The 72,089-nt window shown below is 44.8% G+C and overlaps 3 protein-coding genes across 5 annotated transcripts; all 3 read left to right on the forward strand.

Annotated features, from left to right (window-relative positions):
• The first annotated feature begins 8,581 nt into the window (after positions 1 to 8,581).
• LOC125509169 (serine-threonine kinase receptor-associated protein-like) lies at positions 8,582 to 14,559 on the forward strand. Its single transcript, XM_048674075.1, has 7 exons — positions 8,582 to 8,996; positions 11,320 to 11,455; positions 12,429 to 12,510; positions 12,756 to 12,931; positions 13,042 to 13,179; positions 13,265 to 13,404; positions 13,998 to 14,559. Exons 1-7 carry the CDS (start codon positions 8,879 to 8,881, stop codon positions 14,228 to 14,230), a joined length of 1,023 nt encoding a protein of 340 aa, XP_048530032.1. The 5' UTR covers positions 8,582 to 8,878; the 3' UTR covers positions 14,231 to 14,559.
• Positions 14,560 to 15,058: 499 nt separating this feature from the next.
• LOC125509167 lies at positions 15,059 to 20,284 on the forward strand. Of its 3 annotated transcripts, none has more exons than XM_048674074.1 (4): positions 15,059 to 15,156; positions 16,909 to 17,936; positions 18,605 to 19,469; positions 19,923 to 20,284. In XM_048674074.1, exons 2-3 carry the CDS (start codon positions 16,968 to 16,970, stop codon positions 19,460 to 19,462), a joined length of 1,827 nt encoding a protein of 608 aa, XP_048530031.1. In that variant the 5' UTR covers positions 15,059 to 15,156; positions 16,909 to 16,967; the 3' UTR covers positions 19,463 to 19,469; positions 19,923 to 20,284. The 3 variants fall into 3 exon arrangements, with proteins under 3 accessions (XP_048530031.1, XP_048530029.1, XP_048530030.1); XM_048674072.1 differs by lacking the exon at positions 15,059 to 15,156 and adding an exon at positions 15,179 to 15,402; XM_048674073.1 differs by lacking the exon at positions 15,059 to 15,156 and adding an exon at positions 15,409 to 15,600.
• A 9,615-nt stretch (positions 20,285 to 29,899) lies between these two features.
• On the forward strand, positions 29,900 to 34,345 carry LOC125509170 (MND1-interacting protein 1). The gene is made up of 2 exons (XM_048674076.1): positions 29,900 to 31,517; positions 33,556 to 34,345. Exons 1-2 carry the CDS (start codon positions 30,060 to 30,062, stop codon positions 34,075 to 34,077), a joined length of 1,980 nt encoding a protein of 659 aa, XP_048530033.1. The 5' UTR covers positions 29,900 to 30,059; the 3' UTR covers positions 34,078 to 34,345.
• Positions 34,346 to 72,089: the final 37,744 nt, after the last annotated feature.

Genomic DNA, 72,089 nt, shown 5'->3' on the forward strand with positions numbered 1-72,089 from the left:
GTAGCAACCCCTCAGTATTTGATATTGGTTCAGTTGCTAAGAGTAGTAACTCGAAACGGGAGTTGCAGAATGACCAGAGACTAGTTAAGGGTGAAGTGACGATGTGTGTTGGAAGTAGTTCCAAGATTGATATGATCATCATCGCACACTCCCTATACTTTCGGGATTAGTGTTGAACCTAAATAAGTGTTATTTGGTGTTTGCGTTGAGCATGAATATGATTTGATCATGTTTATTGCAATATGGTTATTCATGTAAGTTAGAGAATAATTGTTGTTCTGTTTACATGAATAAAACCTTCTATGGTTGTACACCCAATGAAAATGGTTTGTTGGATCTCGATCGTGGTGATACACATTTTTATAATATTGAAGCCAAAAGATGCAAAGTTAATAATGATAGTGCAACTTATTTGTGGCACTCCCGGTTAGGTTATATTGGTGTAAAGCGCATGAAGAAAATCCATGCTGATGGGCTTTTGGAATCACTTGATTATGAATCAGTTGATGCTTGAGAACCATGCCTCATGGGCAAGATGACTAAGACTCCATTCTCCGGAACAATGGAGCGAGCAACAGATTTGTTGGAAATCATACATACTGATGTATGTGGTCCGATGAATATTGAGGCTCGCGGCAGGTATCATTATTTTCTGATCTTCACAGATGATTTGAGCAGATATGAGTATATCTACTTGATGAAACACAAATCTGAAACATTTGAAAAGTTTAAAGAATTTCAGAGTGAAGTGGAGAATCATCGTAACAAAAATAAAAATTTCTACGATATGATCGCAGAAGTAAAATATTTGAGTTATGAGTTTGGCCTTCAGTTAAAACAATGTGAAATAGTTTCACTACTCACGCCACCTGGAACACCACAGTGTAATTGTGTGTCCGAACGTCGTAACCGTGCTTTATTAGATATGGTGCGATCTATGATGTCTCTTACCAATTACCACTATCGTTTTGGGGTTATGCATTAGAGACAGCTACATTCACGTTAAATAGGGACCATCTAAATCCGTTAAGACGACGCCGTATGAACTGTGGTTTGGCGAGAAACATAAGCTGTCGTTTCTTAAAGTTTGGGACTGCGATGCTTATGTCAAAAAGTTTCAACTTGATAAGCTCGAACCCAAATCGGAGAAGTAAATCTTCATAGGATACCCAAAAGAAAATGTTGGGTACACCTTCTATCAAAGATCCGAAGGCAAGATATTCGTTGCTGAGAATGGATCCTTTCTAGAGAAGGAGTTTCTCTCGAAAGAAGTGAGTGGGAGGAAAGTAGAACTTGATGTGGTAACTGTACATGCTCCCTTATTGGAAAGTAGTTCATCACAGAAACCTGTTCCTGTGACTACTACACCAATTAGTGAAGCTAATGATGATGATCATGTAAACTTCAGATCAAGTTACTACCGAACCTTGTAGGTAAACCAGAGTGAGATCCGCACCAGAGTGGTACGGTAATCCTGTTCTGGAGGTCATGTTACTTGACCATGACGAGTCTATGAAGTATATATGAGGAAGCGATGATGAGCCCAGATTACGCGAAATGGCTTGAGGCCATAAAATTTGAGATGGGATCCATGTATGAGAACAAAGTGTGGACTTTGATTGACTTGCCCATTGATCGGCAAGCCATTGAGATTAAATGGATCTTCAAGAGGAAGACAGACGCTGATAGTAGTGTTACTATCTACAAAGCTAGAATTGTTGTAAAAATGTTTTCAATAAGTTCAAGGTGTTGACTACGATGAGAGTTTCTCACTCGTATCTATGCTTAAGTCTGTCCGAATCATGTTAGCAATTGCCACATTTTATGAAATCTGGCAAATGGATAAACAAAACTTCATTCCTTAATGGATTTATTAAAAAAGAGTTGTATACGATGCAACTAGAAGGTTTTGTCGATCCTAAAGGTGTTAACTAAATATGCAAGCTCCAACGATCCATCTATGGAATGGTGCAAGCATCTCGGAGTTGGAATATACGCTTTGATAAGTTGATCAAAGCATATAGTTTTATACAGACTTGCGGTGAAGCCTGTATTTATAAGAAAGTGAGTGGGAGCACTACAGCATTTCTGATAAGTATATGTATGACATATTGTTGATCGGAGATGATGTAGAATTATTCTGCAAAGCATAAAGGAATGTTTGAAAAGAGTTTTTTCAAAGAAAGACCTCGGTGAAGCTGCTTACATATTGAGCATCAAGATCTATATAGATAGATCAAGACGCTTGATAAGTTTTTCAATGAGTACATACCTTGACAAGATTTTGAAGTAGTTCAAAATGGAACAGTCAAAGAAGGAGTTCTTGCCTGTGTTGCAAGGTGTGAAGTTGAGTAAGACTCAAAAACCCGACCACGGCAGAAGATAGAGAGAGAATGAAAGTCATTCCCTATGCCTCAGCCATAGGTTCTATAAAGTATGCCATGCTGTGTACCATACCTATTGTATACCCTGCCCTGAGTTTGGCAAGGGAGTACAATAGTGATCTAGGAGTAGATCACTGGACATTGGTCAAAATTATCCTTAGTGGAATAAGGATATGTTTCTCAATTATGGAGGTGACAAAAGGTTCGTCGTAAAGGGTTACGTCGATGCAAGTTTTGACACTGATCCAGATGACTCTAAGTCTCAGTCTGGATACATATTGAAAGTGGGAGCAATTAGCTAGAGTAGCTCCGTGCAGAGCATTGTTGACATAGAAATTTGCAAAATACGTACAGATCTGAATATGGCAGACCCGTTGACTAAACTTCTCTCACAAGCAAAACATGATCACACCTTAGTACTCTTTGGGTGTTAATCACATAGCGATGTGAACTAGATTATTGACTCTACTAAACCCTTTGAGTGTTGGTCACATGTCGATGTGAACTATGGGTGTTAATCACATGGTGATGTGAACTATTGGTATTAAATCACATGGTGATGTGAACTAGATTATTGACTCTAGTGCAAGTGGGAGACTGAAGGAAATATGCCCTAGAGGCAATGACAAAGTTATTATTTATTTCCTTATATCATGATAAATGTTTATTATTCATGCTAGAATTATATTAACCGGAAACATAATACATGTGTGAATACATAGACAAACAGAGTGTCACTAGTATGCCTCTACTTGACTAGCTCGTTGATCAAAGATGGTTATGTTTCCTAACCATAGACATGAGTTGTCATTTGATTAATGGGATCACATCATTAGGAGAATGATGTGATTGACTTGACCCATTCCGTTAGCATAGCACTTGATCGTTTAGTTTGTTGCTATTGCTTTCTTCATAACTTATACATGTTCCTATGACTATGAGATTATGCAACTCCCGTTTACCGGAGGAACACTTTGTGTGCGACCAAACATCACAACGTAACTGGGTGATTATAAAGGTGCTCTACAGGTGTCTCCGAAGGTACTTGTTGGGTTGGCGTATTTCAAGATTAGGACTTGTCACTCCAACTGTCGGAGAGGTATCTCTGGGCCCTCTTGGTAATGCACATCACTTAAGCCTTGCAAGCATTGCAACTAATGAGTTAGTTGCAGGATGATGTATTACGGAACGAGTAAAGAGACTTGCCGGTAACGAGATTCAACTAGGTATTGAGATACCGACGATCAAATCTCGGGCAAGTAACATACCGATGACAAAGGGAACAGCGTATGTTGTTATGCGGTCTGACCGATAAAGATCTTCGTAGAATATGTGGAAGCCAATATGAGCATCCAGGTTCCGTTATTGGTTATTGACCAGAGACGTGTCTCGGTCATGTCTACATTGTTCTCGAACCCGTAGGGTCCGCACGCTTAAGGTTTCGATGACAGTTATATTATGAGTTTATGAGTTTTGATGTACCGAAGGAGTTTGGAGTCCCGGATGAGATCGGGGACATGACGAGGAGTCTCGAAATGGTTGAGACGTAAAGATCGATATATTGGACGACTATATTCGGACATCGGAAAGGTTCCGAGTGATTCGGGTATTTTTCGGAGTACCGGAGAGTTACGGGAATTCGCCGGGGAGTATATGGGCCTTATTGGGCCATACGGGAATAGAGGAGAGAGGCCAAAAGGAAGGAGTCGCGCGCCCCCCCTCTGGTCCGAATTGGACAAGGGGTGCAGCCCACTTTTCCTTGTTCCTCTCCCCCTCTTTCGTTCTCTCCTACTCCAACAAGGGAAGGAGGAGTCCTACTCCCGGTGGGAGTAGGACTCCCCCCTTGGCGCGCCCTCCTCCTAGGCCGGCCACCTCTCCCCTTGCTCCTTTATATACGGGGGCAGGGGGCACCTCTAGACACAAGTTGATCAAGTTGATCGTCTCTTAGCCGTGTGCGGTGCCCCCTCCACCATATTCCACCTCGGTCATATCGTAGTGGTGCTTAGGAGAAGCCCTGCATCGGTAGCAACATCATCACTCGTACTGACGGAACTTTCCTGTGAAGCTCTGCTGGATCGGAGTTCGCGGGACGTCGTCGAGGTGAACGTGTGCTGAACTCGGAGGTACCGTGCGTTCGGTACTTGGATCAGTCGGATCGTGAAGACGTACGACTACATCAACCGCGTTGTGCTAACGCTTCCGCTTTCGGTCTACGAGGGTACGTAGACAACACTCTCCCTCTAGTTGCTATGCATCACCATGATCTTGCGTGTGCGTAGGATATTTTTTTGAAATTGCTACGTTCCCCAACAACCCCAGCAATACCAACACAACTAGACGTAGGTTTTTACCTTCATCGTAAGGGGCCGAACTAGTATAAAACCTCTCGTGTCCTTTGTCCCGATTAACCCCTTTAAGCTTCCTAGTTGCGATGGCCCTACGACTAAGTCCTTTCGCTAGGACATCTGCCGTGACAATTCCACGACATGTGCTATCAAATGTCACAACGTAACTGGGTGATTATAAAGATGCTCTACAGGTATCTCCGAAGGTGTTTGTTGGGTTGGCATAGATCGAGATTATGATTTGTCACTCTGAGTATCAGAGAGGTATCTCTGAGCCCTCTCGGTAATGCACATTATAATAAGCCTTGCAAGCAATGTTACTAATGAGTTAGTTGCAGGATGATGTATTACGGAACGAGTAAAGAGACTTGCCGGTAACGAGATTGAACTATGTATGAAGATACCGACGATCGAATCTCGGGCAAGTAACATACCGATGACAAAGGGAATAATGTATGTTATCATTATGGTACGACCGATAAAGATCTTCATAGAATATGTGGGAACCAATATGAGCATCCAGGTTCCGTTGTTGGTTATTGACCAGCGAGGTGCCTCGGTCATGTCTATATAGTTCTCGAACCCGTAGGGTCCACACGCTTAACGTTTGATGACGATTTTGTATTATATGAGTTATGTGATTTGGTGACCGAATGTTGTTCGGAGTCCCGGATGAGATCATGGACATGAAGAGGAGTCTCTAAATGGTCGAGAGGTAAAGATTCATATATTTGACGATGGTATTCGGACACCGGAAGTGTTCCGGGGGTACCGTGTGCATATCGGGTCACCGGAAGGGGTTCCGGGCATCCCCCCGGCAACTACATGGGCCTTAATGGGCCAAGAGGGAGACAGACCAGCCCCTAAGGGGCTGGTGCGCCCCATGTAGGCCGAAATAAGGGGGAAGGAAAGAAGAGAAGGGAGAAAGGAAGGGGAGGGATTCGGCCTTCCCCTTCCTTCCCTCCTCCCTCCTCCTTCCTTCCCCCTCCGGATGGATATGGAAGGGGGGAGGCCGAATTGGGAGGCGCCCAAGTAGGATTCCTCCTACTTGGGGCGCCCCCTTGGCTGCCTCTCCTCCCTCTCCAACCTATATATATGAGGGGGGCATCGCTTGAACAGTCGTGTGCGGCGCCTCCCTCCATAGTTTACGCCTCCGATCATATTGTCATAGTGCTTAGGTGAAGCCCTGCGTGGATCACTTCACCATCACGTCACCACGCCGTCGTGCCGACGAAACTCTCCCTTGACACTTTGTTGGATCAAGAGTTCGAGGGACGTCATCGAGCTGAATGTGTGCAGAACTCGAAGGTATCGTACGTTCATTGCTTGATCGGTCGGAACGAGAAGAAGTTCGACTACATCAACCGTGTTGTCAAACGCTTCCGCTTTTGGTCTACGAGGATACGTGGACACACTCTCCCCCTCTCGTTGATATGCATCTCCTAGATAGATCTTGCGTGGGCGTAGGGAAATTTTTGAAATTGCATGCTACTTTCCCCAACAGTCCATGGACTAGCCGAATGTGGAGTTGTACTACACTCGTTGTTCGCAGCAAGTGGTAGTCGTCTTGTACTTGCAATTGTCTTCTTCTATAAAGCTATGGTGCGCAATTTGCGTACTCTCGAAAAAAGAGATAGTATTCCATTTCGTTGCTAACTCGTAGTCCTCAGAAACCGTCCTGACCCCGTCTCACTCTTGCTTCGGGCGACTCGAGGGAAACACATCTGCCATCGGGTAGTCCTCGCCAACCACCGCTTCCGCCGGCCGTTGTTGCGGTGGCGGCGGGCCCTCTTGCCGCCGAAGGTGCCGGGAGGGAAGGTCGTGGGGTCGTACGGTGGGGCGTGGCATGCAAGTCGTGGCTTCCGGGTTGCGGCAATGCGGGAGACCGTGGGCTGGACCAGCGACATGGGCGTCGCGGTGGAGTGGCTGGATTCTGATTATGCTCGATCTATGCTAGGTGCGAAGTGGTTGTATCTCGACTCTGCTCGATCTGCCAATGCCATCGGAGCTTACATCGGGCGTGGGCGCTGTCGCTGTATCCATAATGATTGGAGGCAGCTCGGCCATCGGGGAGCTGCTTCATGGGGCTCCAGTGTGATGACGGCGCCACCATGCCTTGGAGGTCAGGAGCGGATCCAATGTGGGACTGTTGATCCCTTGATGGTAGTGGCGTTCATCATCTTTGTTATGGAGCACTCAATCATCTACGCCACCTCAGCCTACGACACCAGACTCTTTGTAGATTGTTGTAGCCGCCTAAAGGTCTTCACGAGGTTCCTTCCTCTATATCTGGAGGTTGACTTCGGTGGAGAGTTGTAAACTATGGACAATTATTTGACGCACAGGGATGGTTGTGTAGCGGCGATGATCACACATTGCATGTACCTACTGGATCGTGGAAAAGCGTGGTGACAACACATAAGTGACGTTCACAGTGTTCTGCTCAAGCACCCGGTCTCAAGCTCTAGGTCGAAAGCCTAGGTCTGACATGTGTTTGTTATACCTGACGATGGCGATGTTCTATGTTGTTACCTTGTTGAAGGCATTGCTCAGATATGCTTAGACTAGTTCTTCGGGGTGAAAACCTAGATTCTAATTGGATCTAGTGACGACGACGATTGAGCACCGCTTCCTTTCTGAAGGCATTGTTGTTGAAAAACCTCGTCGTCTGCGTGATGACATGATCCTTTCTATATTTAATTCGGCAATCTAGATTCAAATCATGGACAAGTGGAAACTCCTTTTATTTGTATTGTTTTGTCATTTTAACAAAAAAGGGATTTGGGATGACTATTAAAAGTGAGATTTTTAATCTATTGTTGTCTGATCAATGAAAGCTATTTCATTATCACACACGGATATTAAGCTAGTACACTTGAAAAGCAACTACGAGTCGTTTGGTATATTGCATCTACCGCACGTTGGATGATAGTTTTTGGATTGTTTTGGATGCTTGGCCTGCATGAAGATCTTGGCCAAGACGGAACTTAAAGCGCCTCTAGGTCTGGCTATGGAGGAATGCTTGAATGGGCCATTTCTAGCAAGTCAGACCCAAGCGATGCAACCCAGGCCACATGGGTGGAGGCGGCTGCATGCGCGAGGCACACGTGAGACACCACATTGTTTTCCGAAGCCATATCGTAAACCACCTCACCCTTCTCTCACCACTTACTCTCGCCTCTCTCCACTCTCTCGTCGGCCACGACGAGCACAAGATCTGGACGACAGGCGGTGGCGGTGAGCATCAAAGGCAAGATCTGGACGATGACCACCGGGTTCATCATCCCTCAGGCACACATTCATCGATGGCGGCAAGGGCTCTGTTCCTGATGGCATCGATTTACGCATTGATTACCATTCTCGCAGTCGATTAACACATTGATTATACCATTCACACATTCAATTTAGTCATCGACTAGAGTTTTAGGCTTTGCTTTGGGACCTAAAAAAGCATATTTAGTTAGGATTTGAGGGGTGGAGCCTAGCCGCGGCCAGCTTGGAGGCGTTTGGAGCGGGGTAGCCGCATGGCTATCATGGTTTTAAGCTTTGGTTTGGAACCTAACAAAGCATATTTAGTTAAGATTTGAGAGATGGAGCCTAGCCGCGGTCAGCTTGGAGGCGCTTGGAGCGGGGTAGCCGCATGGCTATCATTGCTCCTTGCATTAAAGTCGATCGTATTTAGGAACCGAGGGAGTAAAAAGAAAGAAAGGGAGTAGTATGTTTTCTTCTTCTTGTTTTCCGAAGATCCCCAAACGCCGAGCATCCTGTGCACTGCACGGCCGCGAATGGGCAACAGCATCTCCCAGCAAGTTCGGCGCTAGTCGGTGTGGTCTATATAAAGCGGCCTCCCCCCTTCGCTCCTCCTTCCCCACCCTTTCGCCTAGTGCCCCTAGGCCGGCCTCCGGGCTCGAACCCACTGCTCTAACAAATAATAAATCCGCGTACAAATCTACCCCCACTGACCCAGATCATCCTCGTCCCCATCCGCCCCCGCCGCCGATCCGCGCCACAATTCACATCTGACTTCCCCCAATTTATCTTGCTTCGATTCGATTCTCTTGGTTCGTTCGTAGGGGCTAGGGTTGGGAGCCGATCGCGCGCCGCCGGAGCCGGTCGATAGGGTTAGGGTTAGAGTGGGGAGGGGCTGAGATGGAGAAGAAGAAGGCGGCGGTGCCGCTGGTCTGCCACGGCCACTCGCGGCCGGTCGTCGACCTGTTCTACAGCCCCGTCACGCCCGACGGCTACTTCCTCATCAGCGCCAGCAAGGGTAAGCCATCCGCCCTCTCGCCCGCTCTAGCCGTGGCTTGTGATGCGAGAACAGTTAGTTGTGCGATTCTATTGCGCAGTGGAATGGATGATGCGTTCGCTAGTGTGCTTGTGATGAGACGAATTCTGTTTTGGCGGATGAGTAATGGCCAGTGCCGTGGGTTCTATCGGGATTTAATGTTCCATTTAGTTATCTCATTGCGATTGATTGTCCAGTTAAAGGTGGTTTGTACCAATATGAATGGTAACTTTATCCAATGTATTGATATTCTATAGTTTGTAATTTGGGTGATAAGTAGGACGGCTACTGCTTTCCTTTATCATGTGAACTTGAAATGTTTGAGATAGGAAGGGTGGAAGCTAGTAGGGATTATGGTTACCTAATGTGTTGATATTTTGTAATTTTGGTAAGTAGGATGACTACTGTATCCCACAATCATGTGAACTTAGATATTTGAGATAGGAAGGGTGGAATGTTACGAGATATCTCAACAGTTTATTACCCCGATGGTGATGCTATATTTATTGCTTTCATTTAGTGCATCTTGCGTTTGTTTGTTGCCACGTAGCGCAGTTTTTACCATGTAGGTCAGATTTGGAGGACTAAGCGTCTCAATGTACTCATCATGTCACTGTTGTTCTAGTTGTGGCTAGGGCTGCAAACGAGTCGAGCTCGAGCGAGTTGGAGTTGGCTCAGCTCAACTCATATGAAAATTCGAGCGAGCTCAAACTGAGTGAAGCTCATGATCGAGCTGTAGAACATGACTCGTGCTCAGCTTGTAACGATCTCGAGTAGATCTCGAGCTAGTTTTGAGCTAAATGAGATGGTAAAAATTATAAATCTATCGATGAAAAACAAAAAATTAAGGTGAATATACTGGGAACCTTTGCCAAAAATATAGGATGTTCAACACACAGTCAACCACGTGCCATAATTAGGCTTAAATCTTCTCTGCATGTAATTAAGTTTCCATGTTCGTTGGTAAATAAAATGGAAAAAAATCATGGACAACATGTATGGTAATAAATTATCTTATTTCCATTTAATATATGGCATGCTCATATAACATAATGATATTTTGTCGAGCTATCGAGCTAAAATCGAACGAGCCAACATTGGCTCAAGATCGGCTCGTTTCTCGGCCGAGCTACATAAAGTGTCCAAACTCAGCTTGTTTCTTTTCGAGTCGATCTCGAGTCGAGTCAAAAAACGAATCGATCTCGAGCGGCTCACGAGCCTCGAGCTTTTCTTGCAGCCCTAGTTGTGGCCTCTTAGTTTGTGACTCGTCTCAAATTATTTGTATGTTTTTAAGTCTTATGGCCACACTGCTAGTCAAGATATCTATGAAGCAACGAATCCCCGCCCCACCAACCACACACAAGCTCACATGTGTACTCGTAGTCTCCAAGGCTAGATGCCAGCTCTAAAGAATTAGTTTGGATTGCCTACTTATTGATGGTTATTACGTTGGACAGAATTATTCTGTTCCTGAATTGTCCGGAAAGTAGTAAATTCAAGTCTGTTCAAACGAGGGTTTGTAATTGTGTGTTATACTCACCATTCATTTTTCGTACACGCCATTAAGCTGTCACAGTTGTGATGGAGTCAAACCATACAAGCATGAAAGCCATGTTTGTGTCCATAGCTACAAGCAATATAAGAACACTAATACTAAAAATGAACATGGACCTATGAGGACAGGTATAAAATACTAAGTTATGGATAACTATACATAGATTATTAAACATCTATTTTGTGCATTGTTCTGGTTGTGTATTTTGATGTCTCAAACTTGTACTGCTGCAAAATCTATATACACTGAACAGTGTTAGATTCAAAACAAATATTCCCATATTTGACAAAAGAGGGACTGGATCTGCATCTATTTGCATCTCTAGCAGATGTCATCCCATTTGTTTTTATGTAAATGCATGTATCTTCTAGATTTACATGAATTATTTTAATTTTGAATTAATAAGTGAATGTAAATGCATGTATCTTCTAGATTTACACGAGTTATTTTAATTTTGAATTAATAAGTGAATGATTAAAAGATGTTTTTGTCTTTGAGTTGAACAATAACCAATACATGTATTTTGTTATAAGTATTGGGATATTGTAACATGAATGATAGAAGATGTTTTGTTTCAATTTTTGCTTGATATTAATACTACAAATACTGGAAAAGAGAGAAACGTAAGCTTTAAAGCATATCACTTGAGATTCTACCCTGTAGTAAACTTAAATATGTGTTAGAGAAATGTACTGTCTTGTTTGATTGCTGGCTATCAAATATAGCTAATATTGTGTACTTCCTTTGCAGACTCAAATCCAATGCTTCGTAATGGTGAGACTGGAGATTGGATTGGGACTTTTGAAGGTCATAAAGGTGCTGTTTGGAGCTGTTGCCTTGACACAAATGCTCTGCGTGCTGCCTCTGGTTCAGCAGACTTTTCAGCGTATGATTTTCTTATACATTGTTTGGTTCCAGTTAGTTTACTCATAAGTGGAATATATCCTTATTACTGTATCAATTGATGCTTATTCTATGTATTGTGTCCTTTTATTTTCTGTGTAATGCTTCTGTGCTGGTGGTAGCATGTTCGCTCAGTCGTTTTGCCACCTCTCCGCTCCTTATCTTCTCCCGCAATGGCAGTGTTCTTCTTAGACAAAAGTTGCTGCTGGTGGCAGGGTTAGGATTGAGGTCCAATTTGATAGGGCTGGTTCACCAGGATCCTTGAGGCCTGGACTGTAATACTAAATTAGGGTGGGGGTGTTGATGGTGCTATCGGACGCGGGATTGAAGGGGGCATTGTGTGGTGGTGGCGGGTTGTATGTGAGCCAGTTAGGTTGTGTGGAGGCGGGGGTGGGAAAGAGGCTACGTCCGTGGACGAAACGTATGGATAGTGCACGTCTGGTACCGCAATAACTGCATGTTTTCTTGCATCTTGATTGGAATATTGCAAAGTTACTTAACCAAATTCCACTTATAGCCATTAAACTGCACATGGTATGCTAATTTGGTAGTCTTGTCCACTGTTGGCTGCATTTATGGTACAAAGGCCCAAAGAATCAAACAACATAGTAAAATATTGTAGTACTACTTAAGTCTACTTAGGAATTAATGGGCATTCATAAGTAGGTCAATGTGCATATACATAAATCACAGATTGTTCTCTCAAATTTCTTCCGTTGCAAGTATATATTCTAGATGCAAAACCAGGGCTTAGTACAAAATGGATTCAATGAAAGATCTGTTGCAAGTGTGTGCAGGACAATAAGACAAGCATGTTTGCAAGAAATAATGCAGCAAGCACCATAGTTCTCTAATGTTAATACTCATAGATTGCCCCATCTTCATATTCCTGAGTTTAGCTTGCTGTTTTCATTGACATATCCATTGACACCTTCTCCATTTTCTTTTCTTCTCAGTAAAGTATGGGATGCACTAACAGGTGATGAACTACATTCATTTGAACACAAGCATATAGTCCGTGCATGTGCCTTTTCTAAGGTATTGCTTGTTCAAACTGATGCCCTGCTGTATCCCTTTTTGTTCCTAATGTTGGTTGTTATAACACCTTTATGGTCTACTAAATTAGAGCCTGATCTAATCTAATTTTTCATTCCTGCCTAAAATATATTAGCTATCAAAAGTGAACATTGGTTTCTGAAATCTGGACCATTTTACATGTTTTACCCAATTGTTGTCTTCCATGAGCAGTTTTTAACCTAATTAAATTGCAAATGTCACTGCAGGATACCCACCTGTTGCTTACTGGAGGTATGGAAAAGATTTTGCGTGTATACGATTTGAACAAACCAGATGTTGCTCCGAAAGAACTTGACAAATCACCTGGTTCTGTCCGAACTGTTGCTTGGCTTCATAATGACCAAACTATACTGAGTTCCTGCACTGATACGGGTGGAGTAAGGTGTGTTTGTGTGTCTGTGGAGGAAATGCCTCTATTTTGGTATCCTAAACATGTACTGGTTGGCTATGTAGCATTGTCCGTCTCGAATAACTACTATTGGGTTTTGACAGGTTATGGGATGTGAGGAGTGAAAAAATTGTCCAAACTCTTGAAACCAAGGGACCTGTTACCAGTGCAGAAGTAAGCCAGGATGGCAGGTTCATCACCACAGCTGATGGCTCAAGTGTAAAATTTTGGGATGCTAATCAGTAAGTCTTTTTCTGTTGACATTTTTCTGCATCATATGAATAGACCGATTCCTTACGTACAAACCTTTTGGTGGTTACCCTGCAGCTTTGGGCTTGTTAAAAGCTATGATATGTCGTTTATTGTGGAGTCAGCTTCACTTGAACCAAAGTCTGGGAGCAAATTCATTGCTGGAGGAGAAGATATGTGGGTTCATGTATTTGATTTCCTTACCGGTGAAGAAATAAGTAAGTCAATCTATTTGAACATTTAATCGTCCATTCTTTTCAATCAGCGTGGTTTGCAACTTTGCATTATCCAAACAGAAACACCAGAACCACATGTTACTTTGGTTTCATCTTATCTGTAGCTTCCGCACATGAAATCTGCTGTCAGTTACAATTAAGACCATGAAACTGAAATTCTGCGTTCAGAAGTTAATCTCCTTGAATGGCGAGCTGGTCATTCTTGTTTCACTTGTCATTAACTCTGAAAAGGAATTCATGCAGTACAATTTGTTGCACCTTGTAGTTATTGCTGCGATATCTGTATTATAGATAAAGCAGTTGAAAAGGAACATTGGAAATGGATCAAAGATGTTGTTCTATATTTCAATGATGTGATTCATCAATATGTTGGAGTACTATTTTCACTCATCATTATTTCATGTGTTTTTTGATATTCTGCATCGACTATTTGATGGTATTTATGTTGCAGTATTGTCATGTTACTGGTTTGATTGTGCTTCAATTGTATACTTTTCAGAAGTTATTATTGGTTCCTTTTTCTATCAATTACACTTTGCCATGCTGACATAGCCGAGTATTGTTGTATTGTGCAGCTTGTAACAAAGGGCATCATGGTCCAGTTCACTGCGTCCGGTTTGCACCTGGTGGTGAATCATACGCCTCAGGGTCGGAAGATGGTACTATTCGGATCTGGCAGCTGAGCCCACCTAACGCGGATGCTGAGGAGGCGATCGATACAAATGGTAAGCCCAAGGCTGGAGCAGAGGAGATTGCGTGTAAGATTGAAGGCTTCCACATTGCCAAGGAGGAGAAGGCCGGGGAGTAGGATTACATCGTTGGATGAGATGCTGTTGTTATCCTCAAAGCTGCTCTTTCCGTCTTGCCTTGCGTCTGTTCGTCAAAGCCGGTGTCCGACGCAAGTGTGGCTGGCTTGTATGAGTAGTTAACTGCGCCGTGGGAAAAATCTTGCCCTTCATCGAGCAAATGCTAGGGATTTTTTGGTACACCGAAAATAAGCCAAGAGTAGAACATTTTGTGGATGAGGTGTTGATCAGGATTAGATTGAGATGCCATTGTGTATTTTGTGTTGACACATTTTTGTCCCACCCTTTTGTGTTGACGATGATAGACGAAATGGTGTTGTTTTGGTTGATATTCGCTGGAGAACATGGCAGAAAAACAAAATGACATTTCCAGCGCCACTGCCTCGTGTTGCTGGCAACTAGTAGTAGTAAACTGCATTACAGTGGTAACATCGCCTGTTTGTGGCGTTACTTTGTTGCCGACCGTGTTTAGATACCCTAGAAGTGCGCATATCAATGCCTTTGTGCAGCAGGTGAATTAAACAACGGCTACATTCTTACTGAGCTCGCCGTCACACGAGATAAGTACTCCCTCCGTAAACTATCAACCAACTGCTCCCTCCTTCCAGGTTTAACTAGGCCCCTCGACACATGGGTAGTTGAAGTCAGTCAGTAAAGAAATTACTGCCCGAGGCTACTCGTTGATTTACTAGCAGGTCTTCCATATTCCAATGTGAGGGTGGTGCCCGGAGATACTGTGCGACGGCACCGCTCACCCCATCCCGTGAGGGGTAAAACCGGGAGATCCGTGGACAAGCACGCGCGCACTGGACCAGACTCCAGGCAGGCAGGCAGTCAGTCAGGCCCGTCGGCGCCGTGGACACAAAGGACGGACAGGCACTGGGGCGGGGGGTCCTCCCTGCTCGCAACTTGCAGCTTTGCAGCGCCGGTACACGCCGCGCTGATAATTTCATTTCATCATAGGCCCCGCCTCCCCCTTCCTTTCCTCCCCCCACACTCTCTCTCTCCAAAATCAAATCAAACCGGAGCCAAATCAACCAGCTCCTCCCCGGAACACCGGCCAGGAACCCCTCCCCGCCGGATCCGCCCCCGCCCGCGGTTCGATCCGGCGCGGCCGCCTCCCGGCCTGCATTCGAGGGGCCCCGGTCGCCGGCGCCGGGTCGTCCCCTCTTCGGTCCGTTCTCTTCCCTCCCCCCTGCCTGCCTGCCTTCAGTGCCGCTCTTCTCCGCGCCGTGTTGCAGTTCTGGGCGTTCCTGGGGCGCTCCTTGCTTGGTTCGCGCTGGGGGCGAGAGCGCGGGGCTGACGCGGTAGGGTTTGGGCTCCGGAAGTCGCGTCCCCTCGGTCTCGGTCCTTGGTGGTGATGAGCGGGGAGGTGACGCAATGCTGCTGTTTCACTGGGGTTTAGTGTGCCAATTTTGTTGTATTTTTTTTCTTGTCATGGTGGTTCCATATTGTTTCCCTGCTGTGAGATTCCAACGGTAGCTAGGTCGTCACATCTAGTGCATTCTGTACCCTTTTGGAAGATTCCGGAGTAGCTCTAGGGGTTATAACAGGAATGTGGGATTATTAGGTTAGATAGATAAGCCCCAGAAGATGCTTTCCATTATTTATCACATATATATGAGCTCAGTTCTGCGGGTTAAATTTACTCACTACTTGGACGTCCTTATCAGTTTACTGTACATTTCTCTAATTGGATGTAATTTTGCTAGAGATTATAGGAAGTAGGCTATATATCTCTAATTGGACTCCGGAAGTCGTGTCCTCTCTTCCCGGGGGTCTCGCCCGTTGGCGGTGATGAGCGGGGAGGCGGCGGAATGGTGCTGTTTGATGTTTATTGTGCCAATTTTGTTGTTTTTTGTTGTTGTTATGGTGTTTCCTTTTTGGAAGATTCCGGAAGAATTTTGGTTTATTAGGGGCCAGTTCTTTTCGGCGATTCTCCCAGAATCGCCACTACATATTTTTTTTACAATCCTATCTAGTTAAGGTCTAATTAGCTAGGATTGTAAAAAACATGTGGAGTGATGATTCTGGGAGAAGCTGGGGAGGGGGGCGATTCTGGTAGAATCGCCCAAAAGAACTGGCCCTAGGTTAGATAAATGAGCCCGAGAAGATGGTTTGCATTATCACATAAATATGAACTCAGTGCTGTAGGTTAAATTTACTCACTGCTTGGACGTCCTTGTCACTTTAGTGTACATTTATACTCGTTAGATGGAATTTTGCTAGTGATTATAAGAAGTAGGCTATATATCTATCACCCATGCTCGAACCAAATGCACAGTTCCCTTGCACCTCTTTGCTAGATTTTGCAAATAAATAGAACATGTCCTGTATAACATCAACAAGTTTGGGTGAATCTCACTTTCCGTTGGCGGAGTTGCCAGTATGTGTTGTGTTGGTAATTTTTGCCCTTTTTTGGTAGTGAATATTTTTTGCCAGTTAACTTCACGTAGTTATAACTTGTTCAATACCCAAACTTAAGGAGTGGTGGGAGGGGAGATAAAAGATAAGCTATCAAGCATGCTATATTAATTTGCTAATTCAAATTATTTTTATATGCTGACCGTGGATTAAATGATCTGGTGGACTATGCTAATTCAAATAATTTTTATATGCTTTATTCCTGGGAGTTTTTTTTTTCCTTTCGTTTTGCTGATACTATGGTTGAATGATGCAGTTTGAAGTATAATTTGGGAGGATCTGACTAAGGAAGCACATAAGATCGACCTGTTCTTAATGGATAAAATACCTGCTGATTGCCCTTATCCTGGATGTTTCTTCTGTGTTATGAAGGAAGCAAACCCTAGCAAAAGAAGAGCAAGTGTGCTGAAATTCTTTAGAGAACTTCCTTCCCAAGATGATGATGGCCAAGTTCTCCCTATTAGTGGCCTTTGGAACACTGCCATGGCACACCCAAATGACCCTGAATTCATCAACTTGGGAATATTTGAGTGCATGGCAGCTCTAATATGGAAGGGCCTGAAAAACAGGCGTTGGCTTTCACATGATCAGAATATTTACATCCCATATTATGCAGCACATGTTATTGGATCCTATACGATGAATATGGAGGAGTTTGCAGAACGCGCTGTTCGTGCCGGAGTAATACCTCCATTAGTTGAACTCTTAAGAGGTAGGCTCACCTGGGTGGAGCAAAGAGTTGCTGTCAGAGCTTTGGGGCATTTGGCTACATACCCTAGTACATTCCCTGCTGTTGCTGATCATGGAGAAGTGCTTGAACTTGCAATTCAACTTGCCTCAAGCTCTCTAGAAATTGTGTACTCTCATTTTTACCAATTCGTAGATCGAAGACTTGGCTACCACTGTGATCTTCTTACACGTGGTATGGGTGGTGCTGAAATGGAATCTCGTAAAGCTGAGGAATGGGCTAGCCAACTGCAGTGCTGGTCTTTGCAGCTCATAAACTGCTTTGCATTTAAGCCTGAGTTTCTTCATGATATCTGCAAGCCTGAGTTTCTAGCTAAGTTACCTGGTATGTGGGGTGGACTTGTGAATGAGAACTCACCTGCTGGTGTTGGTTTACTAAGAACAATCTGCCAGAGCAAGCTTGGCCGAGGTCATGTTGCTAATATTTCTGGTGTCATCGAAGCTTTATGCAACATTGCTCGCTCTTCAGATGACTGGCAATACATGGCCATTGATTGTTTACTCTGGTTAGTGCAGGATCCTAGCACATATCATAAGGTAAGACATTCCAAATTTTGCACAATGCTTGAAGGGATGCTTAAACATGATCAAGAATTCTAATTTAGCGTCTTGTCGCTTGGTGCCCATTCCCATGTCCTAATTGAAATAGCCTGGATTATATTTGTTGAATTGCTTGAGCTTTAAAGATATTGACAAGCATCTGTTATCCTTTGGACTTGATAACAAGAAAATTTGTACAGTTTAAATGTAAATTACGTAATTTCTGATAAACATTAGGAAATGAAGGGTTGAACGAGTACTTTGAGCTAACAATTTTTGAGAACTGATATTAAACTTCACTTTCTATATTGGAATTGTAACATTAAATTTCTCTGGAGATAATTGCAAATTACATAACTCTTCGTAAACCTTTGGAAATGAAGAGCTGAGTATTTTGAGCTATCCATTTCTGGTTATTTCTATTATTTTAAATACTATTGTTAAGCTTAGGATGCTGCATCTATTGTCTGTTTAGCATTTCAGATATTGTTTGGTGCAAGCTGCGTTGTCTGCTTTCTTTTTGTTAATGCTAGTTCAGAATGGTTACTCTTGCTGATTATTAGCAAAAAAAAGCTATCATTACTGTGGTCCTGTCGGGATGCAACCTATAATTGTTTGTTAAGCTTTGGTTTTTACAACTTTAGTTGCTTTTCCCATGTGTACAGGTTATAGATAAAATTGCCCCGACACTGATAGATTTAGCGGATATTTCCACACTCGGTGATTACAAAAGGCTGGGTGACACTATTGTCACAGTCCTCCAAGAGTGTATGCAACAAAATGGGAATTCACGGAATTCAATTAGTAGTCACACCAAAGAAGAAATTGATGAACTCTTGAGCTTCAAGCAGAAGCTGAAATCGGAAAAGAATATGCCAAAGGAGGATCTTCATATAAAACAAGCTGCAGCATTGGTTGTAAAATTGGAAGGAAATTCCCTGTTCTCCTCAGGAAATATTGAAGGAGCTGCAGCGAAGTACTCTGAAGCACTCGCATTGTGTCCAATGAAGTCCAAGAAAGAAAGAGTGGTGCTTCATAGCAACCGAGCTCAGTGTTATCTTCTCCTGCAGCAACCTTTGGCTGCCATCAGTGATGCTACCCGTGCATTGTGCCTTCATAGTCCGTTGAATCGACACGCCAAAAGTTTGTGGAGAAGAGCCCAAGCATATGATATGCTTGGTTTAGCAAAAGAGAGCCTGCTGGATGCAATTCTGTTTATAAATGAATGCTCTCAGTCCAGTGATCCTGACCTATCCTTGAGGCAAAACAAGGTTCCTGATTACGCTGAGCGATTGGTGAAGAAGCAGATGCGTGCTGCTTGGTTATTCAGGGAATCATCCCTAAAACATGGTGGAATCCATTGTGAGGGAGATGCTAGTGATGCATTTGGTCAAGAGGCTGATGACTCTGAGTGGGAGACAGTGAGTGAAAGCGATGGTGAGGATGATGAAAGGAGAGAAGCAGATGATGAAACTGAATGGAAGAGTGGTGGTCACAGGGAAGATGCATACGAAAAAAGCTGAGAAACAGGTTTGCAGACAAAAAATGCTTTTCCTTTTATTTATTTAATTTATTTAAGCTGTGGTTTCCTTCTAATAAGTGTAGTGTAATGCATGTAAGAACATTTGAATTTTTGAAGAATAGCTACGATGTGAAAATTAAACAACTTTTCTCACCATCGCCTAATTATCCTACAAACAGGAGTGGTGTAGTGGGCAAATAGTGATAGGAGAACAGTTTTTAAACAAAATTATGACTAAAGGTTGTATGTACCGTAGCCACCCCCAAGATATTCTTTAAGAAAATAAATTAGAAATTCTCCTGCCTCAGTGCTCAATCTATATTATGGTACACATGTAATCATTAGCAATCGGTGATTTGTTTACCTTTTCCTGACTTTAGAAAGGTGATGTTTCACTATGGCTGGTACAAACAACTGGCAACTATGGCGCCTTCCTAATCCAGGCATCTGTTGTCTTTCAGGTTTTGGTGCTATTGATTGTTATTTGGTAAGCTTGCTCTCATTGTGCTTGTCGTCGGAAGCAGCAACAACAACAGAAGCAGCCGCTTGCCTGCTGCCCTACCAAAGCTAAATTAAGTTGTGGAAACTATGTGAGTCTGCTACTGAAAGCTCATAAAAATGCAGCTTTCAAAAGTATGTCTGGTGTCACCGTATTGTCCGCATGGAGGGCAAGGCCAAAATTTAGCCGTTGCCCTCGCCATGTTCTTTGATCTGTGTGAGTTGCTGTGACAGACTATTGAGAATGTTGTCTTGCTCTTGATTGGTGTTGTAAATTGAACAGAACAGTACCTTAGTTCTATCTTAAACATCATCAATTTGTGAATGAGCTTTACCTTGAAGACACAATGCAAGTGATATACTTATGTGCGTCTTGAAATTTCCATTCGTGTGGCACAGATGATCAAGTGCTCGATCACAACAGGAAACCTTTTTCCAGTTTACTCTTTGAGATATCTTTGCTCTATTTGCAGTGCAGTGGAATAGTTTGATGAATGGGCACGAACAGATGATATAGGGTAAAAACCATGATAAAGAACAGAAAAAATCAGCCTGTTCAAACTGTGATGTTGCTGGCCACCTAGTGCACTGTTGAAGATCTCACTGCACCAATGTTTTGGTGACTGTCGAAAGACATGTTTTTCTACTTTCTTCTTGAATTTGATCTGTTTATGCGTAATCTTTGCATCCATGCGGTTGTCTGGTCTTAGATGTTTCAACCTCCAAATTCATGCATAAACTTTCCGCCCTAGACTTTTGAACCTGAAAAGTCACATAAAAACATTCTAACATCCTAGCCTAGCCGTCTTAGTCCACTATTTTGAAAATAAGGTGTAAGTGAAAATTCTACAAATATAGGAGCTCACGCTTTCCCTCTCAACCATTATGTTGCTTGGATTGTGTCTTCATGGTAGTGCCGACCCGGTGGAAAGAGGAAGGCAGGAGCCAACTATGGCGGAATTTGTGACACCGTGCATGACAGATCCGACAGTGGTTGGCGACCATTCGACGTAGCATCCATGCAGATGATTAATGGAGTTTGTGACACCGACGGTTATGCCGGACTCGGTAGTGGTTCGGGACCATCTACGACACTAATATAGCGCGCATGCAGACGACGACGAGTATGAGAGTGTCTTGGATCGTGCAACTGCAGTTGTGTGTGTGTGTGTGTGTGTGTGTGAGAGAGAGAGAGAGAGAGAGAGAGAGAGATAAATGGACAACCACGACCTAAAGTTGCACATAGGTTTTCCCCGACCATTGAATCCTAGAAATAGTAAGTCAGTTCAATTTGTAAATCATCTTTCCTCTTACAAAAACTGACACTGCACTGTCTTAGGGCAGATAGAACCACATGGCATACATTATTAAGAACTCTCTCAATTTATAAAAGATATCTCTTTTGCTAGGAGTGTAGTTTCTAAGATGCAATTTTGACGATTGATTCTATATGTCTCCAGTTACAAAAAAAAAACACAACCAATTTTTTAATGACAAATCTATAACATTAGTTTCATCTAATTCAATCATGATATATTGTTGCGTATTGCAAGTTAAAATTAGAGAATTTCGACTACATGGTTCATAATGTTGCCTATTAGGAATGGAGTTAGTTAACAATATAACTCTCACCAACCGATACCCTATAAATCAGGGGTTCGCTAAGCACCAACCTTATCTTCTGGAACAATACAAAGTTTATGGTGGGTGTTGGAATGTCCACTATAATGTTGGTAGGCATGTCTTTTGATGATGTGTTATAGGTCAAGGACTAAACAAGTATTTTAGAGGCACAGACGATAACATGTAAGGAGGAAACAAAAAAAGTTTTCTAAGCATCTAAAAGCATGGCGGTAGGTTTTTGACACTATTTGCAAATATTGAAAGTCAATATTGGCGATAGAAACCTTCCAAAAGCTTCAAAATTGAGTAGTCTAGCACCTCTTCAAGTCTATAGACAAAGTTGTTCACGTAGATTTCCCTCGCCTTACGCCTCCACTATTGTGCATTTTGTTCCATTCCTACCCAACCAAGATGTTTTGAAAAGGTGCTTTCATTTTATCCCTATAACCAAAATTAACGTAGACTTACATATCAATGACAAGTAATATTTTTTATTTCTGAAAAATTAGGTATTTTGGTTAGTATTAATTAACCACGCAACTGCACACATATACCTCCAAAAGAATAACGAGGACAATAACGACGCTTCGCCTCCAGGGAATAACGAGGACAATGACGACGCTTCGCCTCCAGGGAATAACGAGGACAATAACGACGCTTCGCCTTTAGGGTTCATTACTCCTCCTGCCTCATATTCTTGGGCGGCAAGAAAAATCAATGATGTGTAACGACATGGTATAATGGAGTTGTTTGCATGAATTGATTTTCATATAGGGAATAAGAGCCTTGAGATGAGGCGATGAAACATGGTAAGAAGGAATACATTAGTGGCTACTTTCATTAGCGATTTACTTACCATTCGTCTTATATTCTTGAATGACATCGAAGACATTTAATACCGGTGATAGGCGGTGGCACAAAGACGCCGACTAATTGAAATTAATAGGTTGTGAGTGAGATAAGGATGAAACACGTAAGGTCAATGATACTGCAGATTACATCTTAAGATCGTCAACAATAATGTCAAAGTAAGAAAATGAAGACTATAACACATGAGATGATTGATAAAACCATGTACATAGGAATTCTCGCCTCTTCACTGTAACTCTATTATTTTGGAATAAAAATCCCTTTCACCCCGCAAAAAAAGATATGATTGATAAGACAAATTGATTTTGAGGGCTTTGTAAGACAAATTGATAAGGAATAAAGTCAGTGGCAACAGCGGTGAACATTGTACAAGGCCTCTCAAATAGGATTGTGCAAAAGCCCTAAAAACCCATAGACAACCCAAGGCAGGGCCCCACGAAGCCCAGAAGCAAAGCCATTCCCCTCCGTTGTTTCCTCTTCCGTTACCACTCCACCCCAGACCCGGTCACCATTTAGGCACACCCATAGACGTGGTATCTGGCTATCCGCACCGCCCATCCACCCTAACTCCGATCCCATCACCGATTGCCTTGGCCTCACCCTAAAACCTTCGGACGTCGTCGCCCCTTCAACGGCCGGCCAGCCCCGCGAACACGGGTCCCGCGCCACGCGCAAGGGCTGGCCCATCCGCACGCCAGCAACCCTGCTCGCCCTAAACCCCACCCCCGATCCCGATTTGTCCGCGCAGGCCTAATGCACTTGCTTACTAGACTCACAAACCTTGGTGCAAAGCCAAGTTGCCTCATCACTTTCTACAAAAAAAACCCACTCCACCTATTTGTAGGCTTACTCATGTCTAGTTTTAACGCATCATAATTAGCACTTCCGGACCTCTTCCTCTTCAAGAAATGTGTCATCTCATAAGCCAGGATGGTGTTGTCAGAAATGAGCCTCCCCGGCACAAAAGCACTTTGATTCGGTGATATAATCTCCCCTAAGATGCACTTGAGTCTGTTTGCGAGGACCTTGAACATGAGTTTGTACACCACTTTGCATAGGCTAATAGGGCATAAGTATTTTAGAGTCTCGGGGTTCTAAACCTTTGGAATTAGTACTGTAGGGAATGTAGTAATTTCAAAAAAATTCCTACGCACACGCAAGATCATGGTGATGCATAGCAACGAGAGGGGAGAGTACTGTCTACGTACCCTCGTAGACCGGCAACGAAAGCGTTGACACAACATAGAGGAAGTAGTCGTACGTCTTCCCGATTCGAACGATCCAAGTACCGAACGTACGGCACCTCCGAGTTCTGCACACGTTCAACTCGGTGACGTCCCTCGAGCTCTGATCCAGCCGAGTGTTGAGGGAGAGTTTCGTCAGCACGAAGGCGTGATGACGGTGATGATGTTCTACCGACGCAGGGCTTCGCCTAAGCACCGCTACGATATGACCGAGGTGGAATATGGTGGAAGGGGGCACCGCACACGGCTAAGGAACGATCACGAAGATCAACTTCTATGTCATGGGGTGCCCCCTTGCCCCCGTATATAAAGGAGGGAGGGGGGAGATGCGGCCGGCCCCTAGGGGTGCGCCTGGAGGAGTCCTACTCCCACCAGGAGTAGGACTCCCCCCTCTTGCCTTGTTGGAGAAGGAAAGGGGAAGGGGGAAAGAGGAAAGGGGGGCGCCGCCCCCCCTTCCTTGTCCTATTCGGACTAGGGGGGAGGGGGCGCGCGGCCTGCCCTGGCCGGCCCTCCTCTTCTCCCTTAGGGGCCATGTAGGCCCATTAACCCCCGGGGGGGTTCCGGTAACCCCCCGATACTTTGGTAAAATCCCGATTTCACCCGGAACGATTCCGATATCCAAATATAGGCTTCCAACATATCAATCTTTATGTCTCGACCATTTCGAGACTCCTCGTCATGTCCGTGATCACATCCGGGACTCCGAACAACCTTCGGTACATCAAAACACAAAAACCCTAATTACGATTGTCACCGAACTTTAAGCGTGCGGACCCTACAGGTTCGAGAACTATGTAGACATGACCGAGACACGTCTCCGGTCAATAACCAATAGCGGAACCTGGATGCTCATATTGGCTCCTACATATTCTACGAAGATCTTTATCGGTCAGACCGCATAACAACATACGTTGTTCCCGTTGTCATCGGTATGTTACTTGCCCGAGATTCGATCGTCGGTATCTCAATACCTAGTTCAATCTCGTTACGGGCAAGTCTCTTTACTCGTTCCGTAATACATCATCCCGCAACTAACTCATTAGCTGCAATGCTTGCAAGGCTTAAGTGATGTGTATTACCGAGAGTGCCCAGAGATACCTCTTCGACAATCAAAGTGACAAATCCTAATCTCTAAATACGCCAACCCAACATGTACCTTCGGAGACACCTGTAGAGAACCTTTATAATCACCCAGTTACGTTGTGACGTTTGGTAGCACACAAAGTGTTCCTCCGGTAAACGGGAGTTGCATAATCTCATAGTCATAGGAACATGTATAAGTCATGAAGAAAGCAATAGCAACATACTAAACGATCGTGTGCTAAGCTAACGGAATGGGTCATGTCAATCACATCATTCTCCTAATGATGTGATCACGTTAATCAAATGACAACTCATGTCTATGGTTAGGAAACATAACCATCTTTGATCAACGAGCTAGTCAAGTAGAGGCATACTAGTGACATTCTGTTTGTCTATGTATTCACACATGTATTATGTTTCCGGTTAATACAATTCTAGCATGAATAATAAACATTTATCATGATATAAGGAAATAAATAATAACTTTATTATTGCCTCTAGGGCATATTTCCTTCAAGTACTACAAGAGTATTGTTCCATCCCTTCGGTATATTGCCGCCACGCAACACATGTAGCACCTCCCGTACCACATCATCGCCAACCAAGTGCCAGTAGTGCTTATAGAAGATGGCCGGCAGACCGCCCATCCCCGGCGCCTTAAGATCACCAATGTCATCTAAAGCAGATTTGACCTCCTCAGGGGTGAACTCCGCACCCAGGAAGTCATCCATTTGCGGTGTGACCTTGGGAGAAATGTGATTTAGGATATTACTTGCATCAACACCTACCACGAGGGTAAAGAGAGAGGTAACGTAGTTAGTAATAAGATTTTGTATGCCCTCTTCATCCTCCACTACCACTCCATCCTCCCTTTTTAGTTTCTGAATGGTATTTCACTTCTTTCTCTACGAGGCATAAGCTTGGAAGTAGCGTGTACGATCACCCTTGGTCAGCCAATTAACATGAGCTCACTGCCTCCAAACAAGGTCTTCATGTTCTTCTAGCCTCTCAATCCTAAAACTAATTGTTTGTTCCTTTCGAACTTGACTATCTGAGATTGGTTCCCTCCCGACTTTCTCCAGCTTCGCCTTTAATTTTTTATTCTCTTCCGCAGATCTCCAAGCACCTCTCTACTCCAAGTATTCAGAGCCTTAACAACATCACCCAACCTTTGCCGAACAGTAGGACCAGTCGCTCCATCCCAGGCCTCCTAGACTATTCCATCACAACCCTCCTCTAGCATCCAATTTGCGTCAAAGCGTAGCAGGCGTTCACCCCCAGCTGGGTGCTGCACATGAGGGCTCCCATCCCGCAACAGCATCACAGGGCGGTGATCAGAGTGGCGAGGGTCCCCATTCATTATTTTGTACGCTAGAAAATGAGCACATCACTCCAGAGTTGCAACAACATGATCTAAACACTCACGAATATAGCCCTGAACACGATAGTTTTTATCCCTCCATGTAAAAACATCTCCCTCAAAACCGAGGTCATGCAAATTACAATAGTCAAGAGCAACACGAAAATTCTGCATTTATCCATGGGCTCGAGGGACACCTCCTTGCTTCTCATGGTTGAACATGATCTCGTTGAAATCACCCAAGCATACCCGCGGGAGTTGAATTTGGTGGTGCAGAGTACGCAACAACCACCATGTTTCCACTTCTTCTCCATCTGTGACTCCCCGTAGATGCCATTCAGACGTCATTTGTACCCATCCTCCCCCTCAACGATCGCATCAATATGCATCCTTCCCATCCATCTAACAGTGACATTTATTCCACGCCTCGAAAAGAGCGCCAAACCACTACTCATTCCGACATTATTCTTCACTTCCATGTGGTATAAACCTAATTTATCCCTAAACTTACTCATCCTCCCCCTATCAGGCTTTGTCTCTGACAAAAGAATGATGTCGGGGTCCTCCTCCTTCTGTAATTTCATAAGGCCTCGAACTGCCGGGTCATTCCCCAAGCCCCAGCTGTTCCATGCAATTAAGATGCAATTTTGGACATTAGTTTTCTACGTCTCCGGTAAAAAAAGAGATAAACAACTACATACCGATTTTTAATGACAAATATATAACATTATTTCCATCTAATTCAATCACGATATATTGTTGCGTGTTGCAAGTTAAAACTAGAGAATTTCGACTGCATGATTCACTATGTTACATATTAGGAATTCGGTACCTATTAGGCATGGAGTTAGATCACAATGGAACTACTCACCAACCGATACCCTAGAAATCAGGGGTTCGCTAAGCACCGACCTTATCTTCTAGAACAATACAAAGTTTGTGACGGGTGGTGGAAAGTCCACTATGATGTTGCTAGGCATGTCATAGCGGAAATGCAATGTAAGAAAAGGACTAAACAAGTAAGATTTTAGAGGCAAAGACCATAATATTTAAGGTGGAAATTGTTGGGTTTCGTAGTAATTTCAAAAAATTTCCTACGCACACGCAAGATCATGGTGATGCATAGCAACGAGAGGGGAGAGTGCTGTCTACGTACCCACGCAGACCACTGCGGAAGAGTTGACACAACATAGAGGAAGTAGTCGTACATCTTCGCGATCCAACCGATCAAGCACCGAAACTACGGCACCTCCGAGTTCGAGCACACGTTCAGCTCGATGACGATCCCCGGACTCCGATCCAGCAAAGTGTCGGGGAAGAGTTCCGTCAGCACGACGGCGTGGTGACGATCTTGATGCACTACAGCAGCAGGGCTTCGCCTAAACTCCGCTACAGTATTATCGAGGAATATGGTGGCTGGGGCACCGCACACGGCTAAGGAATAGATCACGTGGATCAACTTGTGTGTTCTTTGGGGTGCCCTGCCTCTGTATATAAAGGACTAGAGGGGGGAAGGCTGGCCGGCCAAGGGAGGGCGCGCCAGGGGAGTCCTACTCCCTCTAGGAGTAGGATCCCCCCCCCAATCCTAGTTGGAATAGGATTCCTTGAGGGGGGAAAGAGAGAGAGAGGGGGCCGGCCACCTCTCCTAGTCCTAATAGGACTAGGGGAAGGGGGGAGGCGCACAGCCACCTTGGGCTGCCCCTTTCTCCTTTCCACTAAAGCCCACTAAGGCCCATATAGCTCCCGGGGGGTTCCGGTAACCTCCCGGTACTCCGATAAAATCCTGATTTCACCCAGAACACTTCCGATATCCAAACATAGGCTTTCAATATATCAATCTTTACGTCTCGACCATTTCGAGACTCCTCGTCATGTCCGTGATCACATCCGGGACTCCGAACAACCTTCGGTACATCAAAATGCATAAACTCATAATATAACTGTCATCGTAACCTTAAGCGTGCGGACCCTACGGGTTCGAGAACAATGTAGACATGACCAAGACACGTCTCCGGTCAATAACCAAAAGTGGGACCTGGATGCCCATATTGGCTCCTACATATTCTACGAAGATCTTTATCGGTCAGACCGCATAACAACATACGTTGTTCCCTTTGTCATCGGTATGTTACTTGCCCGAGATTCGATCGTCGGTATCCAATACCTAGTTCAATCTCGTTACCGGCAAGTCTCTTTACTCGTTCTGTAATACATCATCTCGCAACTAACTCATTAGTTGCAATGCTTGCAAGGCTTATGTGATGTGCATTACCGAGAGGGCCCAGAGATACCTCTCCGACAATCGGAGTGACAAATCCTAATCTCGAAATACGCCAACCCAACATCTACCTTTGGAGACACCTTTAATGCTCCTTTATAATCACCCAGTTACGTTGTGACGTTTGGTAGCACCCAAAGTGTTCCTCCGGCAAACGGGAGTTGCATAATCTCATAGTTATAGGAACATGTATAAGTCATGAAGAAAGCAATAGCAACATACTAAATGATCGGGTGCTAAGCTAATGGAATGGGTCATGTCAATCAGATCATTCAACTAATGATGTGACCTCGTTAATCAAATAACAACTCATTGTTCATGGTTAGGAAACATAACCATCTTTGATTAACGAGCTAGTCAAGTAGAGGCATACTAGAGACACTTTGTTTGTCTATGTATTCACACATGTATTATGTTTCCGGTTAATACAATTCTAGCATGAATAATAAACATTTATCATGATTATAAGGAAATAAATAATAACTTTATTATTGCCTCTAGGGCATTTTCCTTCAGAAATAAAAGGTTTCTAGGAATCTAAATACATGGCGGTAGGTTTTTGATGCCACTCGCAAAGTCGCAAATATTGGAAGTCGATATATAGGACGGTAGCAACCTCCCAAAATCTTCAACAACTGAGTAGGCTAGCACCTCTTCAAGTCTTGAGACAAAGTTGTTCGCGTAGATTTCTCTCGTCTTATGGTTTCTCCGCCTCCATTATTGTGCATTCTATTCCATGGCTATCCAACCAATATGTTCTGAAAATGTGCTTTCATTTTGTCCCTATAACCAAAATTGACATAGACTTACAATCAGTGACAAGTAATATTTTTATTTTCAAAAATGGTGTTTTGGTTAGTATTAATTAATCATGAAGCCACACACGTATACCTCCAAAAGAATAATGAGGAGAATAACGACGCTTCACCTCCCGGGTACGTTACCGCCTTTGCCTTATATTCTTGGGCGGCAAGTAAGATCAATGACGTGTGGCGGTATGGTATAACTGAATTTTTACACGAAATAATTTCTGAATACGAAAAAAGAGCTTTGAGAGAAGGTGATGAAAAAGGACAAGTTAGAAGAAATACATTAGTGGCCACATCCATTAGCCATTTACTTACCATTCATCTTATTTTCTTGAACGAAAATCAAAGACATTTAAGATCTTTGATAGGCTATGGTGCAAAGATGACAACTAATTGAATTCGATATGTAGCGAATACGATAAGGTTAAGATCGTCATCAACAGTAATGTCAATAAAAAAATGGAGACTATAACACATGAGATGATTGATAAGACAAATTTAGATCTGAGGAGCCGAGACAAGAAAGTCAGTGGCATTTTTATTTTGAGCACAATGGTGAACATTGTACCAGGCCTCTCACACATGATTGTGCCAAAGCCCTAAAAACCCATAGATAACCCAACCAGAGCAGGGCCCCACGAAGCCCAGAAGCAAAGCCATTCCCCTTCGTTGTTTCCTCTTCCGTTACCACTCCACCCCAGACCCGGTCACCATTTAGGCACACCCATCGACGTGGTATCCGGCTATCCGCGCCGCCCATCCACCCTAACTCCGATCCCATCGCCGATCGCCTCCGCCCCACCCTAAAACCTCCGGCCGCCGTCGCCCCTCCGATGGCCGGCCAGCCCCGCGAACGCGGCTCCCGCGCCGCGCGCAAGGGCCGCCCCGTCCGCACGCCAGCGACCCTGCTCGCCCTTAACCCCACCCCCGATCCCGATCTGTCCGCGCAGGCCTCCGACGACGTCTCTCCGTGGGGCCGCTCAACGGCGGACGAGCTGGAGGACCGCCTCCTCAAGAGGCTGGAGGAGGCCTACGCGGCGGCGCTGGCCGGCCTCGCTGAGCTCGGCTACGCCGAGGACGCCGCGCTCCGGGCCGTCCTCCGCGCGGGCCACTGCTACGGCAAGCTTGACGACCCTGTCGATAACATCGTCGCCAACGCCCGCTCCTTCCTCAACGATCCAGACGCCCCCGGCGGAGCCGGCGGGTTCGCCGACCTCCGCCGCCTCGAGGAGTACTCCCTAGCGGGCCTCGTCTGCCTCCTTCAGAGCAGCCGCCCCACCATCTCCCGTGTCGAGGCCATGTGGTGCCTCCTCGCCAACGATCTCCGCCTCGAGCAGGCCATCAACATGGGAGCTTCCTTCACCGATAAGTCGCCCCACTCCGGCTTCTCCACCGCCGAGAGTGAGGCGCCTTCCCCGGCCGCACCCGTCCCAGGGCAGCGTGGCTACTGCCACTTCCATGCGACCACGGCCACAGAGAACCACATGTTTGACCCTGAAACATTCATGCGTCTTGCGATGCGCGCCCACACTGACAGCACGCGCCCGCACACTGAGAGCACTGCCGGCGTGGTCTCCTGCGTCAAGAATACATGGTCACGGTCCGGCGGCAGCGCTGCTCCGGCCCCTGCTGCCCCAGATGGGCAGGGGCAGCCCAAGCAGTCCTTTGCTATGAAGGTGTCCACCGATGATCTCATTGAGTCTGTGGTGATGGAGCTTGAGTCGCTGGACATTGACAAGAAGGACCCTCCTGCGGAGAAGCCTGATCCCAAGAATGAGATGGTGCATGACCTCATTAAACAGACACGGGAGATGGAGGAGCAGCTCAAGGAGCGCAAGGAGTGGGCCCAGAAGAAGGCGGTACAGGCTGCTCGTAAACTTGGCAATGATCTCACTGAGTTGCGCATGCTGCGGATGGAGCATGACGATAACCAGCGGCGGAAGAATGATAAGCAGTCACTGGAGGATGAGACAATGAAGCGCCTCACTCGTCTGGAGTATGAGCTGAAGAAGAAGAGTGGGCAGCTTGACCGGAGTAATGCTAGTGTGCAGAAACTGGAAATGGAGAATGCGGAAATACGTGCTGAGATGGAAGCCGCGAAGCTGAGTGCATCGGAGACTGAACGGCAATGCCAGATACTGCTAAAGAAAGAGAAGAAAGACAGCAAAAAGCTTGAGCTGTGGGAGCGGCAAAAGGCCAAGCTGCAGGAGGAGATTGCTGAATGCAAGGCAAAGATCGCACAGGCAGATAAGGAGCTGGCTGGGGTCAACAAGTCAATAAGAAATATGGAGGTGAGATTGATTTTGCACAGTATATCATGATTGTTGCTTTAGTGTCTATAAGCTTTACGTGCTTCTACTTTTTATTAGCTAGCAGTTACAAACAGGTCACAAGCACATCCTTCCTACTAGGAGAGGTGCTGGGTTTAGATCATTTGTAGCTGCATTGGAGCTAACCACTACGCTTCATGCTCAGCTGGTCATCTTATAAAGTAGTAATGATCCTGATGGGCTATGGTACCCTCTTATAGGAGTACAACTAGTGGTAAAAGCCTAATTTGATAAGAAGTACTCCCTCTGTCCCAAAATATAAGAGCGCTTTTGACACTACACTAGTGTAAAAAATGCTCTTATATTTTGGGACGGAGGGAGTAAAATATTTAGGCATAATCACAAGATGGTCAGGCTTAATAGTGAACAAGCACAGAGTCAGTGATTATGTACTCGTCTGTTGGTGCTAGATGGTAGTTACTGGGGGACCCTGCCACTTGTTAATCGGCATCGGTGTAGCCATCATTCATCACTGTTCTTGTTAAAATTTTTGTGTCATGCAGCTACCAGCATCAGCGTTCATCTATAACTGTAAGCTATTGCTTAGTAACTGCAACTTTCTTGCTTTGCTGCGAGGGCCAGTATTGTTACATGCTTTACTAATGATTCGTCTTGCTTTTATCTTGTTAGTCAAAATCATAATGTCAAAACTCGTCATCCTGAAAAATAGTGTGAACAACATATAGAACAAGCCTATGCCCTGCCATTTTTTTTCTGCTTGTGGCGTGCTATGCATTTTGATCTTCTGCGCTGGCCTGGTTATACTATGTTCCAGATTGCCAGGTAACCATGAGAAATTGGGAATCATGTTAGATCGCCTCCCTCAGTTTCTGTTCTGAATATAATTACTTGTTTAAATTCGCAAATCAGTATATAATTATTTAATGTATATAACCTTTGGATAGTTGAAAAAGAATATAAAATAGAATTGTATGGTAGCTTTTTGGTAAATTCATTACCTGGACAAAAGAATACCTTTGTGGTGTGTTCTGTTAGAACATTGCACATGCTTTCTCAAATTCTCGCTGCTTTGGAACTTTAGCATTTGTTTTTTAACCACTGTTTTTGAGTCACGCGACTAGTCGACGAGTCGCACTGCCAGGGTTGATTCAAACCCCTCAACTAGTCGCGACTAGTCGTGATTAGTCAATTGGTCAGGCTTGACTCGTCACGAATCGCTACCCCAGAACGACTCATCGACTCGAAAACCATGTTTTTAACTCAGAGGTTATGGGCCTTATTTGTCAACTGTAAATTGTTGCTTCTTTCTACGTTATAGCCTTGGCTGCTTTGCTGGCCTTGCTGTTTGAATCTACTATATCTAAATAGTAGCCCCCACTACCTGATTTTCCTGCGTTCTCGTCCACACCATCATAAATTCTTTCAGCCGTTTGATTGATCACAGAAATAAAAATGTGCCACCATCTTTTATTTATTGTGATACTGCAGCGAGAATGTAGTTAATGCTAATTGCCTGTTAATGCCTTTCAGAACAAAATATTGATCGCACCAGTTATCCATTGTAATCTTAGGTTAGAAGTACAGTTGTTAAGTTTTCTTTCAAAGCGGCAGGTACTAAACAGGGTTATTTGATATCTGTAATTCTAATTTCTTTGTTTCCTTTCATGCTTCTTAACTTCATGTTAATTTGATCAGTTATCACAAACCTTCTTCCTCTATTTCCACTAGAGTTTATTATTGGTTTGTGCACATTACAGTATTGTTATTGCACCATTAACTAGTTTACGTGTCTCAGAAATCCCTATTGGGGATTTAAAACTGTTATTCTTGTTTCCTGGTTTATAATATAACTAGATCAGCGACAACTAATATGGATCGGAGGGAGTAATAAATTCATTATCTACACAAATGCTACATTGTACCATAACTTCATTTTTGAAACTGTTGATATCACACTTCTATGCTTTCAATGTGTCTCGCACATTTTGGGTATTTATTTGTCTGACAGATTGATTTGTAACATGTGTTTGGTATGTAGGTTAAAATAAGAGAAGACACAAAGGCCACAGAAGACAACTTGGCACTTGCAGAACAGGAACGTGGGAAGCGGGAATCTGCGAAAGCTGATGCTGATCGCCGACTTGAAGAAATTCGCCGGAAGACAGAAGTAGAGTCCCAGTGCTACAAAGATGACCTCCGGAGGCTCCAGGATCAGTTATCCCGTCTGCAGAAGTCCATGGGTGCAAATGCGCCGACAGTTCCATCAGCCTATCCTCCGGCTATGACTGACCGCAATACAGCGCGGGCACCCAAGCAGTCCAACCAGAAGGCACCGCCCACATCCAACAGGCAGCAGGAGCCTATCCAGAATACAGGCCGCCGCAGAGGCTGCATTATCTGCAAGAGGGAGGAGGCTTGCGTGATGCTGCTGCAGTGTGCTCACCAGGTGCTGTGTGTCGGCTGCAACAAGCAGCATGAGGAGAAAGGCGCAGTTCGCTGCCCCAGCTGCAACGCCAAGATCGAGGAGAGGATCAGGGTTTTCGGTGCCTCCTCCAACTGAGGCACCTGGTGATGCTGCTGCTGCAGACTTGGTTTCGCTTGGGGCAAAGAAAAACTGAACTCGTGGTCATCTTTGCCTTTTCTTTTTTTACCTTTGTGAAGAAAGAGTCAGCTCCGTCTCATAAGTTTTACCTGGTTCAGCTGTTCATGGATATATGCTGAATGCTGCAGTTCTGTCGGGGTATATGGGTACATGTCAAACCTTTTTTGGTCGAGAAGTTGAACAGGAACTGAGGAACCCTTGGGGATATGAGTCAATTGAACTTAAACTGGTGTGTCTGTTCTCTAGTTTATTGCTTGATTTTTGTAGATGTGCTTGATGTTCTTGCTGGCGGGGAAATTTTGGGCGAGATATCTCGCGCAGGCTGTACCCTGAGGAAATAGGTTTTGGTAGTGAGGAGCTTGGCCTCTCCTTGCCGTCGATGGTGACTGTAAAGCAGGTATTCTTGTTTTACGCACCTGCGCGCTTGCGTTTTGCCTGGCCATGGCCATGGGGGTGTCCTCCAGATGAAGGCTACATAAAGATCAATACAGATGGTAGCATTGCAGTGGACGCAAGAAGAGGAGGGGCGGGGGAGTGGCGAGAACTGGCTCCACTCTGCTGGTTGATTGGTGTAAACACTACCTAGGGATTACTACTGACCCTCTTATTTCTGAAGCTTTGGCTCTTCGCGATGGTATTATTTTTGCCAAGCTCCGGGGCTATGGAAAGATAATTATGCAGACTGATTGCCTTGATTCGAGAAGTTCAATGGCGCCTATCTTAGATGAAACTGGGGATCGTTTATTTCTTTTTGTGTTCAACAGCTGATACTGTTGCCCACCTTTATGCCAAACAAGCAAGCACACTGGAGGTCACAGATTTGCGGGATGAACTTTACGCCTGCTTGTAACTTGCCCCCTAGCAGATGATTGATGGGGCGGTTTCTGTTGAATAAAAATATCTGAATTCCCCCCAAAAGCAAGTGAGCCAACAAATGTTCGCAACGTGTCCGGTCGCGTTCACGGACAACGCCCGGTCACCTCTTAAATTTCACACATCACAACCACACTCACTTCCCTTATATTTTACACATCACAAGCACACCCATAATTTGAGGATTTCCATTTTCATACAAAGACATGCAACATCTATGATCACATAGAACACACTCCCTCCGTCCCACAATATAAGGCATTTATGCAAGCTATGTTAGCTTGCAAAAATGTCTTATATTATGGGATGGAGTGAGTAGTAGAAACTAGCAAACTATCACCTCAGATATTCAATTCGATGCCCAGGCTCATCTGCACTCGGTAAACAATAAATTTTAAAAAACTATTTTTTTCTTCAAAAAATCTGAAATTCTTTTAGGTGGAAGATGTTTCAATGCGTGTTGTTCATGCAGAATTTCAGCTTGTTCGAACATCTGAGAGGCTCACGGCAAAATGACAAAATTGGTCAAAACAGTACGGGACAGTAAACTTTCTTACAGCCCCAAAATCTATCTATTTTTTTTGAGAGCTACTGAAATATCCAAACTCGATGAAATTTGACACATACTTCACGCACATAAGCATCTAGCATCACAAAAATATAATCAAATATTTTGATTTTTTTACCATTTTAAACAAAGTTACTGTTCACCTTGGGTGCACCGAGAGCCAAAACACCACGTTCACTACCACCTACACTACTCGTTATCAGATATGTCGATGACATTCGTGCTGGAGCCGCTGGCCTCGTCGTCCTCCTCGGATGCGAAGGCCTCCTCAAGCTCCATGTGTGACTCGTGGAGGAAGCGATGGTTTGCCTCGACCTTCGTCTTGGACCGGATGGAGTCGAGGATGGCCTGCTGTTCCGTCGCCTCCTTCGATTGGGCGAGCTCGAACTCCGCAAGCGCGTCCTCTATCCCCAATTCAGCCTACTTCGGCGTCCATGCCTCTTCCTCCTCGTCCGATGGCGGCTCCTCCTCCTCTTGCTTTAGCGCCACCGTCTCCGCCCCACCTCCTTCTGCTTCGACAACACCTTCTCGTGCTGGTGGCTCCACCTTCTCATGCTCTGACACCTCCTCGTTCGGACTATCCGGAGGGCGGCCGACCGCAATGTGTGCGATGCAACGCGTGGCGCGGGCCTCCTCGGCGGCGTGCATCTCCGTCTGGATTTCCGCCCGACGATCCGGCGTCAGGAGCTTGTGGTAGGTGATCTTGCTGCGGACCAGGACCACGTCAGTGTTGGCAGACCCTAGATTCAAAGTGGAATAGAGAGAGAGTAGGGGGCAACAACAACGCAAACATGAGGGATGAGAATGGGACGGGTCTAGGGTTGCGTCGCCGTCTGACTTAAATAGCTAGACTTATCCCTCAGGCGGGGCGCCAGAGCAGTGACATGAATGTGTCCTCAACTAGCTGGAGGAGGCGTCCATCAGACCGACGGGTTTCAGCGTGGGCCCATCCGTCAACCCTGACGTGGCGGACGCGTCCAGGAGTTTCAATATATTCTACCTACATATGGATCAGGTATGGGAGACACCCGCCAACCCGAACATTTAGGATGCGTTTGCCAGGTTGGGTGGCAATTTTCTTTCAGACAATGACCGGGTAGGCTGACCGGACATTTGGGGGATATAGGCTCCGGTTGTAGATGCTCTTATGTATACGCATTTGAAACCACGAGAGTTCTTTACAATCAGTTTGGTGCGTTTCAAACAAGTGCTAGAAAGCATTGTTGTCTCAGTCGCACGGTGGGTGGTTTCTTCTGTTATGTTTTACCATGGCAGGTGGACTAGTTGCGAAGGTCTCATGATGTTGTGTGAGGTTTCATTCCTGCCTTTTTTTTCACCTGAAACGTGGGCATTTTGTGGCATTTCAGCAACGGTGAAACATTTGTACATACAGAAGCCAGGGGACCTAGCTTAGCTTCGAAGTCTTCGGAAGGCCTCGTAGGTGTTAGCTGCCTGGACACTAGGCTTACGTACTACCTTGTAGACAGTGTTGAGAAAGTCTTTGTGGTGTCAGAGTGTAAAAAACAACATCAATGTGCTAGGAACACACCAGACTATAAATTCGGTTCGTTTTAACTGAAATGGATTTGGCGTTTGTTTGTGTATTACGACTTGTGAACACGGAATAAATTATATTGTATGGTGTGATCAAAATTACCGTATAAAAATCGTACTACTGAAAGTATTGTATGTGTAGCATGGGTCTTAATGCGTCGCCGACATACATTTCGTCAAGACTTTCATGTGCGCCTCCTTGCTGCACCGATGGATGTTGTCGTGCCGTGTTGATGCCGTTTTAGTGGACACCTACCCGATGTTGCCCCGTCACATCGATGGATATTTTGATGCACATGACAATCAGTTTGTTTAATTCGCATCTACATGTTTTTTAAGGATGTCACATCTAAGCTCCCACAAATATATATATAATGCATCAACAAGAAACAAAAAAAACTAGAACAAAAAAAAGACTACAAACAGAATGGACATCAGCTTAGATGTGACATAATTATGTCACATCTAGATGTGTCCTAGACAGACCCCATGACAATTATCGGTGTCGTTGCAACGCACGTGTTAGTACAATATAATCACACGAAACTTTAGTTAACGATGATGGACAATCAGAACTACACCCGCTCGATACCTCCTCGAATCGCTCGGCCTGTGCTTGCACAACACAAAAGTAAATTCGGAATTCCTATCATGGTTCCGTCCACACGTTAGGACGTATTTAATCACCATGAAGAAAATGCGGCAGCGCGAGTTGCTGCCACCAGTTCCACCGAGGCCTTGGGATCCGCGTCCGCACAAACTCTAGCTTGAAGATGATGCATATGGTGGTGTCTCGTCTTGATGATAATGCTGGGTCTACCTCGATGTTCTTCAATGTCCATGTGTCGTGGGTGACGGCAATGCCCAGCCTCCCGCGCACCTCCGTCAGGTGGAGGTCGACCAGCTTGGCCGGCTTGGGGAGTGGCTTGATGAACGTGACGGACTCGTCCTCATGGTTGAGCGACATGACCTTCTCGGTGCCCTCCGTGACCATGTACGTCGAGCCGTCGACGCTCGTGAGCCCGACGGCGAGGCTGCATCTCGTGCTCCTAGGCACGGCCACCGCCACATCGCGCCACGACTTCTCCCCTAGCGTGAACGTCTGCACCTTGTCGAACTCCCAGAGCCGGTCGAAGCTGCACGGGACATGGACGACGGCGTACGTACCTGCCGGTCACCGGGTGGTACGCAAAGCTGTACGCCTCATGCCAGCTCTGGGCTTGACTCGTGAACAGGCCGTCGCACGGCAACGTCGGGATGGCCAGCACCGCTCCGGTGACCGGGTTGGCCAGAGCGATGGCGCCGCCGGGCTTGGTGTTGTCGCACAGGCAGAGCAGGCCGTTGCGCGTGCCGACCACCTCCATGCGCCCGCAGGGGTGGTCCTCGTCGCTTGTCCACAGCTCCCTGTGGCCCTGCTCCGCCACGCCGGCGACGTACGCGGCGCCCCTTGCGACCACGAGGGCCTTGGGGCGGCTCCGCATCTCGGCGGTCCGCCGGTCGACCAGGTCGCGCCAGAGGTGGGAGACGAGGCGGAACCGTCGCCGGGCGCTCGGTGGGAGCTGCAGCAGAATCTCCACCACGAGGTCGGCGGGGCCCTCGTCCATTGCAGGTTGCAGCTGCGACGGTGGCCTCGTCGTCGACGATGGGTGTCGCCAATGAGTCTTGCGTCTCCGCATGATATTATCGCCGTATTTCAAGTAGTGAAAAGGGAAATGATTCCGGCGATTAAGACCGCATAATGAAGGCTCCCCATAATGAACGGTTACGTAGCGGTTACGCTTGACGGAGTACTAATCCCGGCTTGTGTTTAGTGTTTCCCAATTGCAAACATCGAGCACCTTGCTCGATTTAGAGAGAGCGTGGTGCTGGTGCAGCTGAGACGTACAGTAGTCATCTAAAGAGAATTTTTCACGGGAATGGCGTTTCGGCTCTCGGCCTCGCCGTTTTTTCGGATAACTCAAAATTCAAAAATTCGGTTTCAAGAAAATCATTTTTTATACAAGTAAACAAGGATGCGAGGCATATGTGTGTAAAATTTCAGGATGAAATATATTGAAATGCGACCAATACAAAAAAAAATTCATGATATGTAAGAATGAATAGTATCAGTGTTAAAAAATCCTAGATTTGTCTTTCTTTTGCACAGACCTCATTTCAACGTATTTCATTCTGAAAATTTACACAGTTGTAACCATACTTTCATCTATCTCTGTATTTTTTTAGATTTTTTTGAAATGTAAAAATATGATTTTTTTTATGAATTTTGGATTTTACATTTGAAGGCCTCCATGAAACTCGGCCTCCCCAAGCCTTGGCAGCGAAGCCAACGACGTCCCATGGTTTCGTATACCGAAAGTTTCACCATGGTTGGTACGCTGCCAACCTATTTACACGATGTTGAAAAAACTGAATTGCTTTTGGAGGCCGAGTTTCATGGAGGCCTTCAAATGTAAAATTCAAAATTCATAAAAAAACATATTTTTACATTTCAAAAAATTCTAAAAAATGCAGAGATAGATGAAAGCATGGTTTACAGCTGTGTAAATTTTCAGGATGAAATACGTTGAAATGAGGTGTGTGCAAAAAAAAAACAAATCTAGGACTTTTTAACACTGATACTATTCATCCTCACATACCATGAATTTTTCTTTTTTTATTAGTCGCATTTCAATGCATTTCATCCTGAAATTTTTCATAATGTAGTCAGGTCTCCAATGCCCTCCGTAGACACCTATTGATCAATACATCTCCAATTGTTCCTAGAATAACAACACAAACAAAATGGCACCCAAACTCATTGGGACCATAGAGTTAGAAACACCAATACATAGTACAAACTCCACATAAATATGTGCACATTGAAATGAAATAGAATTTCATGCACATCTCATCCAATTTGAGACTTGGTGGAGTTTTCCCTATATATTGGGTCAAGAAAAGAAAGAAATCATGCCAAAGAGACCACATGAAGTTAATATGCATGCTCAAGACTTTCAAGGACCGAAACCAAAAGACAAAGAAAAACCAAGTGAAAAAAAAATACCAAATGAATAAAACATCACTTGGAGGATATTCATAAAAGATATATCAAGGAATGAGATATCCATTGATACATTCAAAATAAAAGATATTAAACTCCCAAAAGAGAGGATGGTTCCAAACAAACCAAGCTCTCTACAAAGTTTCATGATGGCACAAAGTACCAAAACGAAAACGGCTTGCCTTCCACCAACACACACTTGATAAGGATCGCAAGATGAGTGTTTTATAGAAAATAGGATATCTTCCCCAAGACTGGTGCATTATAGAGAATTTGCATTTGAATACAGAATGCACAAGGTGGGATCACCACTTTCACTATATCTAGAAAACACTAGACAAGATCAAGAAATAAACAAGATGGAGAACACCAAGAACTCCGAGATCTAGATCCAAGGGGTTCCCCTCACATAGAAGAGAAAGTGATTGGTGGAAATGTGGATCTAGATCTCCTCTCTCTTTTCCCTAAAAAACTAGCAAGAATCCATTAAGGGATTGAGAGTTAGCAAGCTCGAAGAAGGTCAACAATGAAGGAAGAACACGAGCTCTGATACCAATTGAAAGATCGAGGATTTTTATCATTTGAATACAAAAAGCACAAGATGGGATCACCACTTTCACTATATCTAAAAAACACTAGACAAGCTCAAGGAAATAATAAGATCCACAAGTGGTATGGAATACAATGGGAGTTGACATAATCCTAAGCAAGAGATAAGGCAAATAAAAGCAAAGGCCAATGCAAAGATGATCAAAAATTTCTACCACACATAAGAGAGTACCCATTGTCAAAAGACAAGAAGTATTTGGAAATAATTCCCGGTGGTAGATAGCAAGGATATCCAACATCATATTTACACCAAATACAACCAAATTGCAACTTGTAGAGCTAACATGCCACCTAGGAAAAAGATAAGTTACAATATCAATTCTAGGTGACAATATCTCAAAAGTACACAATTTTAGGCTTGTAATATGCACATAGCACATTACTCCCCCATAATGTGATACTAATAAAAGATAGACAAGAGGCAATTAAAAGGATCCAACAAGAGATAATTAATGGACTATTTAGAATTTGAATTTCTCATGAAAAGACATACCACATAGCGACTAGATAATCTTGTAATATTAATACCAAGTGGTATTCCCCATGTACCCACCTTTATAGGATTGTGAAGTGCACAAAGCACATCACTCCCCCATAATGGGATATTCCATTAATCTCTCACAAGAGCCAACTAAGATATGACCAAGATGCACAAAGGCTCAACGAACGACACACATGTACATGATGTGTAAACCAACGTACACAAAAGCAATTTGAGACACATCATATACAAACACATGCAAGGAACAAAACCAAAACATGCAAGGGGACAAGTAACTTTTAGTGTAAGCAATTTAAGTACAAGTTACCGTAAGGAGTAACATTGGATATAAGATAGAAACTTGATAATCCGAATGACTTGGCTTGAGACAATATGAATGGTGAAAACCCCCTTAATTCTTCATAATGTAGCCAAGTCTCCAATGCCCTCCGTAGACACCTATTGATCAAGTTTGAGCTAGTTGGTCCCCAACCAAGTTGGGTCCAAGAAGGTTAGTCACAATAGGCTTGGCTACCCAAATGGTTCTTTGCTTGACACCACTTTGAGTACCAACAAACTTGGCAAACACATTGCCACCCTTATCCTTCCCAAGAGAATAGATATCATCAATAATAATTGGTTTGGATAAGTTACCACTAGTGCATGAGGAGGCAAGGTGACCTTTCTCACGACATAGGTAGCAACGTCTACTCTTCACTATCTTCTCACTTGATTTCTCAACTTGAGAAGCACTAGCTTGAGGTTTGTTGGGAAGAGGTCTTTCTTCAACTTGAGGTTGAGCATGAGAATGAACTTGTGGCCGCTTCCCTTGTTGCTTGTCACTAATGGCCTTCTTCTTCAAAGGGCAAGATCTAACATGATGTCCTTCAATTTTGCACTTGAAGCAAATGATCTTGGCCGAATTCTTGACTTGTTTTTGGCCCTTCTTCTTGTTGCTCTTGGACTTCTTCGTATTGGAGTTGAATCCAAGTCCACCTTTGTCATTGGGGGATTTTTGCACGCTCAAGATGTTGTTGATAGTAAATTTCCCTTCATGACTCTTTTCCAAGTCTTTCTTCAAAGAAGTAACTTGGCCCTTGAGCTCTTTGATTTCCTCTACACGGTTAGTCTCAACACAAGTACTAGAGGAAGGATAAGCTTCATCGTTAGAGCAACAAGGCAAGGAAAGCAATTCATCACAAGATGTACCAACATTATGAGTAGATGAATTACAAGGACTAGCACATGGCAATATAGCATTTTGACTAGAAGTAGTGCTAGTATCCACATGAGGCTCACTAGATGTTACCTTAGCAAGCTATCTTTAGCACATTATGGGATACTAGAAGATCATCATGCGAGCTTGAGAGCTTTTCATGGCTTTCTTCAAATTTCCCATAATTGCTAGATAGCAACTCAAGTTGAGATCATAGCTCAAAATTCTCCTTCAAAATGGATGCTTCACATGTAATAGAGTTAGTAGCACAAGCATCATCAATAATAGCAAGAGGAGAAGGCAACTTTACAAGATCTTTTGAATATGAGGCTTTAAGTTGTGCATGAGACTCGGTGAGTTTGATGAGCCCACCCTTGATGAACCTTGAGCCATTTTCGAGGTGCTCAAAATCCTCAAGGAGTCTAGCATGAGCAACTTCAAGCTTAGCATTTTTAGTTTCAAAAACACTGGCCACCTTAAGAGCTCCATCATGAGATTCCTTCACTCTAGATAATTCTAGAGCAAAAGTCTCCTCAAGAGATTCCTTGGTGGTTTGTTCAAATTCAAGAGCTTGAGAGAGGTATGCAATCTCATTAGCGTAATCACGCTCATGACCTTCCATTTTATCAATGGTGACCTCATGCTCCTCAAGACGAGATTCCAACTCATCAATATATTTCTTGCCCTCAATAGCAATAGACATGATTTCCATGAAGTTGGAACGAGCAATGTTATTCTTAAGAAGAGCTTTAAAAATCATTTCCCCCTTAATTTTAAGGAGGCAAAATCATCATTCTCTTCATCATAATCAACATCATCATCACTCTTGCCATCATCAATATCATCACAAGATATATTGGGATTCAAAGTGGGAGATACCTTTGAAGCCTTGGCCATAAGGCAAAATGCAATAGATGATGATGTAGGATCTCTTGAAGCACCATTCAAGACCACATAATATTCCATGGAGTGTTGGGTTTCCTCTACATTGTTAGCACAACAATTCGAGGAAATATATGCATTTTTATCATGGCACCAAGACATAGTAAGCATATCATCATGAGATTTAGTCAAGCAATTTCTACATGATATGCAAGGACTATCAACACAAGCATGTGAAACATTTGGAGTGCTTGAAGTGCTAAAGTCCAAAGATGGAGCATTGCAATAAGGGAGTGATGAAGGATTATCAACAATAAGCCCACTATCATCATTGCAAAGAACACCACTACTCACCATGTCATTACCTTGTGGCAAAACATATGTAGGTGAAGTAGAAGAAGTTGAGAACACAACACAGCCGAAGGTGGAGGGATAACAATCATCCCCACAAAACTTGGACACGCCATATTTATCTTGAATCTTTGTCCACAACTCATGAGCATCCCAGAACGACATGAGTTGAAATATAACTACATTGCTCAAAGCATGGAAAAGCACATTAGAAGCTTGAGCATTGAGATAAGAGTTTTTCTCATCCTCTAAAGATAATCTTTGGGGATCCTTTGGAGGAGAAAAACCCATATCTACAATTCGCTCTAAATTTGGGTCCATGACCCTAAAGAGATTAAGCATGCGAATTACTCAAACATAAAAATTTGTGCCATCGAAACTAAGAGTGTCAGAGAATCCTAATCCCCTAGTCGACATCTTTACTCTCTAGGCGGTAAAGCCTAATAAAGAGAGACGAGGCTCTGATACCAATTGAAAGATCATGGATGTCGCCTAGAGGGGGGGGGGTGAATAGGCGCTTTAAAATAATTATGGTTTAGGCTTGAACAAATGCGGAATAAAACTAGCGTTTAATTTGTCAAGCACAAAACCTAAAACAACTAGGCTCACCTATGTGCACCAACAACTTATGCTAAGTAATATAAACAACTATGTGATAGCAATATATATATATAACATGAAACACTATGGCTTTCACAAAGTAAAGTGCATAAGTAAAGGGCTCGGGTAAGAGATAACCGAGGCACGCGGAGACGACGATGCATCCCGAAGTTCACACCCTTGCGGATGCTAATCTCCGTTTGGAGCGGTGTGGAGGCACAATGCTCCCCAAGAAGCCACTAGGGCCACCGTAATCTCCTCACGCCCTCACACAATGCAAGATGCCGTGATTCCACTAAGGGACCCTTGAGGGCGGTCACCGAACCCGTACAAATGGCAACCCTTGGGGGCGGTCACCGAACCCGTACACTTTGGCAACCCTTGGGGGCGGTCACTGGTACCCGTCAAATTGCTCGGGGCGATCTCCACGGCCTAATTGAAGACCCCGACGCTTGCCCGGAGCTTTCCACCACAATGATTGAGCTCCGAACACCACCAACCGTCTAGGGCGCCCAAGCACTCAAGAGGAACAAGCTCAAGGGTACCAAGCACCCAAGAGTAATAAGCTTCTCAACTTGTAACTTCCATGTATCACCGTGGATAACTCAAACCGATGCACCAAATGCAATGACAAGGGCACACGGAGTGCCCAAGTCCTTCTCTCTCAAATCCCACCGAAGCAACTAATTCTAGGGAGGAAAATGAGAGGAAGAACAAGAAGGAGAACGCCAAGAACTCCAAGATCTAGATCCAAGGGGTTCCCCTCACATAAAGGAGAAAGTGATTGGTGGAAATGTGGATCTAGATCTCCTCTCTCTTTTCCCTCAAAAACTAGCAAGAATCCATGGAGGGATTGAGAGTTAGCAAGCTCGAAGAAGGTCAACAATGGGGGAAGAACACGAGCTCTAAGGATAAGGTTCAATGGGGAAGAAGACCCCCTTTTATATGACCTCCCAAATCCAACCGTTATGTGCTTAGGTTGTGCACAAGCGGTACTACCGCTTAGCACGGTCAAAACAGCCCAACGAGAGAGAAAAACACGAGCTGTAGTTCTGCCAGAGAGGTAGTACCGCTCTGGGGAGAGGTAGTACCGCTTACCGCTTATAAGCGGTACCACCGCTCGGGAGGAGAGGTAGTACCGCTTACCACATATAAGAGGTACTACCGCTCGGGTGGAGAGGTAGTACCGCTTACCGCTTATAAGAGGTACTACCGCTCTACTACCGTGAAACCCGACACGAAAAGACGCATCCCCAGAAGCAGTGGTAGTACGCGCGGCATAGGGCTATGGTACTGCCGCTTACAAGTGATACTACCTCTCTAGAGAGCAGTACTACCGCTTGAGACTTTCAGAAACACAACAGAGAAAATAGAGGATGCAATAAAGCCTAAACTGCCACAACTTCTGCATATGAGCTCCGAATTGAGCAAACTCAAGCTTCTTGGAAACATGACGACGAGTAGCATCAAAACAACGACTGGTTAGTAAGAAGAGGCAGGGGAGGTATGCCTAACAAATGGAGGAGTGAAACCTCCTACAGAGAAGAACAGGCATAACCTCCAACATCGAAAACATCATAGAAGATGCAAGTGAACTCCGTTTTTGATGAACTCGAGCTTGTCATCAAGATGACCATAAGCTCCAAAACTCACAAAGAGAACCAAACAAGAACCAAGAAAGATGATGCAAGGATGCAATGGTTTGAGTTCTCTACAAACGATATGATCAAGCTACTCATCGAGAGCCCCCCTTGATAGTACGACAATCGATCCTATAACCCGGTCTCCCAACTACCACCATGAGACCGGAAAAATAGAAAACCTATCAAGGGAAAACCTTTGGCTTGCACATGGTCCACTTGAGCTAGATGATGACAATCTTGACTCCCTCAAGTTGGACCACCTTTCTTGATTGCGTTGGCTCGATGAAGACTAGTTGATTGCTCCCCATACTCCACTATGGGTGAGCCACTCTTCCGCACATCTTCATAAATCCATTGTTACCACAATGGACGGCAAGCTTCAAGCATTTGTTCTCTTCATTATGCTCCACTTGAACTTGCACACCGCAACCTAACCCCACAAAGAACTCTCACGAAGACCATGGGTTAGTACACAAAGCGTAATTGACAATGCTTACCGTACCATGGGATCACTTGATCCCTCTCGGTACATCTTCTACGCTTTGTGGGTTGATCAACTTGATTCACTCTTTGACTTAGTCTTGATCAACCTCTCACAAGACCAATCTTTAGGTAATTCCTTGAATAGCACCTTGGTTGACACAAACTCTCCTTGAAACCAACACATGTATTCCAAGAAAAGCCTATGGACAAAACCTTAAAATATAACTCAAGGCAACCATTAGTCCATAGAGATTGTCATCAATTACCAAAACCAAACATGGGGGCACCGCATGTTCTTTCAGCAGGGCTTCGCCTAAGCACCGCTACGATATGATCGAGCTGGATTATGGTGGAGGGGGGCACCGCACACGGCTGGGAGAGATCAACAGATCAACTTCTGTGTCTAGAGGTGCCCCCTGCAACCGTATATAAAGGAGAAGGGGGTGGGGAGGCCGGCCGACCCCTGTAGGCCCGCCAGGAGGAGGAGTCCTCCTCCTAGTAGGAGTAGGACTCCCCTCTTTCCTACTCCTACTAGGAGGGGGAAAGGAACGAGGAGAGGGAGAAGGAAAGGGGGGCACCGCCCCCCTCTCTTAGTCCAATTCAGACCAGAGGGGGAGGGGCACGCGGCCTGCCCTAGGCCAGCCCTCTCTCTCTCTCCACTAAGGCCCATAAGGCCCACTATTTCTCCGGGGGGGGGGGGTCCGGTAACCCTCTGGCATTCCGGTTTTCTCCGAAACCACCCGGAACACTTCCGGTGTCCGAATATAGTCGTCCAATATATTGATCCTTATGCCTCGACCATTCCGAGACTCCTCGTTATGTCCGTGATCATATCCGGGACTCCGAACAACCTTCGATACATCAAAACACAAAAACTCATAATACCGATCGTCACCGAACTTTAAGCATGCGGACCCTACGGGTTCCAGAACTATGTAGACATGACCGAGACACGTCTCCGGTCAATAACCAGTAGCGGAACCTGGATGCTCATATTGGATCCCACATATTCTACGAAGATCTTTATCTGTCAAACCGCATAACAACATACATTGTTCCCTTTGTCATCGGTATGTTACTTGCCCGAGATTCGATCGTCGGTATCTCAATACCTAGTTCAATCTCATTACCGACAAGTCTCTTTACTCGTTTCGTAATACATCGTCTCGCAACTAACTCATTAGTTACAATGCTTGCAAGGCTTATAGTGATGTGCATTACCGAGTGGGCCCATAGATACCTCTCCGACAATCGGAGTGACAAATCCTAATCTTGATCTATGCCAACTCAACAAGTACCATCGAAGACACCTATAGAGCACCTTTATAATCACCCAGTTACGTTGTGACGTTTGGCAGCACACAAAGTGTTCCTCCAGTAATCGGGAGTTGCATAACCTCATAGTCATAGTGAGGGAGTCCTGGATTAGGGGGTCTCCAGACAGCCGGACTATATCCTTTGGCCGGACTGTTGGACTATGAAGACACAAGATTGAAGACTTCGTCCCGTGTCCGGATGGGACGTTCCTTGGCGCGGATGGCAAGCTTGGCAATACGGATATGTATATATCCTCCCTTGTAACCGACTCTGTGTAACCCTAGCTGTCAGGACCCCGATTCCAAGTCACATCGATCTAGCCGGTAACACCTCATATCACTTTGTGGCCTCACGCACGGTATCCCACGGGTGTCGCCTTACCATGGCCCGGGACCGTTTGCGCCTTTTGGCTCACGTATATGATAGTGTCGCTAGCATCCATATGACAGAGAACCCGGGCCGACATGGCTAGTCGTGAACCCAAAGCGGCACAGACCTATGGAGACAGGCATACATGAATCACATCGAGCATGTCGGTCATCAGCGAGTGATTTCGGGCTGTAGCACTAGGCTAACAGGACTTCGGGGAAACCCGGGCTATAGCAGGCTAGGCAGGACTCCGGATGTCACTGCGTGACATTTCCCCGACCGAAGGGACAGACATAGGAACGACGTGAATCCATGCCGGCCAGTCAAGTGTCCTGAGCAGTAGTGCTGGGCTAGCAGGACTCCAGTGAACCGGGCTGTAGCGGACTACTATGGCTCGAGGAACACTAGACTACATTTCCCATAAGAAAGGCTGCCAAGGATAAACAACTAGGTGTCGGATCCCACTATACCAAGCATTTCAATCATACACACAATATTGCCGATATGAACATACAACATGGCATCACAACAAAACTCTACAACTCAAGTACTTTATTTAAAGGCTCCAGAGAGCCATACATAATATTCATATAGATAGGGGTCACATGACTCGACACTCAAGTCATACAATGCATACAAGCACAAGCGGAAGCAGCTTAAGTCTGAAGTACAGACACTAGAAAGAAAGAAGGCTTCTCGAAGCCTGTCTATCTACATAGGGCCCTCCATGATGGCCAGGATCACCACCTGGGTGGCTAGTCACTCGTCGACATCAAGGTCTACATAAAACCCATCGGAGGGGGCGGTGTTGTCGTCTAAAAACAATAAATAAGCAAACATGAGTACAAGGTACTCAGCAAGTCTTACATCAGAACCTAATATACATGCTCATTCTTAAGAAGGTGGTGGGGTTATTGCAGCAAGCCAGCTTTAACTCTTGGCTAAGCTATCCTACGGAACTCCACTAGTAAAATAGTTTTCGCACACGAGTCCACTACTCACCAACACAATACTCCACCGGGGATCCTCTCTCGTCATCCTACGAGAGGGCCATCCTCGGTACTCACACTTATCTTGAGTCTTTTAGTAGTATCCATTAACTTGTCTATGAACTGTATAGGCAACCAAGTAGTCCTTTACCGCGGACGCGGCTATTTGAATAGTTTTATACCCTGCAGGGGTGTACTTCTTCATACACGCTTTCACCACTTGCCGCCGTTTACACGACATGTACTCGGCAACCTTCAAGCGGAAGCCCAGCGAGGGTGTCGGCCACGGCCTACCTAAACACTTAAGTCTCTAGTCCAGGTTTATCGCCTATCCAGGTTCCATCCGCAGGGAGTCCGGCCGAGGTTTCCACTTACGGCCCCGAATGATGTGAACAGGGTTCCCGAGACACCAAACGTGTGACTCGGTACACTGTGCCACGGTGTATCTACCGCAACATAGCCCACCCCTAGGGTCAGCGCTACGCATGGCCGCCAACACATAACCTACAAACACCAGAAACTATTTGCAACTCTTGGACAGAGTACTAGGGTATTTAAGAAGCCGAGAGGGTCAATTAAGGATCCCAATGCATGGCAGTAGCTGAATCTTAAATCACACATACAGATCTCAGTTCTTAGGGACGGCCTCAATGAAACAACCCACCACGTACTCCTACATGGCCTCTCATCGATACCTTTACCAAAACATGTTCCACACATCCCTCACGTTACCAACATAATCATTTCACTCTAGCCCATCACCCAGATGAACCAGACCCGACACAACTCTAAGCATAGCAGGCATAGCAAGGTAGGAATCACATACTTAAAGCACAAGTGCTCCCTAGGTGGTTTTGATAATTGATGACAACATATCTCTTGTTGGACTAACATTTCTATCTAGCATGTTTCAGATAAGTTCAACAATGGAGTGGCATGGACTAAAGGTTGTGGGAACTCCTTCAAGATGCTAAGGACAAAGGATTGGCTAAAGCTTCAAGCTCCAGACTCTTCATTTTACATTTTAGTGATCCAAGATCACATTGAGTCCATAGGAAAAGCCAATACTATCAAGGAGGGATGAGGTGTTGCTTAATGAGCCTCTTGCTTCATGTGCTTAATGATATGCTCCAAAATCCTCAGCTACTTTCCCACTTCCACATATGACCTAAACCCAAAGCCAAACTCGGACCTACCGATTATTCCTATCCGGCGCCACCGAGTTTCACCTGTCATAGCCACTGCCAGAAACCCTAGCAATTCGGTTCTACCGATAGGGATCTCGGTCTCACCGAGATGGGATTGCAAACTCTCTGTTTCCCTTTCGTAACTTTTCGGTCTCACCGAAAGAGCGAATCGGTCCCACCGAGATTGCAGTGTAAACTCTCTGTTTCCTTTTTGTAACTTTTCGGTCTCACCGAAAGAGCAAATCGGTCCCACCGAGTTTACCTGACCAACTCTCTAGTTAGCTTATTACCAAACTCGGTCTCACCGAGTTTGTGTAATCGGTCTCACCGAGATTACGTTATGCCCAAACCCTAATGATATCGGTCCTACCGAGTTGCATGTCAGTCCCACCGAAAATCTCTAACGGTCACTAGGTTTACCTTTTCGGACCGAACGAGTTTGTTGATTCGGTCCCACCGAGATTGGAAAACTGTGTGTAACAGTTGGATTTTGTGTGGAGGCTATATATACCCCTCCACCTCCTCTTCATTCGCGGAGAGAGCCATCAGACTAAGCCTACACTTCCAGCATCCTATTTCTGAGAGAGAACTACCTACTCATGTGTTGAGGCCAAGATATTCCATTCCTACCATATGAATCTTGATCTCTAGCTTTCCCCAAGTTGCTTTCCACTCAAACCTTCTTTCCACCAGATCCAAATCCTATGAGAGAGAGTTGAGTGTTGGGGAGACTATCATTTGAAGCACAAGAGCAAGGAGTTCATTACCTACACACCATTTGTTACTTCTTGGAGAGTGGTGTCTCCTAGATTGGCTAGGTCTTACTTGGGAGCCTCTGACAAGATTGTGGAGTTGAACCAAGGAGTTTGTAAGGGCAAGGAGATCGCCTACTTCATGAAGATCTACCGCTAGTGAGGCAAGTCCTGTTGGGGAACGTAGCAGAAATTCAAAATTTTCTTACGTGTCTCCAAGATCTATCTATGGAGAGACCAGCAACGAGGGGAAGGAGAGTGCATCTACATACCCTTGTAGATCGCTAAGCGGAAGCGTTCAAGTGAACGGGGTTGATGGAGTCGTACTCGTCGTGATTCAAATCACCGATGACCAAGTGCCGAACGCACGGCACCTCCGCGTTCAACACACGTACAGCCCGGTGACGTCTCCCACGCCTTGATCCAGCAAGGAGAGAGGGAGAGGTTGAGGAAGACTCCATCCAGCAGCAGCACAACGGCGTGGTGGTGATGGAGGAGCGTGGCAATCCTGCAGGGCTTCGCCAAGCACCACAGAAGAGGAGGAAGAAGAGATGCAGGGCTGCACCAACGAGAGATCGAATCACGTGTCTTATGGGCAGCCCTATGCCTCATATATATAGGGAAGGGGAGGGGCTGCGCCCCCTCTAGGGTTCCCACCCCTAGGGGGGGCGGCAGCCCTAGATGGGGAGCAAGGGGGCGGCCAAGAGGGGATGGGAGAGGGAGGCGCACCAATATGGGCCCTAAGGCCCATATCCCATTAGGGTTTGCCCCCTCTCCATCTCTTAGGCGCATGGGCCTTAGTTGGGCTGGTGCCCTTGGCCCATGTAGGCCAAGGAACACTCCCTACAGCCCATGTGGCCCCCCCGGGGCTGGTGGCCCCACTTGGTGGACCCCCGGGACCCTCCCGGTGGTCCCGATACGTTACCGATAAACCCCGAAACTCTTCCGGTGACAAAAACAGGACTTCCCATATATAAATCTTTACCTCCGGACCATTCCGGAACTCCTCGTGACGTCCGGGATCTCATCCGGGACTCCTAACAACATTCGGTAACCACATACAAACTTCCTTTACAACCCTAGCGTCATCGAACCTTAAGTGTGTAGACCCTACGGGTTCGGGAGACATGCAGACATGACCGAGACGTTCTCCGGTCAATAACCAACAGCGGGATCTGGATACCCATGTTGGCTCCCACATGTTCCATGATGATCTCATCGGATGAACCACGATGTCAAGGACTTAATCAATCCCGTATTCAATTCCCTTTGTCTAGCGGTACGATACTTGCCCGAGATTCGGTCGTCGGTATCCTGATACCTTGTTCAATCTCGTTACCGGCAAGTCTCTTTACTCGTTCCGTAACACATCATCCCGTGATCAACTCCTTGATCACATTGTGCACATTATGATGATGTCCTACCGAGTGGGCCCAGAGATACCTCTCCGTTTACACGGAGTGACAAATCCCAGTCTCGATTCGTGCCAACCCAACAGACACTTTTGGAGATACCTGTAGTGCACCTTTATACTCACCCAGTTACGTTGTGACGTTTGTTACACCCAAAGCATTCCTACGGTATCCGGGAGTTGCACAATCTCATGGTCTAAGAAAATGAACTTGACATTAGAAAAGCTTTAGCATACGAACTACACGATCTTGTGCTATGCTTAGGATTGGGTCTTATCCATCACATCATTCTCCTAATGATGTGATCCCGTTATCAATGACATCCAATGTCCATGGTCAGGAAACCGTAACCATCTATTGATCAACGAGCTAGTCAACTAGAGGCTTACTAGGGACATGGTGTTGTCTATGTATCCACACATGTATCTGAGTTTCCTATCAATACAATTCTAGCATGGATAATAAACGATTATCATGAACAAGGAAATATAATAATAACCAATTTATTATTGCCTCTAGGGCATATTTCCAACAGTCTCCCACTTGCACTAGAGTCAATAATCTAGTTCACATCGCCATGTGATTAACACTCACAGGGCACATCGCCATGTAACCAACATCCAAAGAGTTTACTAGAGTCAATAATCTAGTTCACATCACTATGTGATTAACACTCAATGAGTTCTGGGTTTGATCATGTTGCTTGTGAGAGAGGTTTTAGTCAACGGGTCTGAACCTTTCAGATCCGTATGTACTTCGCAAATTTCTATGTCATCTTGTAGATGCAACTACTACGCTACATTTGGAGCTATTCCAAACAACTGTTCTACTATACGAATCCAGTTTACTATTCAGAATAATCTGGATTATTGTCAAAGTTTGCATCGGCGTAACCCTTTACGACAAACTCTTTTACCACCTCCATAATCGAGAAGATTCCTTAGTCCACTAGTTACTAAGGATAACTTTGACCGCTGTCTTGTGATCCATTCTTGGATCACTCTTGTACCCCTTGACTGACTCATGGCAAGGCACACTTCAGGTGCGGTACACAGCATAGCATACTGTAGAGAGCCTATGATAAAAGCATAGGGGACGACCTTCGTCCTTCCTCTTTCTTCTGCCGTGGTCGAGCTTTAAGTCTTTAACTTCATACCTTACAACTCAGGCAAGAACTCCTTCTTTGACTGATCCATCTTGAACACCTTCAAGATCATGTCAAGGTATGTGCTCATTTGAAAGTACCATTAAGCGTTTTGATCTATCCTTATAGATCTTGATGCTCAATGTTCAAGTAGCTTAATCCAGGCTTTCCATTGAAAAAATCACTTTCCAAATAACCCTATATGCTTTCCAGAAATTCTACGTCATTTCCGATCAACAATATGTTAAAACATATATTCATCAGAAATTCTATAGTGCTCCCACTCACTTCTTTGGAAATACAAGTTTCTCATAAACTTTGTATAAACCCAAAATCTTTGATCATCTCATCAAAGTGTACACTCCAACTCCGAGATGCTCACTCCAGTCCTCAGAAGGATTGCTGGAGCTTTGCATTAGCATCTTTTCAGGATTGACAAAACCTTTCGGTTGTATCACATACAACCTTTCCTCAAGAAAATCGTCGAGGAAACAATGTTTTGACATCCTATCTGCAAGATTTCATAAATAATGCAGTGACTGCTAATATAATTCCAACAGACTCTTAGCATCGCTACGAGTGAGAAAATCTCACCGTAGTCAACTCCTTGAACTTGTCAGAAAACATCTTAACGACAAGTCGAGCTTTCTTAATGGTGACATTTACCATCATTGTCCGTCTTCCTTTTAAAATCCATCTACACTCAACAGCCTTACGACCATCAAGTAGTTCTTCCAAAGTCTACACTTTGTTTTCATACATGGATCCTCTCTCGAATTATATGGCCTCAAGCCATTTATCGGAATCCAGGCCCACCATCGCTTCTCCATAGCTCGTAGGTTCATTGTTGTCTAGCAACATGACTTCCAAGACAGGACTACGTACCACTCTGAAGTAGTACGCATCCTTGTCATCCCACGAGGTTTGGGAGTGACTTGATCCGAAGTCTCATGATCAATATCATAAGCTTCCACTTCAATTGGTGTAGGTGCCACAGGAACAACTCTTTGTGCCCTGCTATACACTAGTTGAAATGATGGTTCAATAACCTCATCAAGTCTCCACCATCCTCCCACTCAATTCTTTCAAGAGAAACTTTTCCTCGAGAAAGGACCCGATTCTAGAAACAATCCCTTATTGCTTTCGGATCTGAGACAGGAGGTATACCCAACTGTTTTGGGTGTCCTATGAAGATGCATTTATCCGCTTTGGGTTCGAGCTTATCAGCCTAATTTTTTTTTCACATAAGCGTCGCAGCCCCAAACTTTTAAGAAATGACAGCTTAGGTTTCTCTAAACCATAGTTCATACGGTGTCATCTCATCGGAATTACGTGGTGCCCTATTTAAAGTGAATGTGGTTGTCTCTAATGCCTAACCCATAAACTATCGTGGTAATTCGATAAGAGACATCATGGTATGCATCATATCCAATAGGGTGCAGTTATGATGTTCGGACACACCATCATACTATGGTGTTCCAGGCTGTATTAGTTTTGAAACAATTTCCACAATGTCTTAATTCTGTGCCAAACTCGTAATTCAGATATTCATCTCTATGATCATATCATAGATACTTTATCCTCTTGTCACGACGATCTTTTTAACTTCACCCTGAAATTACTTGAACCTTTCAATAATTCAGACTCGTGATTTATCAAGTAAATATACTCAACATCTACTCAAATCATCTATGAAGTAAGAACATAACGATATCCACTACATGCCTCAGCACTCATTGGACTGCACACATCAAAATGTATTACTTCCAACAATTTGCTTTCTAGTTCCATTTTACTGAAACCGAGGCTTTCAGTCATCTTGCCCATGTGGTATGATTTGCATGCCTCAAGTGATTCAAAATCAAGTGAGTCCAAACGGTCCATTTGCATGGAGTTTCTTCATGCATACACACCAATAGACATGGTTCGCATGTCTCAAACTTTTCAAAAATGAGTGAGTCCAAAGATCCATCAACATGGAGCCTCTTCATGCGTTTTATACCGTTATGACTTAAGTGGCAGTGCCACAAGTAGGTGGTACTATCATTACTATCTTATATCTTTTGGCATGAACATGTGTATCACTACGATCGAGATTCAATAAACCATTCATTTTAGGTGTAAGACCATTGAAGGTATTATTCAAATAAACAGAGTAACCATTATTCTCCTTAAATGAATAACCGTATTGCGATAGACATAATCCAATCATGTCTATGCTCAACACAAACACCAATCTCGATGGTAGAAGGAGCGTACGATATTTGATTATATCAACATTGGAAACACTTCCAACACATATCATCAGCTCACCTTTAGCTAGTCTCCGTTTATTCCGTAGCTTTTATTTCGAGTTACTAACACTTAGCAACCGGACCGGTATCTAATACCCTGGTGCTACTAGGAGTACTAGTAAAGTACACATCAACACAATGTATATCCAATATACTTCTATCGACCTTGCCGGCCTTCTAATCTACCAAGTATCTAGGGTAATTCTGCTCCAGTGGTTGTTCCCCTTATTACATAAGCACTTAGTCTCGGGTTTGGGTTCAACCTTGGGTTTCTTCACTAGAGCAGCAGCTAAATTGCCGTGTCATGAAGTATCCCTTCTTGCCCTTGCCCTTCTTGAAACTAGTGGTTTCACTAACCATCAACAATTGATGCTCCTTCTTGATTTCTACTTTCGCGGTGTCAAACATCGCGAATATCTCAAGGATCATCATATATGTCCCTGATACATTATAGTTCATCATGAAGCTCTAGCAGCTTGGTGGTAATGACTTCGGAGAAACATCACTATCTTATCTGGAAGATCAACTCCCACTTGATTCAAATGATTGTTGTACTCAGACAATCTGAGCACAAGCTCAACAATTGAGCTTTTCTCCCTTAGTTTGCAGGTTAAGAAATCGTCGGAGGTCTTATACCTCTTGACGTGGGCACGAGCCTGAAATCCCAATTTCAGCCCTCAAAACATCTCATATGTTTCGTGACGTTTCAAAAACGTCTTCGGTGCCTCAATTCTAAACCGTTTAACTGAACTATCACGTAGTTATCAAAATGTGTATGTGAGATGTTCGCAACATCCATAGACGACGTTCGAGGTTCAGCACACTAAGCGGTGCATTAAGGACATAAGCCTTCTATGAAGCAATGAGGACAATCCTCAGTTTACGAACCTAGTCCGCACAATTGCTACTATCAACTTTCAACTAATTTTTCTCTAGGAACATATCTAAACAGTAGAACTAAAGCGCGAGCTACGACATAATTTGCAAAGATCTTTTGACTATGTTCAGGATAATTAAGTTCATCTTATGAACTCCCACTCAGATAGACATCCCTCTAGTCATCTAAGTGATTACATGATCCGAGTCAACTAGGCCGTGTCCGATCATCACGTGAGACGGACTAGTCAACATCGGTGAACATCTTCATGTTGATCGTATCTGCCATACGACTCATGCTCGACCTTTCGGTCTTCTGTGTTCCGAGGCCATGTCTGTACGTGCTAGGCTCGTCAAGTTAACCCTAAGTGTTTCGCGTGTGTAAATCTGTCTTACACCCGTTGTATGTGAACGTTAGAATCTAACACCCGATCATCACGTGGTGCTTCGAAACACGAACTGTCGCAACGGTGCACAGTTAGGGGAGAACACTTCTTGAAATTGTTGTAAGGGATCATCTTATTTACTACCGTCGATCTAAGCAAATAAGATGTATAAACATGATAAACATCACATGCAATCAAATAGTAGTGACATGATATGGCCAATATCATATAGCTCCTTTGATCTCCATCTTGGGGCTCCATGATCATCTCGTCACCGGCATGACACCATGATCTCCATCATCGTGTCTTCATGAAGTTGTCACGTCATCTATTACTTCTACTACTACAGCTATCGGTTTGCAATAAAAGTAAAGTAATTACATGACGTTTAAGTTGACACGCAGGTCATAAATAAATAAAGACAACTCCTATGGCTCCTGCCGGTTGTCATACTCATCGACATGCAAGTCGTGATTCCTATTACAAGAACATGATCAATCTCATACATCACATATATCATTCATCACATCCTTTGGCCATATCACATCACATAGCATACCCTGCAAAAACAAGTTAGACGTCCTCTAATTGTTGTTTGCATGTTTTACGTGGCTGCTATGGGTTTCTAGCAAGAACATTTCTTACCTATGCAAAAACCACAACGTGATATGCCAATTGCTATTTACCCTTCATAAGGACCCTTTTCATCGAATCCGATCCGACTAAAGTGGGAGAGACAGACACCCGCCAGCCACCTTATGCAACTAGTGCATGTTTGTCGGTGGAACCGGTCTCACGTAAGAGTACGTGTAAGGTTGGTCCGGGCCGCTTCATCCCACGATGCCGCCGAATCAAGATAATACTAGTAACGGCAAGCATATTGAACAAAATCAACGCCTACAACTACTTTGTGTTCTACTCGTGCATAGAATCTACGCAATAGACCTAGCTCATGATGCCACTGTTGGGGAACGTAGCAGAAATTCAAAATTTTCTTACGTGTCTCCAAGATCTATCTATGGAGAGACCAGCAACGAGGGGAAGGAGAGTGCATCTACATACCCTTGTAGATCGCTAAGCGGAAGCATTCAAGTGAACGGGGTTGATGGAGTCGTACTCGTCGTGATTCAAATCACCGATGACCAAGTGCCGAACGCACGGCACCTCCGCGTTCAACACACGTACAGCCCAGTGACGTCTCCCACGCCTTGATCCAGCAAGGAGAGAGGGAGAGGTTGAGGAAGACTCCATCCAGCAGCAGCACAACAGCGTGGTGGTGATGGAGGAGCGTGGCAATCCTGCAGGGCTTCTCCAAGCACCACAGAAGAGGAGGAAGAAGAGATGCAGGGCTGCACCAACGAGAGATCGAATCACGTGTCTTATGGGCAGCCCTATGCCTCATATATATAGGGAAGGGGAGGGGCTGCGCCCCCTCTAGGGTTCCCACCCCTAGGGGGGGCGGCAGCCCTAGATGGGGAGCAAGGGGGCGGCCAAGAGGGGATGGGAGAGGGAGGCGCACCAATATGGGCCCTAAGGCCCATATCCCATTAGGGTTTGCCCCCTCTCCATCTCTTAGGCGCATGGGCCTTAGTGGGGCTGGTGCCCTTGGCCCATGTAGGCCAAGGAACACTACCTACAGCCCATGTGGCCCCCCCGGGGCTGGTGGCCCCACTTGGTGGACCCCCGGGACCCTCCCGGTGGTCCCAGTACGTTACTGATAAACCCCGAAACTCTTCCGGTGACCAAAACAGGACTTCCCATATATAAATCTTTACCTCCGGACCATTCCGGAACTCCTCGTGACGTCCGAGATCTCATCCGGGACTCCGAACAACATTCGGTAACCACATACAAACTTCCTTTACAACCCTAGCATCATCGAACCTTAAGTGTGTAGACCCAACGGGTTCGGGAGACATGCAGACATGACCGAGACGTTCTCCGGTCAATAACCAACAGCGGGATCTGGATACCCATGTTGGCTCCCACATGTTCCACGATGATCTCATCGGATGAACCACGATGTCAAGGACTTAATCAATCCCGTATTCAATTCCCTTTGTCTAGCGGTACGATACTTGCCCGAGATTCGATCGTCGGTATCCTGATACCTTGTTCAATCTCGTTACCGGCAAGTCTCTTTACTCGTTCCGTAACACATCATCCCGTGATCAACTCCCTTGATCACATTGTGCACATTATGATGATGTCCTACCGGTGGGCCCAGAGATACCTCTCCGTTTACACGGAGTGACAAATCCCAGTCTCGATTCGTGCCAACCCAACAGACACTTTCGGAGATACCTGTAGTGCACCTTTATAGTCACCCAGTTACGTTGTGACGTTTGGTACACCCAAAGCATTCCTACGGTATCCGGGAGTTGCACAATCTCATGGTCTAAGGAAATGATACTTGACATTAGAAAAGCTTTAGCATACGAACTACACGATCTTGTGCTAGGCTTAGGATTGGGTCTTGTCCATCACATCATTCTCCTAATGATGTGATCCCGTTATCAATGACATCCAATGTCCATGGTCAGGAAACCGTAACCATCTATTGATCAACGAGCTAGTCAACTAGAGGCTTACTAGGGACATGGTGTTGTCTATGTATCCACACATGTATCTGAGTTTCCTATCAATACAATTCTAGCATGGATAATAAACGATTATCATGAACAAGAAATATATATAATAATACCAATTTATTATTGCCTCTAGGGCATATTTCCAACAAGTCTGGGGCGATCCATGTGGAGAGAGCAAGGTTGCTGTCTGCTTCTGGAACTTCGTGGGTGGTTGCTTCGTCGTGGACCCTTCGTGGGTGGATCCCTCCATGGACTCGCGCAACCATTATCCTTCATGGGTGGAGCCCTCCGTGGACTCGCGCTACCGTTACCCTTCGTGGGTTGAAGTCTCCATCAACGTGGATGTAGGATAGCACCACCTATCCGAACCATGGGAAAGAACATCCTGGTCTCCAATTGCGGTTTGAATTCTCCAAACCCTTCCCCTTACATTCTTGCAAGTTGCATGCTTTACATTCCGCTGCTCATATACTCTTGCATGCTTGCTTGATATGTATTGTGTATGTTGAAATTGTGCCTAAAACTCCACTCAAACCAAAAAGGCCTAAAAATTGCAACTTTAGCACTAAGTGTCTAATCACCCCCCTCTAGACACATCTACTTCTAGATCCTACAAGTGGTATCAGAGCTTTGGTCTCCATTGCCTTGGTTTAATCACCATTGGAGGAAGATGGATGTGTCTACCTTAGGGTGTCTTAAAAATAGAGTGCCTATTCTTGATGGAGAGTATTTTCATGAGTGGAAAAATGAGATGCTTGTAATTTTCAATCAATATCATTTGAACAAGTATATTGCTAGCCCTTGTGCACCTCATATTGATCCTTTGCATCCTACCCTAGATGAAGATATTGACATGATTCGCAATCTTAGAACTATTGAGCTCATCATTAGAGGATTGCCCAAAAATTTGATTGCTAGTTTGCCTACTCTTAATTGTGCCTATACTATATGGAAATTTCTTGAGGAACGATTTCCCGATCATTCCTTGAAAACTTTGGATGAAATTCTCCATAAATCTATTGCCTTGAGTAAGATGAACTCTAGTGATCCTAGTTTTGGTAATTGTCTATTTGAACTTACCAATCTTAAGCATGCTAAAGGAGATGTTGGAATCATTAGTGATATCATATTCGAAGCTATAAGAATTCATAAAAGTGACCACTTTGATGATCATTTATCTAATGAATTACCCTCTCTAGGAAATGATGAGTCACAAGATCATGATGAACATGGTATATATGATGATGATGATAGTGACTTCGATCTTGATGATGCAATGAGACATTTTGGTCTTATGGCAAATCTTCGGGGATATGAATCAGGAGGAAAGGAATGGGTTCTTGATAGTGGATGTACTGATCATATGACCGGAGATGAAGAGATGTTTCGTGAGCTTGCTGAAAATGACGGCCCTCGAAAATATGTCACCTTTGGTGATAATTCAAAGGGTAAAGTGGTTGGCCTTGGTAAGGTGGCCATCTCACATGATAGTTCCATTCAAAATGTCATGCTCGTTGAATCTCTCGGCTACAACTTACTTTCAGTATCTAGACTTGCTGATTTCGGTTTGAATGTCCTATTTACTGAGGTAGATTGCCAAGTATTTCGTCGAGACAATCATAAAATGGTCTTTACGGGTATGCGTAGAGGTGATCTTTACATTGTCGATTTCTCTAAAAAGGCACAACCTAAAACTTGCTTTGTTGCTAAATCCTCAAAAGGTTGGTTGTGGCATAGACGACTAGGTCACGTTGGCATGAGAAACCTTGACAAGCTTATTAAAGGAAATCATATCCTTGGAGTTAACGATGTCATATTTGATAAGGATAGACTTTGCAGTGCTTGTCAAGCAGGTAAACAGGTTGGAGGAAGACATCCCGTGAAGAACATCATGACCACAAGGAGGCCACTCGAGCTACTTCACATGGATCTTTTTGGTCCCAACGCCTACAAGAGTCTCGGTGGAAATTCTTTGGTCTAGTTATAGTTGATGATTTTTCAAGATTTACGTGGGTGTTCTTTCTTGATGACAATCGCAGGTCCAAAGATCTTCAGAAAACTTCGCTAAGAAGGCCCAAAATCATTTGAAGTGAAGATCAAGAAGGTTCGGAGTGACAACGAACGGAGTTCAAGAACGCAAATGTGGACACCTTTCTTGACGAAGAAGGGATTTCACACGAGTTCTCGGCTACGTACACACCTCAACAAAATGGAGTTGTTGAGAGGAAAACCGGACGCTCATCGAAATGGCAAGAACGATGCTTGATGAATACAAGACGCCGAAGCACTTTTGGGCAGAAGCGGTTGAGACAGCTTGTCACGCAACAAATCGCTTATATCTTCACAAGCTACTCGGCAAGACGGCATACGAGCTTCTCACCAGTAACAAACCCCAAGTTGGATACTTTCGAGTATTCGGCTCAAAGTGCTACATTCTTGATAAGCATCGTCGTTCAAAGTTTGCTCCTAAATCTCATGAAGGTTTTCTACTTGGTTATGGCTCAAACTCTCACACTTACCGTGTCTACAACAATTTCACCCGAAAGGTTGAAGAGACGGTAGATGTGAAGTTTGATGAATCTAATGGCTCGCAAGTAGAGCAATTGCCAATTGATGTAGGAGACAAAGACCCTTCAGAAGCAATTCAAGATTTGTCCATTGGCAAAATTCGTCCAACGGAGGTGAAGGAGAGTACTTCATCCGTCCAAGTGGAAGCTTCTACTTCACAACAAGGTGAACCAAGAATTGACACGGAAGCATCCACAAGTGGGACACACCAAGATGAAGAAGACAAGTAAATGCATCAAGACGAACATCAACAACCTCTTTCTCCACCAAGACAAGAGAACGACGGCGTCAACAATGAAGAAGGCCAAGAAGAAGAACAAGATGAAGAAGATGTTCAACGAAGACCCAAGCAAAAGCTCTCACGAGTTCGAGCAAGAATTGCCAAAGATCATCCCGTCGAGCAAATCCTCAATGATATACAAACCGGGAGAATCACTCGCTCAAAAACTCGTTTAGCTAACTTTTGTGAAAACTATTCATTCATCTCTAGCATTGAACCTATGAAGGTTGAAGAAGCATTGGAAGATCCGGATTGGATAAACGCTATGCATGAAGAGCTACATAATTTTGAGAGAAACCAAGTTTGGACATTGGTTGAGAAGCCCGACAACAACCACAACATCATTGGTACCAAATGGGTGTTTCGCAACAAGCAAGATGAAGATGGACAAGTGGTTCGCAACAAAGCACGTCTCGTCGCCCAAGGGTACACACAAGTCGAAGGTATGGACTATGGTGAGACATATGCTCCCGTTGCTAGACTTGAGTCCATTCGCATCTTACTTGCCTATGCTAATCACCATAATATCACCTTGTACCAAATGGACATTAAAAGTGCTTTTCTAAATGGTGAAATAGAGGAGGAAGTTTATGTCAAACAACCTCCCGGCTTTGTCAATCCTAAGAAACCAAATCATGTTTACAAACTTCACAAAGCTCTTTATGGTCTTAAACAAGCTCCTAGAGCATGGTATAAATGCTTGACCAAGTTCCTTACTACAAGTGGTTTTGAAATTGGTAAAATTGATTCTACTCTTTTTACTAAAAGGGTTAATGGAGAACTATTTGTATGCCAAATTTATGTTGATGATATCATATTTGGTTCAACTAACCCTCTCTTTAGTGAAAAGTTTGGAAAGCTAATGTCAGAGAAGTTTGAGATGTCTATGATGAGTGAACTCAAATTCTTTCTCGGTTTGCAAATCAAGCAAACTAAGGAAGGTACATTTGTCTCTCAAACGAAGTACACCAAGGACTTATTCAAGAAGTTCAATATGCAAGAATGCAAAGGTATGTCTACACCCATGCCTACTAGTGGACATAATGATTTGACCAAAGATCGTGAACGGTTGATCAAAAGGTTTTCGCTATGATTGGTTCATTGTTATACCTATGTGCTTCACGTCCCGATATTATGCTAAGTGTGTGCATGTGTGCACGATATCAAGCTGCTCCTAAAGAATGTCATCTTAAGGCTGTGAAAAGGATAGTGAGATATTTAATCCATACACCAAATTTTGGCATTTGGTATCCTAAGAGGTCTTCTTTTGATCTTGTTGGCTATTCGACTCGGATTATGCCGGAGACAAGGTTGATAGAAAGTCCACTTCGGGTACTTGTCAATTTCTTGGTAGATCTCTTGTGTCTTGGTCTTCCAAGAAACAAAACTCGGTATCCTTATCCACCGCCGAAGCGGAATACATTGCCGCTGGTTCATGTTGTGCTCAATTACTTTGGATGACCCAAACTCTTAAAGATTATGGGATTATGTGAAACATGTTCCATTGCTTTGTGACAATGAAAGTGCTATCAAGATTGCTCACAATCCCGTGCAAACATTCTCGAACTAAGCATATTGAAGTTCATCATCATTTCATTCGAGATCATGTTGCTAAGGGTGACATTGATCTTAAGCATGTTCGCACCGATAAGCAATTAGCAGATATATTCACTAAACCACTTGATGAGAAAGTGTATTTTGCAGGTTGAGAGGTGAATTGAACATCATTGATGCTTCGAACTTGGAGTAGAAACTCCATTGGATACATGCAAGACATGAGCTTATGACTAATCCATGATATATCTCTTATGATGACTATCTTATGTCTTGGATATATTTGTACCTTGCATGTTGTCTAACCCATGTAGGTGCTTGGTTGAATCTAATTCCATGAGATTGCGACTCACTCACATCTTGAGCAATCTCTACATCACCAAGTCTCTACACAATAGTGGTTGAAGACAAGGAAGCACAAAACCATTCAAACATATCCTTTGACAAATTCTATGTTAGCTTCATGATTGTCATTTTTGGATACACAAGTGCTCTTCCTTGCAAGAACTAACCCATGTAGGTAGATGAACTCAAACTCCAAGTGGTGCTCCCAACTCTTGATGAGCTACATCAACCTTGAGCACCCACACAAGTTCAACTACATGAGCAAGAACCACACCACCACCCAAGGTATGTTATTCCATCTTAGAGAAGCTTTACTCCAAGACATGAGTCAAAGCAACTCAACAAGATGTGAATACATCAAGATGCTTAAACGAAAAATGGTAACCCCATTTTGAGCTTAACGATGAGTATGACCTACGATCAAGTGTCCTCACTTGACTCCTAAGTCAATATACTCTAACATAGGTGACTATGTCACCGCCCAATTCTAGATGAAGTTCTCTTGTGTTCTTTTTGTGTGTATCTCATGCATGTTTAGTTTCTTATCTTTCAAAAAAAACTCCATCTAGATTTCAGTCTCTCTCTTTTCTTTCTGGTTTATATTCTGCATTTTCTGCATAATTCTGCAGAATCCTCAGGTAATTCATTGCAAATGCTTGTGAGAGTCAGCAGGTCGAGTGGAGCTGAGGGTACAAGTGTTGTTCTGCTGGTGGTGAGACTCGCGTTTTCCAGAAAGGCCGGGGGACTTGTTAAAAAATTTTTGGGTGTTCCCCCGGGGTTCCGCCCCCCCCAAAACCCCGGGAAAAAAGGTGCCTTTTTGGTGTTCGGTGCCACCCGAAACATACCACTCGGTGCCACCGACTTCGCAACAGGAAAAACAGTTTGCCACTTGTTCTATATTTCTTCTGATCTAGCTCTACTCAATGAATCTTGTCCTCTAGAAGCATCACAGTTTTATCCATTGCTTTGTGCTGAGTCTCAAGGACCAAACCTATACGACGGATTCATGTGCTTAATGAGCCTCTTGCTTCATGTGCTTAATGATATGCTCCAAAATCCTCAGCTACTTTCCCACTTCCACATATGACCTAAACCCAAAGCCAAACTCGGACCTACCGATTATTCCTATCCGGCGCCACCGAGTTTCACCTGTCATAGCCACTGCCAAAACCCTAGCAATTCGGTTCTACCGATAGGGATCTCGGTCTCACCGAGATGGGATTGCAAACTCTCTGTTTCCCTTTCGTAACTTTTCGGTCTCACCGAAAGAGCGAATCGGTCCCACCGAGATTGCAGTGTAAACTCTCTGTTTCCTTTTTGTAACTTTTTCGGTCTCACCGAAAGAGCAAATCGGTCCCACCGAGTTTACCTGACCAACTCTCTGGTTAGCTTATTACCAAACTCGGTCTCACCGAGTTTGTGTAATCGGTCTCACCGAGATTACGTTATGCCCAAACCCTAACCATATCGGTCCTACCGAGTTGCATGTCAGTCCCACCGAAAATCTCTAACGGTCACTAGGTTTACCTTTTCGGTCCGACCGAGTTGTTGATTCGGTCCCACCGAGATTGGAAAACTGTGTGTAACGGTTGGATTTTGTGTGGAGGCTATATATACCCCTCCACCTCCTCTTCATTCGCGGAGAGAGCCATCAGAACATACCTACACTTCCAATACAATTTTCTGAGAGAGAACCACCTACACTTGTGTTGAGCCAAGATATTCCATTCCTACCATATGAATCTTGATCTCTAGCCTTTCTCCCAAGTTGCTTTCCACTCAAATCTTCTTTCCACCAAATCCAAATCCTATGAGAGAGAGTTGAGTGTTGGGGAGACTATCATTTGAAGCACAAGAGCGAGGAGTTCATTACTACACACCATTTGTTACTTCTTGGAGAGTGGTGTCTCCTAGATTGGCTAGGTGTCACTTGGGAGCCTCCGACAAGATTGTGGAGTTGAACCAAGGAGTTTGTAAGGGCAAGGAGATCGCCTACTTCGTGAAGATCTACCGCTAGTGAGGCAAGTCCTTCGTGGGCGATGGCCATGGTGGGATAGACAAGGTTGCTTCTTCGTGGACCTCGTGGGTGGTTGCTTCTCTCGTGGACCCTTCGTGGGTGGAGCCCTCCGTGGACTCGCGCAACCGTTACCCTTCGTGGGTTGAAGTCTCCATCAACGTGGATGTAGGATAGCACCACCTATCCGAACCACGGGAAAAGCATCCGTGTCTCCAATTGCGTTTGAATTCTCCAAACCCTTCCCCTTACATTCTTGCAAGTTGCATGCTTTACATTCCGCTGCTCATATACTCTTTGCATGCTTGCTTGATATGTATTGTGTATGTTGAAATTGTGCCTAAAACTCCACTCAAACCAAAAAGGCCTAAAAATTGCAACTTTAGCACTAAGTGTCTAATCACCCCCCCTCTAGACACATCTACTTCTAGATCCTACACATACATGGCTCAATCAACTCCTACACATGCTAGTGGGTTTCATCTAGTTACTGTGGCAATGACAGGTCATGCAGAGGATAAGGGTTCAACTACCGTGGCACACAGCAGTTTGAATCGCGTTGTCTTAATGCAGTAAACAAGAGCAGAAGCGAGAACATGGGCTTGTATCGGAATGATCAATGGGTTGCTTGCCTGTTGTAGAGGTAGTAGGGTACTGCCCTTCAGACGGATACTCGGGGTTATCCTCGGAGGCAGAACCTACCACGAGAGTCACACCGAACATAATCAACACATGGCAATATGCAACAATATGATGCATGCTATGACACGGCAAGATGAAAGTGTCTTGGCCTAATGCAAGCTAAAACAGAAAGGGATGAACTCATTTGAATCAAAGATTCAAATATTAGCTCATTAAACATGGCCTTATTAGTGCATTACCTTATTCTTCTTAAACAGCAAGGTTAACTTGTTTTGTCATGCATGAAACCATTACAGCTGGATAGATTGAATTTTTCTGATCATTTTTCATATATAAATCTTTGCATTTGGAGCTATGGTTGATTTTCTATGATTTTTAGAAGTTTTGACTATTTTCTGGAATTTCCTATTAAAGAATAAATCCAGTAATTGAATTAATGCGTCAGCATGACATAGGTGTGACGTCAGCGGTCAACTGGGTCGGCCAGGTCAAACCTAACCGGTGGGCCCTCTCTGTCAGTGTCACAACTAGTTAACAGAATTAGATTAACACTAATTAGCTGTCAGTGGGGCCTGGGCCCACATGTCAGTGTATAAACTAATTAGAATTAGTTAAAACTAATCTTAAACTGATTAGAAGACCGGCCCCACCTGTCATAGACCTAGGGGGTCTATCTGGGCCCACATAGGGGTCAAACTGAGTCAAACTCCTCGGCGGCTTGACGCCGACGACGTCAGACGCGGCGGAGGGGCTCGGGTTTGCATTTCCGGCGACCAAAACGACGGTGGAGAGCAGCTACGTGACGCGGGGAGCGAGCCGCATCGTTTGGTGGAGGAAGTGGGGCTCGGGGAGGCCGGAAACGACGCCGGCGACGACCTTGGCGGTCGCCGGAGTTCGGGCGTGGATGAACCCGGCGCTACGAGGCACGGCGAGGCGCGGGGAGTGGTGTGTTAGGCTCCTGGGAACGCGTGGAAGACGAAGGCGTGCTCGGATTCGAGCTTACGCGCCTGTGGCCACGGCGGCGACATGGCCGACGGAGCCGAGCTCTCGGCCTCGATGGCAGAGGGGGTTGGAGGACGCGGACGAGCGTGGGGAGAGGGGCGGAGGAAAGATGGGCTCACAGGGAACTCGCGGAGCAGGCTAGTGAGCTCGGGGAGGACTTGAGGCCGGCGAATCGAACGACGGCATCCGGCGGCCGTAGACGGGGAAGAAGGTCACCACGTCGTCTTGGGGTCGTCCGAGCTTGCATGGGTCGACGGAGAGGTCGAGGACGGCAGCGCGGAGCTAATGGGCTTGTCGGAGAGGCGAGGGGGTGGCTCTGGTGTCGACTACGGCGAACGGCGGCGACAATGGCTCTCGGTGCGTGCGAGAGGAGAGCCAGAGGAGGGAGAGGAGCACGGGGAGAGTGAGGGAGGGAGAGAGGGGGACGTGGGGGTCGGCGTGGCACCCCTAGACGCCTCCAGGGTGTCGGCAGAAGCAGGAGGTGGCTGGCGTGTAGCCGCGTGCGCCGGCCACGCGCTCCTCGTCCTCCTGGCGGGAGGAGGAGGACGACTGGCAAGGCCAGTCGACTGGGCCGAGCCAGGTGGGCTGGGCCAGCACAGGTGAGGCCCAGGTGGGTTTCCCTCTCTCTCTTTTTCTTATTTGTTTACTTTTCTATTTTTTCTGCAACTGTTGGGCTTTATTAAAAATACCTAGACATCTTTAAAAATCCTGAAAATAATCAGGGGCCCTGCTTAGATTATTTCCAACAGCCCACACTTATTTCCAGAATTATTTGAGCATTTAAATTATTTTATAGCATTTAAATGCCCAAATTCAAATACTTATGATTTAATTCAATGACCTTCTGTTGACCTAGAAAATTGTGCACCAATTTTGCTAGAGGTTCTAACCCAAGACAAAGAGAGTGAACTTTTTAGAAGGGCATTTCAGGTTCATTGAAAATAATTTTAGTAAACCCTAGTTGTTTCCAGGGGGGTGTTGGGGGTTCTGTCTTCCCCATTTCAAATTTAAGAGGAATTTAAACATGATGCACACTCTAATGCTTGAACTAACTAGGGTGTGACAACTCACCCCCACTCAAAAGAATCTCGTCCCGAGATTTAGGATCCTCCGGGAAGAAGGTGGGGTACTCGAGTCGAAGACGATCCTCCCTTTCCCAAGTGGCTTCTTTCTCGGAATGGTGTGACCATTGAACCTTGAGAAACTTGATGTTATGGCGTCGAGTGGTACGCTCGGCTTGATCAAGGATACGAACATGATATTCCCGATATGAGAGGTTATCTTGTAGATCAAGCGTTTTGTGGTCCACTCCACGGATAGGATCCGCGAAGCAATGCCTGAGTTGAGAAACGTGGAAGACATCGTGAACTCTGGAAAGATGCGAAGCTAGTTCCAATTGGTAGGCAACTTCTCCTCGTTTGGCAAGAATGCGAAAGGGTCTAATGTAACGAGGAGCCAATTTGCCTTTGATACCGAAACGATGGGTTCCCTTTAACGGAGTAACCCGTAGGTAAGCCTTCTCGCCGACTTCATAAGTCATAGGCTTATGTTTACGATCATATTGACTCTTTTGACGAGATTGGGCTGTTTTCAATTTCTCACGAATAACGCGAACCTGCTCATTCCGAACGTAGGTAAGCTAGTTTGATAACTATTGTTATAAGCAAACTCCGCGAATGGAAGGCATTTCTCCCAACTCATTCCGAACGAGATGACAGAAGCTCGGAGCATATCTTCCAGAATTTGATTGACTCGCTCCACTTGACCACTTGATTGAGGATGGAAGGCGGTACTAAAAGAGAGACGAGTTCCCATAGCATTTTGGAAACTTTCCCAAAATTGAGAGGTGAAGAGACTGCCACAGTCTGAGTTAATTTCCAATGGAACACCATGAAGAGACACTATTCGGGAGATGTATAAATCGGCTAGCTAGCTAGCGGTGATACTCTCACGAACAGGTAGAAAGTGGGCTACTTTGGAAAGTCAGTCGATCACGACGAAGATGGCATTATTCCCTCTCTTGGTCCTGGGAAACCTAGTGATGAAATCCATACTGGTTTTATCCCATTTCCATTCGGGAATAGCCAAAGGTTGAAGGGTGTCAGCAGGCCGTTGATGCTCTACTTTAACACGACGACAAACATCGCAATTAGCAATGTATTGAGCGATTTCTCTCTTCATCCTAGTCCACCAAAACCTCTGGCGTAGGTCTTGATACATTTTAGTACTACCGGGATGAATGGTGAGAGGGGATTCATGAGCTTCCTTAAGGATCAACTGGCGTAGATGTTGTTTCTTGGGAACCACCAAACGGTTCTCGAAGAAGACAGCACCTCGCTCATCCATGGAGAAACATTTAGCAACTCCGCTAGCGATGTTTTCCTTTATCCGGGATATGCCCTTATCATACCGCTGGGCGGTTATGATTTGATCCATAAGGTTAGGTTTCGCCACCAGGGTGGATAGAAAACCTCGAGGAACAATGTGAAGATTAAGCTTACGAAATTCCTCATGGAGAAGTGGTTGACTTTGTTGTAACTTCAGGTTGTTACAATAGGACTTACGACTTAGCGCATCAGCCATGACATTGGCTTTGCCCGGGGTGTAAGTTATTCCTAAGTCGTAATCCGAGATCAACTCGACCCAACGTCTTTGCCTGAGATTCAAATCTGGTTGGGTGAAGATATATTTCAAGCTTTGGTGATTGGTGAAGATCTCGCAACGATTACCGAGAAGGTAATGTCGCCAAGTTTTAAGTGCATGGACTACAACAGCAAGCTCTAGATCATGTGTGGGATAATTTTCCTCATGTGGGTGTAATTGCTGTGAAGCATAGGCAATTACCTGACGATCCTGCATGAGTATGCAACCTAGTCCTTGTCGCGAGGCGTCGCAATAGATAATAAAGTTCTTGGAGAAATCTGGTGGTACCAGTACGGGAGCAGATGTCAGGCATCTTTTCAGTTCCTGAAAGCTGAACTCGCACTGTGGAGTCCACTCGAACTTTTTATCTTTCTTGAGGAGTTCAGTTAGAGGTTTAGCAACCTTGGAGAAATTCTCGACGAAGCGGTAGCAATAGCTCGCTAAGCCAAGGAAGCTCCGAACTTGCTTGACCGTCTCAGGTGGAGTCCAATCAAGGAAAGCTTGAACTCGCTCGGGATTGACAGTAATACCCTTACCAGAGATTACATGGCCCAGATAGGTCACTTCTGGCAACCAAAATTCACACTTGGAGAATTTGGCATAAAGGCGATGCTCTCGAAGTTTCATCAATACCAGCCTTAGATGTTCGGCATGTTTCTTTTCATTCTTGGAGTAGATGAGTATGTCATCGAGGTATACCACGACGAATTTATCCAAGTATTCCATGAAAACCGAGTTCATTAACCGGGAGAAGGTAGCTGGGGCATTGGTTAAACCGAAGGACATAATGGTGTACTCATATTGGCCATAATGAGTAACAAAGGCCATTTTGGGAATGTCCCCGTTTCTGATTTTGATTTGATGGTAGCCTAACCTCAAATCCATCTTGGAAAAGACTGAGGATCCAGCGAGCTGATCATACAGATCATTGATCCTGGGAAGCGGATACTTGTTCTTGATGGTGACCAAGTTGACAGGTCGGTAATCTACAACCATTCGATCCGTTCCATCTTTCTTCTTGACGAAGAGGACGGGGCAAGCCCAAGGAGAGGAACTAGGATGGATGAAACCCTTTTTCAAGGACTCATCGAGTTGGTTCTTAAGCTCGGCTAGTTCTAAGGGTGCCATCTTGTAGGGTCTTCTAGAAATTGGAACGGTTCCTGGAACAATGTCTATCACAAACTCGACATCCCTGTCAGGTGGAACACCTGGCAGTTCTTCTGGAAAGACATCCAGAAAGTCTTGGACTACCGGAACATCTTCAAGGTCTGGAAGGGGGTTGGCATTTAAGGAGTAAAGCTGGCG

This window comes from Triticum urartu, chromosome 5 (assembly GCF_003073215.2).
Source record: "Triticum urartu cultivar G1812 chromosome 5, Tu2.1, whole genome shotgun sequence".
Classification (NCBI taxonomy): domain Eukaryota; kingdom Viridiplantae; phylum Streptophyta; class Magnoliopsida; order Poales; family Poaceae; genus Triticum; species Triticum urartu.

Bases quoted from the DNA above. Each gene is read 5' to 3' on its own strand.
- LOC125509169 (XM_048674075.1), top strand. From the start codon at position 8,879: ATGGAGAAGAAGAAGGCGGCGGTGCCGCTGGTCTGCCACGGCCACTCG. The intron at 11,456-12,428 runs GTATGATTTTCT...TTTTCTTCTCAG, and splicing joins GGTTCAGCAGACTTTTCAGC to TAAAGTATGGGATGCACTAA. The intron at 13,180-13,264 runs GTAAGTCTTTTT...GTTACCCTGCAG, and splicing joins AAATTTTGGGATGCTAATCA to CTTTGGGCTTGTTAAAAGCT.
- LOC125509167 (XM_048674074.1), top strand. From the start codon at position 16,968: ATGGATAAAATACCTGCTGATTGCCCTTATCCTGGATGTTTCTTCTGT. The intron at 17,937-18,604 runs GTAAGACATTCC...CCATGTGTACAG, and splicing joins ATCCTAGCACATATCATAAG to GTTATAGATAAAATTGCCCC.
- LOC125509170 (XM_048674076.1), top strand. From the start codon at position 30,060: ATGGCCGGCCAGCCCCGCGAACGCGGCTCCCGCGCCGCGCGCAAGGGC. The intron at 31,518-33,555 runs GTGAGATTGATT...TTTGGTATGTAG, and splicing joins AGTCAATAAGAAATATGGAG to GTTAAAATAAGAGAAGACAC.